Below are 65363 nucleotides of genomic sequence, written 5' to 3' on the forward strand. Positions count from 1 at the left end.
CTGATCCTCATGAACGTCCGCTACAATCAGACAGGGCTTTACAGGATCTGCAAACTGAGCAGCAGGCATCCGGAAAACAAGATTTACAATGTTACCTTGTATCGTAAGTACAGCGCGGTCGAATTCTATGATTTTCTAAAGTATCAAGAGGTGTCTTATGAGATATTTTGAAGTAGTTGCATCAGTGAGAATACAGCAGCATATATTTGGCTATTTATGAGAAATAATTGCTTATTTTGAGGCATTTTGCCAAAAAAAAAATTGTGATTTCATGGTATTTTTTATGAATTGCAGTTCTTGTTAACCTGAAACAACATCCATGCCATTCTAAATAATATAGATGTTTATGCATATTTAACGATAGAAGGGAAATAATTAAGAAAGTTCTGATTTAAATCACTGGAGTGATCTATGAGCAGGGTTGCCAGATTTCCACAACAAAACCCGCCCAATTAAAAAAAAATCGCGTTTCGGGGGGTAAAATACACGTTTTATCCCATGGTACAATTCGCAATATTACGTTATTGTGGTCGCTTAAACCGCGGAAAGAGTAGCCCAATCCCGAGGAAAAACCGCGGACTTGGCAACACTGCAATGGGCGGATCTTGGACCAGAATCTGTCACATGGCTTCTGAATTCACGTAATGTTGCGTCATTTTGCTGTACTGTAATGGTCAGGGGGTTTGTCCCTTTAAGACTCGGGGTTTTCCTCTTCAGCCTGCACTCGTGTGTATATGCTGGAGAAACACATTGCACTTTCGTTTTGTTGCATATTCTTTTAACAATAATACATTCGCTCATGGTGACCTGATAACGCACAATAGGTTACAGTACGAATGTGACATCAGTTCGCAACATACAGTACTACTGGTAAAGTTATGTTGTTTTGTACAGTACATTACGCAAGGTATATACAGCAAAATATAGCGCAATAAAAAGCAATGTATAACTAATTGCAAACTAGAAAAGGAAAGATTGTCAACAAATTTTTGATGTTGTCCTCACAATTAATTAGCCGAATCGATTGATATGGATTGCTGCAGAGTGATCAAACATCTTTAACTTTTGAAGGCTTACAATAAACAGAAACACACTTGAGCTTCTTTGTGTTATTAGGGTGATTTAAAACAGGGGTTTTTAATAGGACGCCCAAATATGATCATCCTCATGTGAGGGACCCCAATCCTGAAATTCACAAGAAAAACAAGAACATTTTTGTTGTTTCGATGCACTGTAGTAATGTACTGTCATGTATTGTTTATATGTTAATTTATTATTTTTATTATTTATTTATTATTAAGTCATTTTTATTTCATTATTTATATCATTTTTATTATTCCTTTCATTTATTTACTTTTTTTTTTTTTTTTTTTTTTACATGATTTTACATTGCTTTTCTCTAAACTTTTCCAAGGTTCCCCTAGAACTCTTCCCTTGTGCATATGTACATTTGAACCTAAATCATGAAAATCCATGGATAGGCTACTTATTACAGTTATGTGTAAAGTAGTCATCAGTTTTTGTTCTTGTTGTTTCTTACAGAGCCTCCATTCAGTACCATCAGCCAAGAACTACTGGCGTCTGCTGTGTACAGTAAATCATTCACTGCAGGAATAAGCTCAGGTGCAGTGGTCCTCAGTTTAGTGGTCATCACTGCGGCTGTCATTGGTTTCGTTTAAAGTAAACACAGGAAGGCAAGTATCATCGCAGAGCAATTTATCTTAATCTTTTTATGACAACATTAAAAATAGCCATGCATCTTAAAAAGAATGCTTCTAATTTATATATATAAAAAAGCTTACTATTAACTGATTTGATGATGGTGAGTTCAAAAACAACAATTAAAAACTTTACATGTATATTTTTCCAAAATAAGAAGAAACATTTTTTTTTCAAATTATATATATGTAGGCTATCAAGTTCAATTCACATATCAAAATAACAAAAGCGTTCAAATGTCAGAAATTTTAATGACAAATGTATTTGAAATGTATTATTTAACTTGGAAAATATGTTGAAATACTCCATTTAATATCTGAGAACACAAACACAAGTTGATTATTTTACTTGGTTTGCATGGCATCCTGTAATTGCGTTTTTCTGTTGACTTACAGGTAGCTTTTAAGAGATAAACACTGTAGCCTGCAGGTTGAAGTGATAGTTCCTTATAATTACTGCAAGCAAATCCAGTGCAGGGCTAAACTGAATGAATGACAACACAGGTCGACTGTAAGGAATCAAGATGTCATTTCATGCACCGAGGAATGTAACCACTGGTGCTGCTGTTTTCTCAAGAGATCTCAGGTGATTCTGCTGCTTTGAGAGGCACCTACTGCACAACAGCTGTTAATCATAACAATGCTTATGTATCCGTGAACTCCACAAGATCTTAGAGTGTCCTGTTTGTTACTTTATACCTCTTTAAGTGTGATTATTTGGGCTTCAAGCATATTTAAGGATGCACCTGCCATTGTACACTGAAAATAGCTATTCTGATTTAGAAATAATCTTAAAAATTCTCATAGATCACTAAATCTTAACATATTTTTATTTCCTAATTACACTGAATTAGGAAATCAAGTTGCTAGACATGATTTTGCAATATTATTGGTCTCTTTTAGTATAATATATAGAATAATATTTCTATAAAAGCACATAAAAAGCACACTAATTTCATTTTGTATTCATACAGCACATTTTCTTGCCACTAACTTGCCGACAGCTTATAAACAAGAGTCAATAACTTTATCATAGATTTTGTGATTAGTATGCTAATTGTAATTATTTGATTGAAACATGTATTAGGCTATTTGGATAATTATTGTATAAATTGTGATCTAGCATTGCAAGATTTTTGTATTGTCTGTGCATTCTGTTAATAACATGCATTTTTTGTATTTATTTTATCGTTATTTTTAAATATATATTCAAGTATTACTGAAGACTATACATTTTGTTAGACCGCTCTCAACAAAGTCATTTACCACAGTGTGCTTCTTGAAATCTGCGTAATCATACAACAAAATGTCTTCATAGTCCTACAGGACAGGTTAAAACTGAATATGCAAAATTGTCAAATGAATGGATTGGAAGAAACAAAAAAGTTGAAAGATGAAAAAAAGATCAAATAAAACACTTTTTAAAATAATTTGAAATGCTTTGGATAAGCTTTGTGTGTTGGCCAAACTGATTCTTGTAATGCACAGTAGACGTGTAATGTACAACATAAAGTAAACATAAACACATGCAAACATTTGCATCTTATTAGCTGTGAAGTGTACTAATTAACAACATGAAACAGGACAAAAATGCTTTTTTTTTTTTTAAACTAGTTCACTCTAAAGCTCCATACACAAATATACAAAAAATACAAGTATAAAAATTGCATACTGTCTAATAACAAAAAAGTGTAGTAATGATATGTACACTATAAAAACTGAATATGGGCATTAATTACCAGTTAAACACTGCTGTAAGGAACTATTTCCACCTGATATGACTTAAAATTACTTTAATTTCTTTCATTGTCAAATTAAATGTCAAATATGTTGTAAGTTAATGTAATTATGTAACACATTTTTTTATATTTGTTTAGTGTATTGTTTATACAGTATATACAACAGATTACAGAAGGCCTCCTTGTTACAACAGAACTTATTTTTTCCAGAGTATATATTCAAAATATGTGTTATTATAACTTATTTGTTATTTTTGTTATAGAAACTGGTACACAGTTATAAAATACAACAGAACCAAAATACCGCTCAATTATTTAGAGTGCAAAGGGAGAAGGCAATTACACCAAATCTCACAAAAATATCATCAGCTCACAGAAGCAGCAGCTCTTCTCTGAGATGAGCAGAACCTCAGATGCTCAACCAGAAACACAACAGTGGCGATTCCCACCAGACCAGACAGAACCAGACGAATCACAGCCTCAGTGACGCCACAGTAATCCACACAATCTGAAAGAGAAGAGAGTTGTTCATAAATATCTTCTGTCTCACCAAATGTCATTGCCTGTGGAGACACTGAAGCTACACAGAAGTTATTGTTGCAGGTAAACAGTTTTGTGTTAAATGTAGTTCTCATACCTTCATGTCGTGGGCAGATCTGTTTCATGTGAAGACGGACAGTTTTGTTATTCACTGGGTTTGCAGCCGTGCAGCTGTAGGTCTCTGGATCATTATAATGAAGCTCTAATGGTAAACTGAGGTTGATGTTGAGATCAGGATTGCTGGTCTGGTTCAGCATTTCACCTCCTTTATACCACGAGATGAACACACCTCGACCATTTCTTACTGAGCAGAACACAAAGCACATTTCCTCTGTTTCCTGTGATGTACCTGAAAGAAATTAAAAATGCTTTCAGTTTTACAACTATTATAATTTACAACAAGAGACCAACAAACTGCATCATATCAGGGATGTAATGTTTTTTTGTATTGTCGCATAAGTTCTGGAAGTTTATTAACACCATGGAATTAAGATAAAGAAGAGCTTTTATCTTGCATTTCTGACTGTTTTTTTTTTTTAGAATTCTAAGTTTATTTCTCGCAAATTGTGGCTTTTGTCAGAATTCTGACTTTGCATCTCGCAATTCTTCTGCAACTTTCTGCGTTTGCATCTCTCTATTGTTTTTTTTGTTTTTTAGACACCTGACTGCATGCACATGTGCAATTCAGAGGAAAACAAATCAGAATTGCAAAAATTGAGAAAAAAAAAAGATAAATAGTGAGACATAAATTGGCAATTGCAAGACAAAACGTCTGAATTGTGAGATAAATTGTAGCAATTATTTTAGATTTTTATTCCATGGCAGAAATAAATTTCCATAGTAAACTGTATTATTTCAGATAGAGTTCATAAAGACAGACCTGTAGATTGGTGAACACTAACTGAAGAGCTGCTGCTGATGGCAGGCACAGAGACAGATGCTTCACGACAAAAGAAAACATGAACATCACCTTCAAGAGGTCAATACTGCAGTGAAATAATCTCTATGGAACCAGATCTGATCAACTATTTTCCTAACACTTATATGTTATTTTTTCAAAAGTGGCTGCAGCTGTAACTTACCATAAACATCCACCTTGTATTTCCATGCTGAGGTGAGTGTATTAGTAATGATTAAGGCTTTATACAGTCCAGATTCATTAGTTCTGATGTCCATGATGATTAATATTCCTGTTTTTCGGTCTAACTGCACTCTGCCTGTGAATCTCATCTCATAATGAGTGTAAATTTTCCCTTGATGCATCTGTGCGACGCGAGTGCTTTGTCTGCCACTTTCAAAAGTCCACAGTATCTGAACATCTCCCTTTAGATCATCGACTGCTGGATGCAGATTGAGAACACCTCCCTCCATCACTTTTACTGTTTCAACGCCATCAACCTCTCCACTCACTGAAACATGAAAACAGGTTAATTAAACACTAATATGGGATTGACAGGTGATGGTTTCTAAACACCTGTTGAATTTCAATGGTTTGCTGTTCTGTGCAGCCAATAGTTCACCACATAAAACACTCTGTGGTCGACACAAACCAATAAAACCTGATTTAATGTAGTCTGGTCTCATATTTGTCATGCATGCACTTTAAATAAAGCAGTAACAAATTATAAATCTTACAGGACAGTTTGAATCACAGATTCTAAATGTGAATCATCTGCATGTGAATCTGCATAAAAACACGTCAAGACCAACAATGCATGGTTGTCTGAACAATTTCATATCCGATTAGTTGAAATGTCCCAAAATGCATTGCTGCATGCACAAAATATGCAACTGCTATAGGATTATTTCTTCGCACCTAACCTTGTTTACACTGTTGTTGATTTTTCATCACTATTAGTTAACTGCTGTGTGGTGACGATAAAGACTTTCTTTTGTTGATTTTCACTGTCGTTGAGGTTTGTGTGTTGCGGTTGATGCACAGCCAAAGATTTAGATGCAAGATGAACTAATCTTCAAAAAAGAAGTTTGTAGACTTCATGTGAATTGTCTTAACCAGATTTAAGATTTTGTGCACAAGTTGGATTGAAGGTTGGCATAGTGGCCAAAAATAAAGCTAATACGTTTTTTTTAATTAATGATAAGATCTTTGGCTACTTTTTATGCATGTTTGTATTGCAACACTAGCAGGTCTGCGGTTTGAGAGAACATGATCTAAGGTGGGATAAAGGAAGTCATTATTTTTACGGTTTCAGACAGTATTGCATGCAAAGGACAGAAGTTGTTTCCTTAAAGAATGAAACCAACAGCAGAAATGAAACTTTTTAATGCAAAATTTTGCAAGAAATAAAAAACATTTTAAATCTTTCTTTCTCTCTTTCTTTGAATGTAAAGACACACATTAAGTTGGCAGGAAGTGGTTATATCACGCTTTCCAATAAGGTGACTTTTGTATAAGGTTTTTTTTTTTCTCTCTCTCTAATCTGTGGATGTTATGCAACATCAAGAGATGGACTTCCACAGCTTAGCTGATTTATTCTAAATTCAACTTAAAAATAATTACTAAAACAAAGTACAGTCAGAACACTCATATAGTATATTGTATATTGTTATAGCTTAGATTTGTTACGAATTGTGCATATTTACTAAAGACAAAGGAATAATTTATACTATTTTTTTGGACAGGTCATGTTCACCTGCATTTTCACACAAAAGTTCATGCAAGTCAATTCAGGACTGTTCATAATGGCATGGAACTGTGGTTTAGATTTTGAAACCTTACGTGACAACAATTAAACACAATTCCATCTGCCTAACCTTAGAACCAAATTAAAATATACATATAATGTGTGCTCCTTACCCTCCACACAGATGAAATATAAGATGAAAGCCCACATAGTGATGAATGTGTTTGTTGATATTATGTTGAGTTGTTGTTCTGTCGATGATACCGATGAAACTCAACTGAGCAGATGGACTTGTGAGGAAGTGACCTGCAAAGAAATCAGTTACATGGCTTCCACCAAAAGATGGCAGTGTGCTGTACTGAAAACTGACTCTCAAACACCCATCCACTCACCTTTATAACTGACGGACAAGACAACAGAACAGAGATTTAGCCTACTGTTTGGCAAAGAATTGAGAAAACTACTAGGCCTACATTTCTTATATTAAAATGAATTTGTTAGCTTTTTCTTTTGTTCTATAGATTTCTTTTTTTATGATTGAACGTTATAAATAAATAAATAGGCCTAATATTAGGCTAATTGAATATAAATGAAATCAAATATTAAATATAATTAATTAAATAAATAAACACGATGTAGTATTACTTTTAAAAATAAATACATTTTCTGTTGTGTTTTCTATTGATTTACCTGAAAAAGTTGAAGGGGCGGGAAAACAGCGGGCTGTTGCGCGCGAAGAGGGCGTAAAAAAGCGCGCGAAGAAGTGGCGCGACAAGACGAGCCATTTTCTCTTCTGGATTGTTGGCGTCTTGTTTTTATTTCTAGATCGTGAATGGATTTTATTGGATTTTTGTCATATAGAATCTAGAGCTGCAGTCACCTCTATGAATTGAACGTTATGTCACGGATAAAATCTGCAGCAAATTGTAACTTATTTCAGCATTCCACTAAACAAGTCTAAAGGAGCTTTTTGTTGACGTTTAGGTCAACTGCGTTACTTCCAGATGTTATGAGAACTGACTGACCACTTGCGATTTTTTTTTTTTTTTTACATAAGTAAACGTTTTGGACATGATTAAAGGGATAGTTCACCCAAAAATGAAAATTCTGTCATTAATTACTCACCCTCATGTTGTTCCAAACCTGTAAGACCTCCGTTCATCTTCAGAACACAAATTAAGATATAAGACAGACAGCAAGGATCCTTACACGATCAAGGTCCAGAAACATATCTGTGATATCAGGGGTTCAACCGTAATTTTACTAAGCTATGAGAACAACTTTATTCAACAATTCGTCTCCTCCACGTCACCCTAGTGCCACTGAATGTAAACACACTGTAAAAAGTGAAAGTTGACTTAACTGAAAAAAATTGAGGAAACCGGTTGCCTTAAAATTATTAAGTACATAATAATAAAAAAAAAGAAAAAGTTAAGTGAACTTGACAATTCAATTAACTTATTTTTTTTAATAATCATTTACTTAAAAATTTTAAGGCAACAGGTTTCAAAAATTACAGTTGAACCCCTGATGTCACATGGATTATCTTACCAATGTCCTTGCTACGTTTCTGGACCTTGATCTTGTAAGGACACTTGCTGTCTATGGGAGGGTCAGAGAGCTCACAGGATGCATTAAAAATGTCTTAATTTGTGTTCTGAAGATGAACGGAGGTCTTATGGATTTGGAACGACATGAGGGTGAATAATTAATGACAGAATTTTCATTTTTTTTGGGGTGAACTAACCCTTTAAGGTCATTAGTGAGGACCTTTTAGTTTTATGTCCAGTAATATTTACATCATAAAATAATATTTATTTTAAAGTGTATAATATTTCAATATTTATTCAGATGATGGCTCAGTATGCATCCACAGTGGTCTACTTAGTTTTGATGAGTAAATTCTTGGGTTTGTATTGCGATAAATAAATACTTTAAAACAAAACACAAAAAAACTAAAGAAGCAGATCTATGCCTTTTCCCTTAATTTTCATTTGACATGTTATTGAAAAAAATACAGCATTAGCCAAGATTCCACAACATATTTAACTTCAGTGACCTCAGATACATTGGTTCTTGTGATCTTAATATGGCAGGTTTGAATACGTGTAAATGTGAATGGGATTTGAGGGCTATGGCAGATAGCAGGTGTGCATGACTGCACCCATTATTTGATTCATGATTGAATGCTGTTTCAATGCAGATTGCTGTTTCTATGATGAATGTTTAAATGCACAGGTGAAACCACAGGCTTTGAGTTGAGAGGTATCCAGGTTGTGACATTAAAATATTACTGCATGATGGTTTTCTAGGATAAAACACGCTTGTTACTGACACAGCTGTAGACCAAAATCGATCAAACATACAACTACACCAAATGAAATGACTGGAAACTATGCAAATTGTGCAGAAACCTGAACTCTCTAATCTTTTGGTTTCATTGCATTTTGGTTCTTTGAACGGGTCTGACTTCAATTGGAGCATTACATAGAAGATGATTTCATTTGGCATTTTATTGATGTGAAAGCAAATCTTGTGAGTAAGGGGCACATGTTCATTAAATATTTCTCTTTATTGATATATTTTAGTACTTATTTAAGAAATCTAAATATAATGAACATATAATGAGCTACATGTTACTGGTATTCAGAAAACAGTGTGTTCAGGTCTTTTATGACTGAAAGTACAGCAGATCTGCTAAATCTTTTATACCAGACAGGCTTTTTGCAAATGGATTAAATGGGATATTTTCCCCAAAATTAAAATGAAAAAGATTCAAAAGAAATAAAAAAGATTAATTGTTTACTCAACCTCACGTCATTTCAAATCTGTGTTTGTTTCTTTCTGTCTAAAAATATCTTTGTAAAAGTCAGTGCTCTTCAAAATATCTGTTTTGTGTGTGTGTGTGTGTGTGTGTGTGTGTGTGTGTTACACAGAAGAAAGAAATCCAGGTTTGGAATGACATGAAGTTGGCAAGAAATAGAATTTTGGATGAACTATTCCTTTAATTTTGTATTATATCATATCTAATAGTTCTCAAAAGAAAAGCAGTATGCTTTTTGAGACGCCAACATATGGGAAGTGCCTTTAGCAAAAGGGGAGTTTTCCAACTCTTTTAAGATAAAGGAAAGGATGTATAAACCCTGTCATGAGCCCAAGACACAAGGCCCCTGACCAGGACAAAAGAAACCTCTTTAAATCTATAAGATAATAAAGCACAAGAGAAATAATCATAGGGCCGTACATAAGCACTGCAGATACCAGCACAATCCGAATGATCCGAAAAGCCTTGAGTTTGTCTTGGTTCGTTCCCTCTTTCCTCTTGAAGTTGTTACCAGGTCCAGGTTGCTTCAGAGCCTTCAGGACCATCAAGCAGCTGAACACTTTGATGCTAAAACAACAAGCAGTTCTGGCAAAACTAATTGATGAAGTTCTATGATGTTCACTGAAACCACAAAGCTTGAGATAACGATCAGAATCCATCCGATGAGTGATAAAGCAATCCTGTATTTCATGGGTTTGAGCTTCAAGAAAGTCACGGGATGGAGAACCCCTATGTAACGCTCCACACAAGTGCAGCTCTGAAACAGAGGACGGCCAACTAACAGCAACAGACTAGGAAAGTATATGCCAAACTTGCAATGAGTACAATTAAAGAAATACTGCTGGATGATAAAAACATAAGAAGAGCAGGAAACGACCTCAACGAGTGCCACATTGAAGATGAAGATTTCGGTCGACTGTCCCTGAATGATCTCTTTCACACTCAGCCACAGGATGTAACAGTTTGCCGGTAGATTGAGAACCATGTTGATGCTGAGAGAGACGGCGATAAAATAGGTCGGTATAACGTAGCACAAGCTGGAGTTCGCTGAGAAAATAGATGGTGTGCATGTTGAAGTGTTTGTTTGGTCCCACGTCACCATTTTTCGAATCTATAAGAAAACAATGAAAATTGGAGGAAGAGATTAGTGTAGAAGAAAATAAGTGTAAACATTAAAAAAAAAAAAGTTCTAAAGAATGGCATCTCACAAGAAAGTGTTCTTAGGTTTTAAACAGACACGTCCAAAGCACACTGCCAACCGTGCTACTGTAGCTTCAGTTCAGCCGACTGAAGGCAGAACTGATTGTGGTTTGCTTTAAATGCTGCAGAACTGATTCATAATTCAAATTTATGAATTATTGAGGAGTTTAAGACTTTTTGAGCAGTTTTGCATTGATGCAATATTCAAATTCTGTTTTTCTAACAGGAGAAATGCAGGTCAGGCATGCAAATGGAAGGCAGTTTATTCCAACCACACATCTATTTGTAAAGTTGAATAATTTTGTCTATGTTCAAAGTGAAAATTATGAATTTACATTATAGTCAGAACAGTGCAAAAGATATGGACAAATTTAGTGATTTTTTTTTTATTTCGAAACAATATTTCCTTACATACTTTACATTCATAAATACAGTGTTCTGCTTGACCACATATATGAAACAGTTGCATAGGATTTCACTTGTTTTATGGCTATTGCATTTTAGCTGGCAGTGAAATTTCACAACTCTCCATCCCAATTTTGATACCACAGCAAACACTACTATCTTAACTAATTTAAAGTTCAAACATTAAAGAGAAAATGTTTTTTTAATCCTTAAAGTTGTGAAAGTTATTCGGTCAAGAGCAGTGAGTTGGCTATTTCTCTTTTCATCTTATTGTTTGATTGAGATTAATAATAGACAGCAACGGGTTTATTAGGCTGCTGTCACTTTAAGACCTATTGCACTGGTCCAATATACTGATACATATGCCTTTTCTTTCTCAGCTTTTTTGTTAATTTAAAATTGAATGTAAATAGTGCAAAATGTTGCAAAAGAACTCAATTCAATATTTTGTGTGCACACAGACAGCCATTTCAGACAGCATGCAATTACCAAATTGAATGGTTTAAAGATGCTTGAATGTTTCTGGGCCTTTGGGCAGTCGTTATTGTTGGGCCTTGTAAGTTCTTATACTGCCCTGAATTCATTTTCCCTGTTGCTGCGCTTTCTTCCATGTCGTAATGGTAAGCGTAAGCCCATACTGTTCTGTTCTCATGCTAGATTTAGGTGTGCTGTATTCTGATTGGTTCTGATTGCACACCATCATGCATTCTCATTTCATGATTTTGTTATAAATTCAATTAATTGCACAGCCCTTGTACAAAATATTCATAACTAATCTTTGCAGCAATTGGCATTTGAGGAGAAGATTTTATTTTCAAATCTTGTGCATGTTTTTCGTGCTGAAAATTCTAAATGATGTCTGACCCCACATGAACTAACAGAATAAGACCTCACAAGCATGTAAGTAAAAACAGTTCATTTATTCGTATATGACAAGATTCTCATAGGTCTCAACATTGTGAAGTTTATCGCTGGCAAAATCTATCACTATCTTTCTTTGTCCTGGCAGCTTTGGTGTGAACTCCACTTTGGCGGTGACAAACTCTTTAGGACCAGCTGTTCCAACCCTGTCAAGAAAAAAAAAAAAAAAACCTGTTACAGCCATGGAACTTTTGCACTTTCATTATTTTATATTTTGTATAAAATTAGCTGCAAATAGTGTCAAAAAAAAAAAAAAAGTGTCTTTGTGTTTTGGTGTTCTAGATGTGACGGCATATAACATAACATGCTAACAAATATTGTAATTTTTAATGTTTACGAATTTTAAAGAAACATCACAACTCTAAACTAACAATTGTATCATAAGCACATCAAAAATATCTCAAATGTGATCTTTTAAATGTCATCTCTCATAAGTAGCAGACAGTACATGCTTCAAAATTATGAAGTTTCCAAGTGGTTGCTATGATGCTCTGTTGCTAGGTAGATGGATGGATAGGGATTTGAGGAAATGTACACCGATTGCTGATTGATCATGCATAAGAAGCTTAAATACGGCATGCTATTACTGTTTGAATTTACTTCTTTTTTGTACAAGGTAAACACTGCTTTGATTGTAAAACATTATGTCTAATTAAAAGCTTATATAGCTAGCTACTTTCTATGATTATGTTGTAGTTTTAACTAATTTTAGAGTAGTCTGGGTGGGAGGCTACAATTTCAAAATAACTTCCCCAACACTGTGTTGCTTATACTGATATGTTGTACTGATGCTTTACCACTGCTGAAGTTTTTCATCTGTCTTTCAATTTGAGCATGCGATGAGTTGAAATGATACCAGATATGTCCACAGGACGAATGAGGGAATGTAGTTTCACACCCCGGTCCGGAGTGATCGGGTGACTTACTCATGAGTGATGGGTTTGCCGTCGGTCAGATTGGCACCATGTATAGTGAACACACAGTTCTCCAAGGGCTCCGGAAGTGGATTCTGCAGTGCTACATCTGCCACCAGGTTACGGCCCACTTTTGGCACGCCCAAGATCTGCGGGGGACCGAATCGCACCTTGTTAGAGCCGTGAGTCTCGCTTACAGTACATTAATTCATATTAAATATGTATTGAGACTCTTTACGGATTTTAAATACAAAAAAAACCCTAACCAAATTTTTCACAATAACGGTAAGTTAATTTTGTCAAGTCAGAATACTATAAATGTAAATTTTAGAGAGAAGCTGAGGTTTACATTGACGATTATTTCAGGGGCGTCCAATATGATGGTCTTCTTTGCTCTGTAGAAATCCCGTGTCTCTGCGTCGATGAGTAAAGCCACCAGTTTGATCATCCTGTCATGAGTTATGGCTTTGCTGTACTCTGCATATTCCAGTCGAAGAGTTACTTTACCCCCTGAAACATAAAACACAATGAGCCAGTTACATTTTTGAATTTACACTCTTACAAATAAAGGTTCTTTATTGGCATACATGGTTCAATTGAAGAACCTTTAACATCCATGGAGCTTTTCTATTCCACAAAAGGTTCTTAATAGTGGACGAAGGTTCTTTAGATTTTTAAAATGTTCTTCACACTAAGAAAAAAATGTTTCTTTTAAAAACTGTTCACTGAAGGATTATTTTGGGAACCAAAACTGGTTCTTCTGTAGTATTGCTGTGAAAACCCTCTTTCAGATTTTTAAAAGTTTATATGCATGTCCAAAGTATACAGTTAGTTAAAAACTTAAGGAACCAGGCTCACCTTCAGTCGAAGCCAAATTCATCTCTGTAAACTCGCCCAATCCACAGGTTTCTCCAAGTTTGCCATTGTAAGACACTGCTTGGGCGTAGAACATGACCCGACAGGACTTCGTGACCATGGTGTTGTTTTTGAGCTCTGCGTAGACGTCAAAATCAGAGCCGATCTGCATGTCTGGGGTCACTTTGATTTTGATGTGTAAACCAGGCTCCTCTCCTGCCTGTGCTAGTTTGTTGTGATGATTTGCCTTCTCATAAACCATTCTCTCTTCTTCAGAACCTGAAGATCATGATGGGGGCATTGAAATGTGTTAATATCACAGTATATCGGTTCCAGATAATGCTCAGTCTTCCTACACTACTGAAACAACCAGAATCTCTCATGTTTTGGATGATGGTGTCTCTGTCAGGCTTTTTAACTAGCCACACCAATAAGTCATTTGCTAATACACCAGCTAGCATAAACTAACTTGGACCAGCATATAATCATGCTGCCGTTTTTTTTTTGGGGCCTTTATAAATAATAAGAGTCCTTAATAAGAGTTTAAGAGGATAGATGCTCCAACGATAACCTAGAATTAAGTGGCTTGCTCGGTGGTTTAATAGTTTTAATCAAAGTTTATGGATTTTCCTTTTGGGAATTGAATTTGCATCCAACCTAGATCCTTAACCGTGAATGAATGAAGTACCCAGAATGGCTCCCTACCCTCTGGATACTTGTAGTTGTGTGTAATGTCTTCTCTCTCATCTCGACCCACTGCTTTGGTGCTGATTGATTTCCCAACTTCTGTAGTGGATCCGCCCATCTTGAACACCCTTCCATCTCTCAGTTTGATGTACTCCACCACATCAGCGTTCACCTCGGCGTACACGAACGGGACGTCATATTTGAAAGTGAGCTCGCCCTCTTTAATGGCTCTCACGGGGGATGGACCACAACAGAAGACGCCTGGCAGAAGAAGGACAGCATTGAATATACTTCTCCACTTCTATCAGGCACTGATTATTGGCTCACCTTCACTCCTATGCTGAGGTGTTGGGTCGTTCGCTTGCCAACCCTCGTACCCTAGCGCCAGGTCTGGGCGTGTCATCCAGTTCTCCACCCAAACATGGAAGTTCCTAAGGCAGAACAAGGCATGTTTTTCTTATTTGCATTACATTATTAATAATAAAAGTTCCAAAAGTGTTTTTTGCAGCAGTGCTATAAAAGAACCATTTTGGGTTCCACAAAGAATTTTAATAATCTGAAGAACCTTTTCTCACTATAAGGAACCTATTGTGCAATGGAAAGGTTCGATGAATGTTCTTCATCTAAGGTTTTTCATGGAACCAAAGATGCCAATAAAAAGTTTACCAATTACCTTTATCTTGTTTAATTTTGGCTTTACAATGCATACCATATAGAGTCGTCAGCAATGTTCTCATCAAATTCATTGTAGAAACGCTCCATTACTAGGTCTCCATTGCTGTCACGTGCTGATCCATAGTTAGTGACGACTCTGCATGGGATTCCCAGAGCTCTGGACACTGGAACATGAATCAAACACAAAATCAAGATATGGTTTTATCATATCTGAGATAATATGTGAAAATGTTTGGGAACAGTTTATATAATTGGGACATAATAAGGAAAGGGCCTTTAAAAAGCATGCATGATTCCCCAAAAAAAGTGAAGGTTATGAGCCAGGGTTATTATTGTTAACTAAAACCATTTAAAACATTTTCTTTACTTGACATAAATAAAACTTTAACTGAAATAAAATAAAACATTAAAAATTGTGTTCAGTTAGGCCTAATCAGTTAGTTACCAAGGCAACATTTTCATTTAAGTAATAAAATAATTAAAACTAACATGTGACACCTGGGCCACAAAACCAGTCTTAAGTCGCTGGGATATATTTGTAGCAATAGCCAACAATACACTGTATGGGTCAAAACGATAGATTTTTTTGTAAATTTACTACTGTAAATATATCAAAACTTAATTTTTGATTAGTAATATGAATTGCTAAGAATTCATTTGGACAACTTTAAAGGCGATTTTCTCAATATTTAGATTTTTTTGCCCCCTCAGATTCCAGATTTTCAAATAGTTGTATCTCGGTCAAATATTGTCTGATCCTAACAAACCATACATTAATGGAAAGTTTATTTATTCAACTTTCAGATGCTGTATAAATCTCAATTTCGAAAAATTGACACTTAAGACTGGTTTTGTGGTCCAGGGTCACATATGGAAGCTATAGACATATTTAATTAAAATAAAAACTAATAAAAATAAAAACACCCCCTCCCCCAAAACAAGTAGAAAAAACAAACCCCACAAAAATTACTGAAACCATGAAAACAGAATATATATATATGAGTTAAATATTTAAAAGACTATAATAGTATATTAATGATACTAAAATATTGTTATGGAACTCCCCAACTGTTATTATAAAGATGTCTTGTGTGGAATCTTTTTAATTTCTGGTCTATATTTAAAATTCCCCAAACCAGAAAACAGACCACATTGGTCAAATAAAATGAACAAACCTTCGTAACCTATAGAGTTTTCCATGCTGTTGAAAAATATCTGTCTGCTATTTAGTTGAATGACTGTTAATTGACTTGTGATAATTATTGCAGAAGTTAATGAATCACCTGTGCAGGCAACAGCTGCGAACACCCAGCACTGCCCGTAACGCACCGCCCCGCAGCCGTTATTACTCCACTGCCGGAGGATGGAGCAGCTGTCCTTCCATACGGTGGGCTTCACACCGTCATCAAAGTCACCTGACCAGTTACCCACCAGAACTCCTTTATCACCTAGACTGTTGATCTGGACAATACAGGACAAGATGGTGGTGAGTTCTAAGCATGTAAATTTAAATCTAAACTTTTAGATTCTAATTGTTTTTATTTATTCAACTGAATAGCATTTGAGCTGGTGGTGATCAAGCAGAACACTTATAACTTTTAAGTTAGTAGAATAACTTCAGTAATGTCTGAGGGCTGTAACTAACCATGGCACTGAGGACTCGAGTCACATAAACAGGGTTCCTCCTCTCAGAACAATCCAGCGCTGCGTTACTTATGTAGTTTGGACTTTCATCTAAAATCTGCAGACAGATGTCCAGCATGCCAGGCTCAAACTGTGGAAACATAAACCTAACATATCAGTGAAGCATAGATGCTTTGGGCATTAATACTGTTTGAATGATTTAATGGCTGCTTGGGTAACTAAAAATGATTGTTTTAAAAGAAGGCAAATTAATGTATGAATTCGAGGAAGCTTCTGATGAACATGTTGCTACTGTGAAGCAATTATAGAGATGTTTTGAGGTGCAGAACCTGTCCAAAAGTCCATGGTAAGACTGTGATATGTTTGTGTATCCCGCGGAAGATCAGCCCGTCCTGAGAGAGGACGTATTCCTCCCTCTCAGCTTCACTCGCTAGATACACAGAGTCCTCTGAAACAACCAACATAGATATATTATATAGTCATTTTGAACATGTTTTTGTTCAATTTTACAAAAAGTTTACTTACAACTAACGAAAAACACAAATGCAAACAGTATTAGCAGTGCCACGATTACAAACATTAGAATCAAGTCTAAGTTTACATTATAATTTTAAAAATGTTTGATCAGGTTTATACAGTTTTTTATGAGTTAAAAATATCAATAAAAATGTTCCATTAAGTTATTTTATTTATTTATTACAAAATAAGACTGGTGCTTTTTCAAATTGTATATATACAGTATATATCAGCGTTAACGCAAAAATGAAAAATAACAAAAGCAGCCAAATGTCAAACTTTTTTTTTTTTTCCAATGTTTAAAATATTGTCAAAGAACTTTACAAAATAAGCAAATTATTATTATTATTATTTTTCTAGATAACAAAACAATTTTAAAAACATAATTTTTGAATCAGCAGCCCAACATTAATAAAGCAACTAGTGTTGGATTCATTCAGCAAATATGATGCACATTGTGCCCAGCATGACAAACTTAATAATCTGATTGTTTACACTGAAACAAATATGCAAAAATCCTGTTTTAACACTTAGATATATTAGCCTTTCAGACTGCAAAAAAAAAAAAAAATTAATAATAATAATGATTTATGCATAAAGCCAAAGTCATTTTCATTGTTTTAATTTAAAGGGATAGTTCACCCAAAAGTGAAAATTAGGATGACGTGGAGGAGAAGAACTGAATAAAGTCATTATTTTTGTTTTCTTTCTGCACATGAATTATTTTCGTAGCTTCATAAAATTACGTTGAACCACTGATGTCACATGGACTGTATAGTGATGTCCTTACTGCGTTTCTGTGCCTTGAACTTCGCTTGTTGTGTTGCTGTCTATGCAGGGTCAGAAAGCTCTCAGATTTCATCAAAAATATCTTAATGTCCATGGGTTTGGAACGACATGAGGGTCAGTAATTAATGACAGATTTTTGGGTGAGCTATCCCTTCAAGTGCTTCTCATTATCGGTCACCAAAAACAAAACAGCTTACGCTTGCACCAGGGGTTAAAGAGCAGGACAAACTCTCCCAGACTGACTCCTTCTCCCTGATCCAGGATCAGCTTATAGACTCCGATAGGAGCGTTTGGGTGCGAGCACACGGTCAGAGATACAGTGCTGTCAGACGTCTCTGCTGCGGCGCTCCAGCCTGATCTGGAGATGAATCTGCTGAGGCTGAATTTAGCTTTGGTTTGTGCTTCCACTGAGGGGATGGGACCTGAACTCCAACAGAAAGACATGAATGGATGAACACAAATGTGACGTGCATGTTTCGAAGCCTTTACATCGTGTTTCTAATAATATACTTGTGGAATGATCTGATGACTGTGTGCAGCGTTACTGTCGTTCCTCTCAGCACTGTAAATCCTCTAAATACAGCAGGAACTTCACTGTCATGGGACGCTCTGTAATTAACCCAGCCTTGATTTACTGTAAGTATTTTATCAAAGTCATAACAAATGACTCAGAGCCCTGCATGCATGTTTTTTGTTGTAAATGATTTATCAGTGGCTTCATAACCATTTTATTAATGTATTTATTATTTATTTTTTCAGCTGATGTCCCCAAGCCTGTTAGACCCCAGTCGTGGATTCCTATAGTTAAGGCATAGGTATGAATTGTGGTTGTACTATTATTATTATTATTTTGCACATATTACTGTACATTTTACACTTTTTTCTTTTTTTTTTTCTTCCATTGACAGCCAAATATGTGTATTGTACACACACATGTCTGGTCAGCTATCCTTGAAGGGACTCTCCATAGGCGTAATGGTTTTTCTACTGTACAAACCGTATATACTATTGCCCTACACCAACACTACACCTAAACCTACCCCTTACAGGAAACTTTGTGCATTTTTACTTTCTCAAAAAAACTCATTCTGTGTGATTTATAAGCTTTTGAACCCATGGGGACCTCAATTTAGGTCCCCACCGTGACACGAGTCCCCATGAGTCTGTGTGTATTCAGGTTTATGTCCCCACCAGGATATATAAACCTGTAAACATACACATGAGGCATTTACACCTAATATAATTATGTGTATAATTAACCTAATTCATACACATATAGAAATAGAAATATTGCATTCTTTGCAATCTGGTATGATATAACACATTTTTACAATTTCTGTCTTTTCCCCGAAACCTTAATAATAAATTGTCAATATGTGGCTAGTTCTTAATGGCCATCAATGAAAAAGCTGTTTTCAGTCCAGTAGGGACTAATTATTGAAACTGACCAGCTAACCTCTGACCCCTCAACTCCCCTATCCATGCGGATCATGTTAACTTCACTTTCTGCACTCCCATTGGTTGTTACTGTGCTCATTTGCTTAAAAGTTAAATCTGTCCAACTTTGTTGCATTGCCAAGGGCTGCTTTTCCTGGTGGTGTTAGTTGCTTTGGTACCTAATGGTTCGTATTTGTAGTTGCATGATGTGAAGTCTGAGTAGGATGGAAGTGATTGAGGAACCTGTTTGGGCGATGAAGTTGATACTGTCCCTGTTCTGAAAGTGAGTTCCCGGTCGCAGGTGTAGCGTGATGGTGAACGGCTGTCCTCTCCTCACGATCAGTCTGTCCACACCGTTCTGCAGCGTGTGGTGATCAGCGCTGTTCACCTCACACACCAGATCAATGCGTTCAATCTCTACCACTGTGAAGAGAAGAGACTTTGTGCTAATTATACTGCAAAAATGATGTTTCTTCTCAGTATTTTCATCATGTTTTTAATATTAATAACTAAACAATCTTAAATCAACCATCTTATGTATATTTACTTGAGAAGCAAAATTACATAAGATATCATTTTTTTAATGAAAAAAAAATAAGTATTAAAATTAAGTGACTTTATGCTTAAAACAAGAAAAATGTCTGCCAGTGGGGTCAGAAAAATACATTTGTTTTCCCTTTAAATTAAGTTTATTTTTCTGACCCCACTGGCAGATATTTTCTCTTGGTTTAAATATAAAGGCACTTAATTTTGACATTTGACACTTAATTTTTTTAATATCCGAAGTCATTTTGCTTCTCAAATAAAAGTATCTTGATTTAAGAATATTTAGATATTTGTACTGGAAAAGAAGACAAAAAATACTAAGAAAGAACATGATTTTGATTTTTTTAATGATTTTGAAAATTTAAATGGCAAAGCACTTGTTAACACATGCACAACATGTTGCTGTTTAAGCATTTCTATTTTTGGCACATGACCCATAAATTCTTGACCAACATGAGACGAATCAGAATGAATGGGTTTGCATGCTTTTCAGTGCACAGGAACATCATACACAGCTAGAAACGGATGCAAAAATGCTCTAAGTCACGCTTTAGCACTCTGACCTATGAAGCTATGTAGATATTTTAAATAGATAAATACCAGTCTCTAGTGATACTGCAAGATCAGCAATACAGACGGCTATTGTAGAAGGAAAGTATTGAGAATTGAACAGTATTTTAGCCTTCAGACAATCATTATTAAGGTATTGCTATGCAATTATCTGTGAAGTGAAGAAACTGTTTTGCATGCTTCATATATCATATTTCTATAACGCATTACATTGAAACACATACACCCAAAGAATTGACCATGCTTTTGCATTTCCCATAAATCATGCATTCTCATGCATTTTCCCAATTAAAATGCAAATGCACCACAAAAAAACATATTTGTTTCTAAAGCTGCCGTGAAGGCGATCCTACCTTTGTCCATCGTCTCCGGCGGTAATGCTCGTCGTGTGACTCGTGTTGGGTGACTTCAGCTGGTGTTGGGGTCACTGGAGAGATATTTCGGGCGTTGCGTCCTAATGTTACGGTGGTGTCAGGGGACGCACTGAAGACTTTGAACCCTGGCTCTTATTTATGACAGTTACTGCCTTCCATGACTGATGGCATTAAATCACATTACAGCATGTCATGTTACATGAGTCTATTTCTGACAAACAGTCTCTGTGGGGTTGTAGAAGCACATTAATTATGATCTCTATATAAATGCATCCCTGTGCATGTCTGCTTACAATCGTAAAGTTGTTAATCAGAGAGTCACTTTCACTGGTCAGTTTTAGCTCTGACAGGATTTTCCCTCGAGAGGTTTCTTGATGTGTTTTTGTTCTTATTGTTCCCCCAGCTATCAAAATACGTTCTAAGAACTTTCTGGTAATGTGTCTGAATGTTCAAAACTCCAAACTTTTAAATGTTCATTTTTGTTAATGCAAACAATGCAAACTTAAACATTAGGTAATGTACCATTTTATCATTATACGAACATTATGATTTTACTTTTATATGTTCTCTGAACATTTTGAAACAAGTAATAGTATGTTTAAAAAATGTTAAGTGAACATCCAACTAAAAAAAATTCCATGAATGATGTACTGTATAGATGACATTTTTGTGCTTTAATATTTAAAGAGCATTATTAAAGACCAGATAACTTTGAACTTTCATTCTGGCATTGGGTTGGACCTTTACAGTAGTGAAAATACTTTGTAATACATATTATTGTAGAATGTCTAGAACAATTAATTTCATCAGGTAAGAAGCCACTTGGATAAGTTGATGTTTACTAGAACTTTGATTTACATTAATCTGTTTATTCATTTACTAGATGCTGTTTAAAGGAAACTGTGCAGTGTTGATTGTATCAGTGTTATATAAATATATATATATATATATATATATATATATATATATATATATATATATAATATATGCTTTAATTGATGCACGCACACACATTAGGCTACTCGCACACAGAAACTTGTCAACACTACCCCGCAACTTTTATTGTAATAAAATAGTTTCCTATAAGTAGAACTATATTCACAGTTTCATTGTTTGTAGGGACAGACAAACAGATGCAGATAATTACCACACGCACGTTTAGTCTCTCTCTCTCTCTCTAGTTTGCTTCACAGAATATAACTGTCGGTCATTTAACATTTCTATCGTAAAACAGTTGACTAACATTAAATGATTTGCAGCTTCCATCTTACCTCGCTCTCTTTCAATGTTTTCAATCTTTGCGGCGCGCTCAGCGTCTGTGAATGCATAAACCCCGCCTACTTTGATTGGCCAGTTCAATTATTTTGACATTGACCAGCGTTGTTTGCCCGCTGAGGCAGAACAGACTGAAAATGTTACTTTTAAAGCTTTTTTGTCATCCTAACAAGAGTGCTGCGTAATGGAGGACAGCAGATCAGTGCAAGAATTTCAAGAATGTCCCCCTCAATGTCTATGGTGGTTACGGCCCTGATGTTACTGCATGTTCATCTGACTACCTGTCTATCTAAATCAAGACACAAAACAGCAACAACAGTCTAAGTAAAAAAAAAAAAAGAAAGTTGAATACAAATATATTTTAAAGCAAAAACACAACAATGACAAGGACAACAAATTTACTAAAATGTAAAATGAAAACTGAAAATATTAAAGAATCTAAATAATAAATTCTATAATAGATTTAAATAATACTAAACTAACAGAATTGTATGGCTGCTAATGTACATTTGTTTGTCTTACTGTCTGTATTTCTAAAGAAAGACCACACAAAGCAAATTATAATGACCTTTTATTTATAATAAATCTTTTAAATAATAAAATACAGTTTTCTCTCTCCACTGAGGTTCTGAAATCTGGTATATTACAGTACACAAAAGGAACACATGCTGTGTAAAATCCTTAGAGAGTCCAATTTAATAATCAAAATGTATTTTCAAGCAATTTTGTGTGTATATATTTTAAAAATTCCCTGAACCCCATAAACTATACTGGGGTTTTTAAGCTGGATACATGTACAAAGAGCAGGAAGTTTGGCAATCATGATGATCATAGAACAGATATTTGGTTATTGGTCTATATCCTGGAGTTGTAATATTTAACATTACATATGCATTGCATCTGATTTCAAAATACATTTGTACAGTTCATCAAGAAATATTGTCTCATGCAAAATAATTGCACAATAAAGCTTTAACAGAATATTTCTGTTGTTTTTCCAGGAAAACGTCCTTGTAGGTCCTCACACGTGTCTTTCTCAGATGGTCAGTACCAGAAGTAAAGAACTGGTCCACAGTCTCAGATCTGGCCAATATCATCTTGTTTTATGTTCTTTATTTTTTCCCACTGCATTTATTCAAACAAAAATCTCAAATCTGTTCTGTTCTGGTTTGTTCTTCATCAGGTGAATCCAAACAGTGGCATCTTACATGAGATTCCTGGTTGGAGCATCCAATAACCTGATCTGACATCAGTGTACTTCTTCTGGAGAGATGTAAGCATGCCTGTGGAAATGTTGCTTCATTAGTATCATTCAGAAAATATGTAATTTATCAATTGCATATATTTAATGTTTGCAAATACTTAATGATTCCATTTAGAGAGCAGGTACTTGTCAAGTAAAATGTAGTTGTATAGAGCTTTTCACGATACACATTATGCAAAGCAGCTTTACAGAAAATCATGACATTCATGTTTATAATATCTTAATATCTTCATGCCTTATAGTTGCATTTAGCAGATTGGAGCTGGGCGACAATATAGTTATATTTTGCGACAATACAAGCAATCAAGCAGTTGAGATTTGCTATATAGTAGCCTACAATTTACGGTAATAAACCAGCAGCTTCTGGAATTGTACCGTAAAAAATACCGTAAATTCATTAACTGATATACCAACCTATTAAAGTACTGAAATCTGTTTTGTACCTTTGAAATACACTGATAATCACCAAATGCAGGTGGTGATGAGAAAGTCACATGATGAACCAAAGCCCATCACAAGCAACTTTTAAATAATCACATATATAGAAGGTGCACAGTGTCATTCACACAAGCACTAAACACCATCATGGTGAGACTCATTAAACTGAAATATGCAATAAACATTCATTTAACAACATTAGATGTAACATACAACCCTAATAAACATAACTGATAAGAAAAAACTGAGAAGCAGCATAGTTATTTTAAAGAAAAAACATCAAATTCAAACAAAATTTGAAATGCAATGCAGGGAATTCTGGGAACATCAATTTACGGATTTTCCCTGTAAATTTTACAGGAACTTACCATTAACCATTTAACAGGTTTTTACTGTAGCATTTTCACAGTTTTTTACCGTTAAAATCACGGCCATTTTTTACAGTGTATATACAGTATATCACCCTACAAGAGTGTACTACATGATTTAGTTGGACATACTTGTATATACAGCTTTATCATTTGGAGCTGTATTAATATAGTGTCTCTTAAGCATGCAGTGAATCACTGTTTGTAACTAACCTCACAGCTAAACTTCTGTTGATGCCTTGGAACGAATCGGCTCTTCAAACTGACACTGCGGTAAACACAGAAAAACGTAATTAACATTCAATCTGAGCAAATTATTTTCCTTATGGTATATCAAATTAAACTATGTTCCAAACCCTAGTTTTTGCTCATTTTCAGTGTCAAAATAAACACTTAAAAGTGTATTTTGGAATTTTTCTTTCCACTTGTCTGAACAATGTATTTGAGTGCAGTGTGTTGCCCTAACACAGTACATTGGACTTTATTTTTCTGGCTTTTTTAGAGTGTGATATCTTTTAAGTCAGCATTGCTTTGCACGGAAATGTTGCCTAGACAGGCAGCTCACTGGGTTTTGAACAGAGCTGATGTGTGTTTATTTCTCAACCTTGAGAGAGTCGTGAGCATCTGTTTGTGGGCTGAGCTTCTTCCTGGACAGGGCAGGTGAGCCGTAGTGAAGAACATGAGTGGGAGACGACTGACACGCTGAAGGTCTGGAGTACAGCAGTGATGACACAGATGCTCTCCTTCTTGTGGGGCAATTATTATCCACACAGCTAAATAAACCTGCGTTCTCTGTAGAGGAATCTTTAAAGAAAGGACGGAGAGAGAGATTTTGCAGTATTTTATTGAGACATTTCCTTTATTGTACAGAGACTATTCATGTTCCAGTAAGTGGGAGTGTTTGCTACCGTATTTTCCTTGGAAAACGCTAGGTGACATAGAGCCCCGCCCAGACGAGGATGATGAGTGGCTGCCTGCGGTTGACGTGCTGCTGCCAGAGCCAATCGAATCTGGCCGTGGCAAAGCCACGCCCCTTTGAAGGCTAGACAACAAGGGATTGGGTCTTTTCAGGATTCCTACAACTTCTGTCAGAAGAAAAGTAATGGAAAATTCAGGTAATGACTGAAAAGGGCTTTACTTTATTAAATAAAATTAAAACAGCTACAAAAGAGGCAATTTTTTTCAGGGGCGTAGCAACTATTATACTGTATGTGCTCACATTTAGAAGATAATCGTTAGTCCGCATTTGAGAAAGGCTGATTTTTATGAAAGCTTGTTTCTGACAAAGGATAAGAAAAATAAAAAATGTAATTGTGACATTTTATCTTAATTCTGACTCTTTTTTTTTTTTTTTTTCTCAGAATTGCAAGTTTATATCTCACAATTTGGAGTTTTTTCAGATTAGCAAGATGGAAATTCAAAACTTTGAGAAAGGCAGTCAGAATTATGATAATTCTTATCTTGTTTTTCTTAGAAGTGTGAGTTTATAAACCACAATTCTCACTTTTTTTCTCAGAATTGCGAGTTCTATATCTCGCAATTCTGCTATTTTTCCTCAGTATTGTGAAAAAAAAAGAGTCAGTATTGTGAGAAGTCGTGAATACCTTTTTAAAATTTTTTAATTCTGTGCCAGAAACCGGTTTCCATATTTTTTTTGTTTTTGTTTTTGGCTGCAGTGCGAATTAAATGAAATTGTTAAGCACTGCTGTGTAAAACGACAGCTTTAAAGAGATCGTTCACCCCAAAATTAAACAATTCTCTCATCATTTACTCTTGAAGGCTGTTGGTAACCAAACAGTTTTGGGTCCCATTGACTTGTATTTTTCATGGACATACAGTATGATTTTTCATCCATATAAAGGAAGTCAATGGGACCCAGAACTGTTTAGTTAACAACATTCTTCCAAATATCTTTTTTGATACACACAAGAAGGTCATGCAGGTTTGGAATGACACGAGGGCCAGTAAATGACAGAATTTTTTTTTTGGTGAACTATCTCTTTAAGAGCAACAGAAACTTCTGTTAGCCTGGGATTGGGTTGAACAAATGCACAAGTGTTAAGCAGTAACCATATCACAGCTAGCATTCACTAACTATTATCTGCCTTTCGGCAAATTAGTTGCAGATTAGTTAGCATAACATCCCAATGTAATTAATATTCATGACCCAAGCCACACCTGGTAAAGTTTGTGTGCCAAGACTCTGACAGAAAATAAACTACCTGATGAAAAAGACAACAGAAGAGAAGTCATCTTTGATAAAACTGTGCATTAATTCATAGTGTTTTTATCCTAATTATGAAATTTTCATAATAAATGCACTAGAATAACTGGCATTTTAGGATATTTTTCAAACCGTTCCTACGCCCTTGAGTTATACCATGAGATCAGTTATATGCATGCAAATGGTCAGCCTGTGATTGGCTGATAAATACCTCTTCCTGTGACATCACCATTCACAGCATGATTGCTAACAGCTGCGTTTCTAGGTTGAACGTCGGAAAAAGGTTTCCAACCCATTCCCATGAACAACCTCTCCTGTCTCCTCAGCTCTGAAACACAAACATCAACAAGTCCTGTAGATCTACAAGGACATACAAGCACAGACAACGTGTACAGTAACCTTTAACCACTTAAACTTTGCCTGTAAATGCCTAATTTACTCTATATTGTGTTGTATTATGCTCTGACCTCTGCTCTTCAGTGCTTGTTCCCACAGTATGCGCTCAGGTCTCTGGTCCAGGCCTCTTTGACGTCCGTGTCTCTGCCTGTAGGATGTAGGTGTCCTGAGAGCGTCTCCTCCTGAACCAGATCTCAAAACTGCGGCCGCTCACCCCACATGAGTGGGTCATTCCAATCTCACAGGTCTACAGAGGAACATTAAGCAAACTTTAAATGAAGTACAAAGTGTGCAATTTAAACAAACACGTAATATTTAATCATAGCTGTATTAGAAAACAGTTAGAAAAATGTTTAGGGTCACTTATTATTAATATTTATATATATATATATATATATATATATATATATATATATATTTTTTTTTTTTGTTTTTGTTTTTGGCTGCAGTGCGAATTAAATGAAATTGTTAAGCACTGCTGTGTAAAACGACAGCTTTAAAGAGATCGTTCACCCCAAAATTAAACAATTCTCTCATCATTTACTCTTGAAGGCTGTTGGTAACCAAACAGTTTTGGGTCCCATTGACTTGTATTTTTCATGGACATACAGTATGATTTTTCATCCATATAAAGGAAGTCAATGGGACCCAGAACTGTTTAGTTAACAACATTCTTCCAAATATCTTTTTTGATACACACAAGAAGGTCATGCAGGTTTGGAATGACACGAGGGCCAGTAAATGACAGAATTTTTTTTTTGGTGAACTATCTCTTTAAGAGCAAGCAGAAACTTCTGTTAGCCTGGGATTGGGTTGAACAAATGCACAAGTGTTAAGCAGTAACCATATCACAGCTAGCATTCACTAACTATTATCTGCCTTTCGGCAAATTAGTTGCAGATTAGTTAGCATAACATCCCAATGTAATTAATATTCATGACCCAAGCCACACCTGGTAAAGTTTGTGTGCCAAGACTCTGACAGAAAATAAACTACCTGATGAAAAAAGACAACAGAAGAGAAGTCATCTTTGATAAAACTGTGCATTAATTCATAGTGTTTTTATCCTAATTATGAAATTTTCATAATAAATGCACTAGAATAACTGGCATTTTAGGATATTTTTCAAACCGTTCCTACGCCCTTGAGTTATACCATGAGATCAGTTATATGCATGCAAATGGTCAGCCTGTGATTGGCTGATAAATACCTCTTCCTGTGACATCACCATTCACAGCATGATTGCTAACAGCTGCGTTTCTAGGTTGAACGTCGGAAAAAGGTTTCCAACCCATTCCCATGAACAACCTCTCCTGTCTCCTCAGCTCTGAAACACAAACATCAACAAGTCCTGTAGATCTACAAGGACATACAAGCACAGACAACGTGTACAGTAACCTTTAACCACTTAAACTTTGCCTGTAAATGCCTAATTTACTCTATATTGTGTTGTATTATGCTCTGACCTCTGCTCTTCAGTGCTTGTTCCCACAGTATGCGCTCCAGGTCTCTGGTCCAGGCCTCTTTGACGTCCCGTGTCTCTGCCTGTAGGATGTAGGTGTCCTGAGAGCGTCTCCTCCTGAACCAGATCTCAAAACTGCGGCCGCTCACCCCACATGAGTGGGTCATTCCAATCTCACAGGTCTACAGAGGAACATTAAGCAAACTTTAAATGAAGTACAAAGTGTGCAATTTAAACAAACACGTAATATTTAATCATAGCTGTATTAGAAAACAGTTAGAAAAATGTTTAGGGTCACTTATTATTAATATTTATATATATATATATATATATATATTTTTTTTTTTTTGTGAAATGCATTTGCAGATATGTAAATTATTTAGAAATAAGTTTTATTATACACTACTGTTCAAAAATTTGGGGTCCGTAAGATTTTTAAAAATGTTTTTGAAGAAAAGTCTTCTGCTTACCAAAGCTGCATTTATTTGACTATAAATGCAGTAAAAACTGTAAAATTATGAAATATTATTGCAATTCAAAATAACTGCTTTCTATTTGAATATATTGTCAAATGTGATTTATTCCTGTGATCAAAACTATATTTTCAGCATCATTACTCCAGTCTTCAGTGTCACATGATCCTTCAGAAATCATTCTAATATCCTAATTTGCTGCTTAAACATTTCTGATTATTATCAATATTGAAAACAGTTGTGCTGCTTCATATTTTTGTGGAAACCATGACACATTTTATTTTTCAGGATTCTCTGATGAATAGAAACATTAATATTCTCACACACATACCTTGATAGACATTTTGTAAACATACACATCATCTCCACGGTCGTTTTTTTTGGTCTTGGTGAAGAGGATGACGTCTTGGAAGAGAAACACTCGTCGGAGGGAACGTTTCTTGCGGAAAATTACCCAGAATTCATCCTGCCGAATCAGTTGGCCCTGCTCATTCAGATTCAGCTGAAACATAATGACAAAAAATAAAATGATTACTTATCGCATATTATGGATAAACTGGAAAACCAGTTTCAGATGTGAGAAAAAGACCAAAATTTGTGTTCCAAAGAAAAAAATATGACTATATGGTGACCGATTGATTGATTGATTGATTGATTGATTGATTGATTGATTGAATGAACTCTCAGTTTTTTTAACAGATTATTCAAAGTCCATCTTGTAGCTTTGCCACTAACATCGCAGTCGCGGATGGCGTCCATGGTGAGCAGGTCGTTCCCGTGCCGCAGCTGGAATCGCACCACCTCTAGAGCCGCCTGGATCTCCTCTCGTTCTCCGCTCTGATCCGGCACACATTCGTCCAGGATCTCCTGCAGCAGCAGACTGTATTTACTGATCCTCTGGACCGGCTTCAGCAGGTACGAGGAGAGATCCATGCTGTCACCCAACTCCATCTGCTTACGCTGGACAAAAAGAGCTTTGATTTAATTCCCATTCACTTTAATTAAACTCATATACAACTATTACAGAAGGTTCAAATGATCACGAATTTGAAGATCAGGGTAAATTTAACTTATTTTGTCTTCCGGGAAACATGTAACTATCTTCTGTAGCATCTGAAGGGCAGTACTAAATGAAAAAAATATGATATTTAGGCAAAATAAGAAAAATGTACACATCTCCATTCTGTTCAAAAGTTTTCACCCCCCAGCTCTTAATGCATGTTTTTTTCCTTCTGGAGCATCAGTGAGCGTTTGAACCTTCTGTAATAGTTGCATATGAGTCCCTCAGTTGTCCTCAGTGTGAAAAGATGGACCTCAAAATCATACAGTCATGGTTGGAAAGGGTTCAAATACACAAAAATGCTGGAAAACCAAAGAATTTGTGGGAGCTGAAGGATTTCTTCTGAAGAACAGCAGGCAGTTTAACTGTTCAGGACAAACAAGGGACTCATGAACAACTATCACTAAACAAAACAAAAAAACACAGCAGTGGATCATTCAGGTCACAACACAGTATTAAGAATCAAGGGGATGTAAACTTTTGAAAGGAGTCATTTTTAAAAATTAACTATTATTTTCTCTTGTGGACTATATGTAAACATATTTTATGTGAAATATCTTATTCGGGTCAGTAATAAATAAACAATAACATGCATTTTGTATGATCCCTTTTATTTTGGTAAAGTAGTTAACATTTTGCAAATTCTGAAAGGGGGATGTAAACTTTTGACCTCAACTGTAAATATAAAAGTACTATAATTATATTCATTATATTATTACATTTTATATGGTACACATTATTTTATATATTTATATTTTGCATGTATTTTATTTAAATATTTGTAATAAACATTTTATATATATATATATATATATATAATACTTTATTTATATATCTATTATAGAAATATGTATTTTAAATATATTAACATTTAAATCATATATACTATTTAAATAAAATACATAAAAATGTAAAATAATATAAAAATAATATATTATAATTTATAATATATACTATAATGTCCTTTATTTTATTTGCATATTTTTGTATAACAAACTATAGGTTCCTCACCTTGAAGTATCTGTGGTGTTGTATTAGAGCGTCAGACTGGGGTTTGTTCTTGCTGTAAAGGGCGTAAAGTCCAAAATTCTCTCTCTGTTTTAATAGATATTTGTACAAGATTAAAATGATATTCTGTTTAAAGTGAAAGCGGCATGATTACGATCAAAATGCAGTGCTGTCTCACGTGATTGAGGAAACAGCGTCCGACTCGGAGCGGTTCTGCCTGACAGGCCTCCAGGTCCTGCTGGAAATGCTGGCAGTGGAAGTCGTACAGTTTCTCCAGGTTACCGAAGATGCGTCCACGCTGACCGCGCAGATCCTGCGGGACGTCCGGCCGGGACAGCAGAGGGAAGTAATGAGTCAAGATGTAGCCGAGAGAGCGAACGTACTCCACCTCCGTCAGCAGGAGCTCCTCCATGACGCGATGAAGCTTCCTGCAGGGAAATAAACATAAGAATCTATTTCTAAAATAATACAAATCTATAATGAAATATCAGCTGTGACAGCCTTCACTTCAGAAAAGTACCCTTTTTTATACGTGGCTCCATGGAAATATTACTATAGAAATTATTATATTATTATAATTATTATATAAATCTATTATTATGCTTATTATGTTTAGCATTAGTATTACAATTGTAGTTAATGAACCACTACTTTAACATGGTACTGCCACTTTTAAAATCTTTTATTTACTCTTCTTACTGTAACTTTACCTTTCTGACATCAGTGTAAGCTTTTGGACAGAGAAAGAAATAGCATGAAAAATATTGAGACTCGTTTTTTTCCCCCGTTATACACTACTGTTCAAAAGTTTGGAGTCGGTAAGATTTATTTTTTGAAAGAAATGAATAGTTGTTTTCAGCACGGATGCATTAAATTGGTCCAAAATAAAGACATTTATAATTTTACAAAATATTTCTATTTCAATGCTGTTCTTTTGAACTTTCTATTCATCACAGAATCCTGAAAAATAAAATGTATCACAGTTTCCACATAAATATGAAGCAGCACAACAGTTTTCAACATTGATAATAATCAGAAATGTTTCTTGAGCAGCAAATCAGCATATTAGAATGAGTTCTGAAGGATCATGTGACACTGAAGACTGGAGTAATGATGCTGAAAATTCAGCTTTGATCACAGAAATAAATTACATTTTACAATATATTCAAATAGAAAACACTTATTTTAAATTGTAATAATATTTCACAGTATTACTGTTTTTACTGTATTTTTGATCAAATAAATGCAGCCTTGGTGAGCAGAAGAGACTTCTTTCATAAACATAAATAAATCTTACTGACTCCAAACTTTTGAGTGGTACTAATAGCTAGAAAGCAAAGTGCATCTTCAAGGGAAGTAGTTTCAACTCAGTGATTCATCTTTATATTTAAAGACAACATGAAATGTTTTTCACAGTGCATTTTAAAAATATGCATTAACAACATTGCAATTTAAATTTAATTAAACATTTATTTTTAATTTATTTTAAATGTTTAAATTTAATAAATGAATAAAAAATGTCACAATTCTGGATAAACCTGAATATACTATGTGAAATATGTTTCAAAAGCAGAGAAAAAGTGTTACATTTTGATTAAATGTTTTAGTCTTTTTGAAATTATGCTCACTGATGAATCATTCGTAAGACCAGAAACCCTTTAAAGTACATTAAAGCAAACAGTAGCCGTTTTAATTTCATGTTGTCTTTAAGTCTCAACAGTGGGCACAAGAACACAGTGTAACTCACATGGTTCTGTTTGGGCTTTCTGGGGTGGATGCAGTGTTTTCTCCATCGGTTCTCCAGCTGTCTGTGAACACAGGGACGTCTCTAGTGCCCTCCGTCTCTCCGCAGGCCGTCTGAGAGCAGAAGCTGCCGTGGCGAGAGTTCACGTACGGCTGGTTCTGGCAGAAGACGGGCTCTGTGATGTGGAGCTCGGGTCCCTTGCTGTTGGTTCTGCTGGCTGCGTTCTGCCATGGAAACCACTGACAGCCCACCGTACTCGAGCCTGCGACGGGTTTCTGCTCTTGGGATGCTTTTCTGCCAACGCTTTTGCCTCTCTGGCTGCGGTCTGCAGGAGTTTCCTTCACAGTCTGAGTGGTTTTGGCCTCTCTCCGGGTTTTGTGGTTGGATCTGAAGTTGAAGCAGGTGACGGTGCCATGAATGCTGTCCCTCGCCCGACTCGCCCTACTCTCTGACAGCTCGGGTACAATCCCATGCTCCTCTTGTACTGGGGTGGGTGATATGACTAAAATGTTATTTCACAATACACTGCAAAAAAATGATTATTTGTTTTTTTTCTTGTTTTCCATTACAAATATCTAACATTCTTGACTTATGATACATGTACTGGAGAAGCTAAATGAGATATTAAGATATTAAGCCTTGTTTTTTGATGAACTGATTATTTTTCTGACCCCATTGGCAGCTATTTTTCTTGCACAAACTTACAAAATTTTGAATTTTTTTTTAATAGAAAACAAGATGTAATATCTTAAGCCATTTTACTTCTCAAGTAAATATCTAGATTCAAGAATGTTTGGATATTTGTGCTTGAGAAAAAGACAAAAAAATAGTAAGAAAATCATTTTTTCCCCCACGTATAAGGATTTGTTCACTGCAAAACATACCTTTTTTTAAAATTTAATTTTAGTCTTGTTTTCCAATACAAATATCTGAACTTTCTTAAATTAAGGTACATTTGCTCGAAAAGCAAAATGACTTAAGATATTAAGTCTTGTTTTCTAAAAAAAATAAATAAAATAAAATAAATTCCGTCACAATGAAGAGTTTATTTACCCTATTGCCATTACACAATTTTTTTCTTGTAAATCTAAGAAAAATCCAACTTGTGATATATAAACTTGCAATTAATTGCGAGAATGAAGTCTTAATTGTAACATAGAAAGTCACAATTCAGAATTACATGATATAAACTCAGAATTGAGAGGAAAAAATTCTAAATTTCATAATGTAAACTTATAAACTTGCAATTGCAAATTTTTAATAACTTGCAATTCTAAGTCAGAATTACATGTTGTAAACCTACAATTTGGAGAAAAAAATTATAAGGTTTTAAAAAAGGTTATAACTAATTTTTAAGAAAAAAGGTCAGAATTACATGATATAAACTCAGAATTTAGAGGACAAAAGTTGCAATTGCAGGTTTATTACTTGCAATTCTGAGGAACAAGGTGTGAATTACATAATGTAAACTCAGAAATTGGAGAAAAATGTCAGAATTGCATGATGTAAACAGTTTGGAGAGAAGAGTCATAATTATGAGTTTATAACTCGCAGTTAGGAAAAATTCAGATTTGCATGATGTAAACTCACAATATAAAGGAAAAAAATCACAATTACGAGTTTAAACTTGCAATTGTAAGAAAAAAGTTATGAAATAAAATGTCACAATTATGAATTTTTATTTAATTGTAAATGTTTTTTTTTTTTTTCAAGCTTCCATTTCATACCACGCAGCCCTATCTTGTACAGACTCTTGTGAATCCTGACCTGGAATGACCTCGGGCCAATCAGAGTGACGTCCAGCGGCGGTTTGAGCTCCTTCCAGAAGCGCCAGTCTCTCCTCCAGCTGTCGCCGGACCTCCTGGCAGTGGATCCAGGCGGAGTCCCACACCTGCAGAGCTCTGGAGCTGGAACAGGCCTGCGCTCTCACGTCCTGGAAGTGCTCGGGAGAAAACTCATCTAATCTCTGCAGGTAAGCGTGAATATGTGTCCAGCGCTCCTCATCTGGAGAACTGCAGTATTGCTCCTGTTCCAAAAATCGCCTGCAATCACTGGCCACAGCTGACGCCTGAAAACAATTATGATTTCGTTCATACATAGGGAGGATTATGTTGACAAAAATGTGTTTCCCAATGTTTCAACACATCCCTTAAGAAAATGAACCATTTTACTAAAAAAACCCCCCAAGGCTACTATAGTTAAACCATGGTGACCATAAAAGAACCACGGTTTTGCTTCACTAACCATAGTTTAACCATGGCATTTGTAGTGAAACTGTGGTTATACAAATGGTGATCAATATGCCAAAACACATGGTTACTACACCTTTCCCATAATAAAACCATGGTTAATTTTCTTAAAGGAATCATGGAACCAATTTCAACAAAATCTAAAAATATATATTTTTTTTGTCTTTTGGAAGTTGCATTCAAAATCCATTTGGCTCGAAAACCTGAGGAACCATGTTCTTTCTTGATAAGAAAGGGTCCTAAATAAAACATGGATAAAAAATACGATAATTTCTTGAACTGTTGAAATGACCAAATGTAATTGTTGAAGAAAGGCAAGTTTATGCTTGTTGACTAGTTATAGTATATAACACTCCTCTAGATGGCAGCATGATCTCATGATTACTGTGTATTACCAGAGTCTCACAAAATTAGGAGACTATAGAGTCATTCAGTTTTTAGTCTTAAATACTGACAGAATCATTCAGATCTCTTAAAATGTTAAGTACAGATTAATTTGTGCGTAAATCAAAAAACGTATATTCTAGAAACCCTTTGAAACTTAACTATCAAACTGACGTCAAGACTGAACAGCTGTATTTCTTTGCCTTCAAGTCTCATAGGAATGATTTTATGTAAAATCTCAGTGTTGGAGGGTGTCAATAATCACTCATTGATCATAAGTTATAAGAATGTTGTGAATTGGTGCATTTAAAATTCCCTTGATCTTTTGACAAATAAGAGGTCATTGTACTATTAAAAACATCCTAAAATTTTCAGAACTCAAACTTTGTCGTTACTCTAAAAACAGCTTATATTGAAGCCAGTCTGCCTAAACAACAGCTTGTGGAATCTTGTACTCTGTGATGTAATAGTGTGGATAAGCACCGCCTCCGCAGAAGAAGATTGACATCACTGCCTGTTTAGCCCCGCCCACTGATTCACACATCTAGCGTTTAGACGAGATTGAGGTCTCTGCAGAGCAAAAGTGGGTGTTTCTGAATTGCTAGGCATTTTCAAGCTGCTGGGTGTTTCTAAATCATGCAATCAAAATGATCCCCCTGACCTAACCCCACCCCTAAACCTACCGTCACTATGACGTCAGCCAATCAAGTAACATGGTCAAAAAACGCCCCGATCTGGTAACTCCCATTACTTTGCTGCAGAGACCTATACTTGGTTTAGACTGGCGAACGCACAGGTCTGAGCAGAAATCAAATGATAAAGATGCTCTGAAGACAACAAGACTCTGTGCAGTGCCAAGCTGTAGAAAAACAATGTTTGTGTTGCCTTCCTTCTGATCCCAACATTAGGAAAGAGTGAATTAACTTTGTTTTTAATGAAAATCCAGACTGCCTCAGTAAGAACCCGGTCCTTTGTTCACTTCATTTTACCGCAGATTCGTTTACAAACAAGGCACAATTCAACGCAGGATTTTCAAAAAGATTGAAACTAAAAGATGATGCTGTGAGAAATCTGTGAGAAATGTACGCTGTCAAACATACACAACTGTTAGCCAATCACAGCAGTGGGCGTTTACTTCAGAGTCTACAATCAGCCACGCCTTCAAACAGAGCGTTCTGATGAGGGGGGTTAAATACAGGACAGAAAATAGCTTATTACTTCTAAATTATGATGTTTTTGATGTAAAAATCTTGATAACATTATAAGTGGACCACAGAAAACTGTACAAAATAAAAATCAAAGGCAGTTCCTGACTCCTTTAAAGTATAAGCCATACCCTCTCGCAGAAGTGGCAGATGTACACCATCATGCCCAGCTCTTCACAGCAGCGCTCGGCCCGTGATACAAAGTCAGCCAGACTGGATTTAAACACGGACACCATCCTGTGAAACACCTCTGTCTCAGGATAGTTTGGCCCCTGGACGCGCTCCGCATCCGACACCAGCATCATCGCCTGATGCTTTCGCTCCTGATAATTATCCAGAAACATGTTACAAGAAAACATTTGCCACAAGGTTAAACATTACTGATTTTTTTTTTTTTGCCACATGATGATTTTGATGGCAAAGTTGAGGCTTAATCTTTACATTTTTGAAGTCACTTAGGTAGTGGCGCACCATACATTTTCTTCACTTTCACTTACGTTTGCTTCGGAGAGAAATGCTTTGAAACTCTGCAGCGTTTGCTGGATTCGTTCACTGCAGTCTTCCACAGATTCAGCCTCCAGGAGCCGCGTTTCTCCTTCAGTGTCGAACCAGTCCTTTATCTACAGAGAGATACGCTTAACTCAGTGCATCTGAATGCAAAAGACCAATGTACACTAGGGTTCAAAAGTCTGGGGTCAGATTTTGTTGTTGTTTCTCTTAGAAATTAATGCTTTTATTCAGCAAAGACTCATTTAAGGCAGTAAGGACATTTGTAATGTTGGAAAGAACAATAAGCAACAACAGTAATCTTTTCATGTTTATATAATAATAAATATAATATAATATAATATAATATAATATAATATAATATAATATAATATAATATAATATAATATAATATAATATAATATAATACCATTAAATATAATAGAAAATAATTGTTATAATAATTTATAATAATAATAATAATGTATAAATATTTATATAATAATATATACTGTAATACAGTAATATTATAATACATTGATCAAAAGTGACAGGAATAAATGCATAAATAAATGCTGTTCTTTTCAAGTTTCTATTTTTCAAAGAATCCTAAAAAAGAAACATGTATCATGGGTTTCACAAAAAAAATATGAAGAAAAAAGGTTTCTTGAGCAGCAAATCAGTATATTAGAATGATTTCTGAAGGATCATGTGACACTGAAGACTGCAGTAATGATGCTGAAAATTCTGCTTTGTTCACACAAATAAATTACATTTTATAATATATTGACATAGAAATCAGTTATTTTAAATTGTAATAATATTTCACAATATTCCTGTTTTTACTGTATTTTTGGGCAAATAAATGCAGCCTTGGTGAGCAGAAGAGACTTCTTTCAAATCCTCTGATGTTTTGTCTTTAAAGTACAAGTAAAACCTATTTTAACTAAAATGATCAATTTTTCTTTTGTTCACAGCTCTCTACCTTTGCAAACCTGGACTCCATCTCTCTGAGCTGTAACAGGAAGTCCAGGTGCTGCAGGGACATATTGGACTTCCTGGCCAGGATGTGCACCTGCTCCTCCATGGCGTTGTACAGATGTGTGACTGTGTCGATCACCTCACTGTGGGAAAACACAGATGATTTACTGCATCAGGTCCCTTCAGTATTATCTGTAGGTTCAGTAGAATGTGTTTGAGGCTGACGTGTGTTCACATGTGTGTGTTTACCGGCTCTGTTCACAGTCTGGTGACCTCACTTCAGTTTCCCGCCTCAGCCTGGCCAGCATGGCTCCGCCCCCCCTTTGCAAGCCGACCAATCGTGCGTCTTCCAGAACATTCTTCATTAGAGCTCCCTGCTCCTCAATGCACTGCTGCACATCCTGATTCACACACAGTAATTTCTGCCATTTTACATATTCATAGAGGTCTGTGCGTTATCTTTACGTAAGAACAGCATGTTTTTATTCATAAATAATTTTGATTGGAGGGTGGGAGGTTGGTTTAAGACAGAACAAGAACAGAGAAAAATGTTTAATTACCTGTACTGTGTCGATCTTATGAACCCCTTCCAGTTTCTTTATGGCTCCTGAAAGCAGAGCGGATGCCTCCTGAACATCTGACACAAATGGATACAGTTTCTGTAACATAAAAATGTTGCATTTTTATACAGATATGCAAGGTTAGGTTAAAAATAATTAGTAATTTTTACTTTATAGTTACTAAAAAAAGAATGAAAAGTATATTATAATAATATTATATCATACAAATGACATTATTCTTTAAATTGTAATTTAATGAAATATTATGAAATATATAAATATAATAATAAATCAAGATATAAAAATATATTAATAATATATTAATATATAATATTAAACATATTAACATTGTATTATTAAATATTATAGTATATTTTTAAATATAGTAATATATGATCAGTTATAATCTTGTATTATTGAATATAATAATATAATTGAGAATATAAAATAATATAATAATATAATTGAGAATATTAAGTAATATTTATAAAATGAAATTTAAATATAATAATAATGTGTATAATAAAATGTATAATATAATACAATTATTATTAAATATTGCATTTATTATTATTAAAATTATTATTAAATAGTATTTTAAAATATAACAATTTAATATGGTATAAATATAAAATAATATAAAAATATAATATAATAAAATAATATTGATTTTTCTACTATATATATATATATATATATATATATACAGTATATATATATATATATATATATAAAATATACATCATAATTATTATGAATATTTTATTAATAATGCTGGTAGGGATCAGATTGCTTGCCCAATAATGTACCTGATGGATCTGTAGCCAGTCGCAGTGGTTGTACTGGAAGGATCCGTGTAGAGCCGCAGTCAGCTGACTGACGTCCACTATTTTATAAAGAGCCTTAAGTGACGTCACAGTTTCCATCTGCAGAGGGTTGAGAAGATCAAAGTCTGTTACAAATACACGTGCATGCACAACAGTATTATAAAGAAAACCACTGAAGCCAGGTGTATGTGTGCAATTATAGAAAAAAAACAGCTCTCCTGACCGTAACGCCGGGTCTTTTCTCATGACTATGGCTGTTGTCCTTATTGAGCAGCAGCAGAACCCAATGCACAGCATGAGGATCGAGTTCCTGTGGACAAACGCTCAGGATTTAGTGCCTTAAGAGGTTTTCAAGCTGTAGTTTTAACCCAAACACACACACACACACACACACACACACACCTGGAGCATAAGGAGAGCTTTGGCAATCTCTGAATGTGGCGGCTTCTTCCGTGCATCAAACACCACCGTCATCCCTAGATCTTTCTCTTTCCTAAAAATAACATCCATCAGTCTTTCAGCAATGAACATCTCTATTGTGTGTTTGTTGGGCAGATGTTGTACCTGGTGATGGTGTGGAAGTACAGCAGTAGTTTGCAGATCTCCTGGCTTGAAATGGGTGCAGAAGCCCAGACCTGATGATCTCCATAAATCTCCACAACTGCTCGGCCTGAACGGTCCTGACCCCCTGCAGGAGGCAGATGAGGTCAGTCGAACATTAGACCATGACAAACACAGCGCTGTCCTATAAGTGACTAATGCTTTCATTACTGCAGTCTGGGATCATCTCTTTTCGCTTGCCTTGTTCAGCATATAAACATTGAATTTCAATAGGAAACACAACATGGGCTCGTTCCAAAAACATCTTATTGGAGAAGAAAGGGGTGTTATTTATGGGGTTCTTAGCCTATAGTTTTCATTGCTCAACAATGAGGATTTGTTTTTGCTTGCTTGGTTATAGTTAACATTCTCACTGGCCCCAACACAGAATATTATATAGTGATTTTTTTTATTTATATATAGAAAATTTACACATTTTAAATTTTAAATATATAATTTCAAGAATATATATTCAAATGTATTTATTTATTACATTTAAATGAATAATTCAAAATAAAAAATATACATTTTTTTATTATTTATTTTTATTAATTGTTTAAAATTAGTTTAATTTTAAACAATTAAAAACATTATAATTTTATATTTTATTGTATTATATAATTTAAAATTAAAATATACATTTAAATATATTTCAATTTTAAATTTAATTTTAGATTTATTATTTTAAAAATATTGAAAAATACACATTATATATAGCTAGATCAGCTAGATGATTTTACTTTGCTGACAATGTTTTTTTTTTTTTTTAACAACCAAATGACAGAACACCAGATGTCTACAGTTTCAAAGCATTAAAAAGCATGTGATATTATTTTGAATTAGATATTTTTAGATGGGGTTACCTGTAAGACACACCATTCCTGAGTGAAGGAGGCCGTCAGCTGTAAGTGCAGGAGGTGTGGATGATCTGGATGGTGGTCTCTCTGTTTCAGCTTGTGCAGATGCATCTGAAAGATTGATCCGTGGTCCAATAACAGGAGGGGACAGAGATTTTGAGTCCTGAGAGAGATCTTCAAAGGAATAAGTCAACATGCATTAAAACATGATCAAAGATGTTATTTTGCTTCTAATAAGGTTCATTAGATCATAAGGACTTGTCTTTAAATAAAACATATTGAACATATTTGATCAAACATTTATCTTTTCCTCCTTTTTTCTTAGGTTAGTCTCTTGAAAAGTGTCTGGATGAATGTAAGGATTGATGTAGAATGGATGGATGGATGGATGTAAAGATAGATGGATATAGAATGTTTGGATTTATGGATGGAATGAAAGACGGATAGATATAGGATGGATGAATGGATGTAAAGATTGATGTATGGATGGAAATGCAGATATAGGATGGATAGATGGAACTATAGATGATGGATTGTTGTAAAGATGGATGTATGGACAGATAGATGTAGGATGGATGGATGAAAGATATAGAATGGATAGATGGATGTAAAGAGATGGATGGTTGGGTATTTGGGTGGGTGAATTCATGGATGGAAAGAGAGATGGATATAGAATGGATGGATGGAAAGATAGATCGATTCTGGATTGATGGATGAAAAGATGAATAGATATTTTTTTTGTCCTAGTCCAGCCCTGGATAGACCGATAGCTAGACCGACAGATAGACAGACAGATAGATAGATAGATAGATAGATAGATAGATAGATAGATAGATAGATAGATAGATAGAGGATGGATTTAAAGATATAGACATAGATAGGTAGGTGGGTGGGTTGATGGGTGGGTTTATGGATGGATGGACAAGTGGGTGGATGGGTGGATAGATAGATACAGAAGATTGATCCAAACCTTGAGCTGGTAGTCGTCTTCTGTTTATCTTTGGAGACACGAGTCCAAAAGTGGTGGTCTTCTTCCCTGGAACCACATGCAGCCTGGGAATCATTTCAAAGTAGCTGCTTCTGTCCACCTCGTTTGTCTCTCCTTGGACAACAATATGGCACTTCTCAGATGTCCCAACCACAGCTGGAGTAAAACAGTGTATCTTGTCCTGAGAAATGTTCTCTGTTTGATCCTTATGCCCTTCGCTGGAGTAATCACCTAAAGGACCTGTTTCTGGGGAGCTACAATAAGCTGTATTTTCCTGAGCAGGTCTGTGAAGGCTACTGGGATGCTCAGATCTTTCTTTGGGTTTAATAGGTTTCTCCTGTGGTTCCATGTACCGACATTTTTGTGCTTTGGTCCCTTGTCCGTGTTTCCTCTGCATGCACGGCGTACAGGGTTCCTCTGCGAACCTCACGGTGCGAACACAAGCCGTACGTTCCCGAGTAGCACTGTTGGACCTCAGCAGAGGAGTATGAGGTTGAGCCCAAGTTTGTGAGCATCCTTGCGTTTCTTTGGTAAGGTCCATTAGATCTTTGCAATTGCTAACCAGACTTCTGCTGTCCCATGTGTTTGGAGACACCCATCCCACCGGTCGCATCCCAGACTGAGCTGGATCCATTTCAGCGTTTCTGGAACTACTGCTGTTGTCTACCAAATGCAAGGACACTGCTATACCATCCCGTGCAGGACAAATCCTTGTCTCTACAGAGAAACTAGAAGGGGTAGGTGTATGTGGATGGCACGAACTCAAAGACTCTTGTTGGTTTGACGTAGACGAGGAGGCCATCCTCCGATGGTCTTCAAATTCAGGATTGGCCACCTCTTCCCAGGGAACCTTGACTACGCCCTGCTCGGTTTTGAAGACACAGCAAGCCAGAGGTGTTCCATGTCTCCCCTCGTTGAGTTCCTGAAGCCAGGCTTCAGTGAAGATGCTGGGGTACGAAGTCTCGGGTATTGGGGTTTCCTCTAGCTCACGTTCCTCCTCCACCTCCAAAAGGCTCTGGACCACAATACGGGCTGCCTGGTTTCCAAACGGCACAATCTGCAGGTAAAAGTCTCCTGGTTTGAGCAGCAAAGGGTTAACTGGAGCAAGCTGGATCACGATGCGATCGTGTAAACACAAAGGCCACCCGGAAAACCTGAACACCCTCTGAGAGTACGGAGCCTGTTCGGGACACACAGAAAATCAATTTAAGTAGAACTCAGTTGAGAATCCCTTTTAGATTCCAAATGGAATGTCACATTTAAATTTAAATTTGAAATGTGGCAGCAATAAGGATGCAGAATTCATTAATTAATCTAAGAATCTAAAAATTCAGCTTTGATCACAGGAATAAATTACATTTTTAAATATATTCAAATAGAAAACAGTTATTTTAAATAGTAAAAATATTTCACAATATTACTGCTTCTGCTGTATTTTGGATAAAATAAATACAGGCTTGGTGAGCAGAAGAGACTTCTTTAAAAAAATAAAATAAAAACTGTTCAAAAACTTTTGAATGGTAGTGTATATCGTGTGTGTGTGTGTGTGTGTGTGTGTGTGGTGGTGGGCCGCCTGGACCAAAAAAAATGCCAGGGCCGATTTTTTTGTCCCAGTCCAGCCCTGGATAGACAGAAAGACAGATAGATAGATAGTTTTTATTTTCTACATGTCATATTAAATAAGTTAATTTTGGTGGACCAGGGTGGAGGAATACTTTATTTCCCAGAATGATTTTATTTTATTTATTTTTTTAATTAGGGTAAAAGAAAGTGATATCGAAACAATTTTATGAGATACAGTCTTTTCACAAATATATAATAATTAGTATCAATTAATTTTTCATGCATTGTATAAACAACTTTTGATTTATAAATGATAAAGCAATAAGATATTGAAAATATTGCCAGTGCAGCTGATATTCCTCAATGTTACATGCAAGTGCATTTTTAAGTGTTCACATTCCAGTGTGAAATACTGACGGCCAAGAATTAAATAATTACTGTCGATTATATTAAGATCGTTCTTATGAAGTGAAAATAAAGATGTGCAGCCCATGGAAGTGGTTCAGATGAGTATCTGTGGAAGATCAGGCTGATAAAGGGCTTTATAAAAGAGCTTATTGAGTGAATAGCATGGAGCGATGTTCTTGATGTCAAAGACGTCCTATAATCACTGCGCTGAGCAGATGAACATCACATGGCCGACTGCCTCAGTCACTCATTAATTGACCTCAGATTCTGCGCTCTGTAGTGAATGTCAGACGGCGGTCTGGAGCACTTATCTCAATGACTCCTCAAAGATGATCCGTCTGAAAGACATACTGCAGTCGCTTCTCAGATCAGCTGAGCTCAGACTGTCCCTGTATGACACTGTGCTCAAGACAACGTGCTACTGACTATTTTCAGAGTTTCAAAGTGTTGCTGCTTGTTATTAATCAGAAAGCATCTATAAGATAAGAAGAGTTGTTGACACATACTGTGTTCATGGACTTTTTCTATGAACATACTGTAATATGAATGCATAAGAGAAAGTTTAAGGGTCTTTTCTCAACTTTAGGCACTTATGTTTTCGGTTGATTTTCACTAAAAAGTACCCCCCCCACCTCAAGTTTTGTTAAATGATGGTCACATTTAAAACTCTTTCAGAAACTTTTTATTGTGCCTTCATCATGTATTTTGTTACTGTATTTTGATATATATTTTAAAATGCCTTTTAATACAATTTCTTTTTTATTCTAATTTCAGATCTTCATTCTTATATTTGAAGAGAACAGTTTGCTCTTGAGATTAAACATGTGACCTGCCAAGAAAACAAGTCAAAGGTAAATATCAAGGTAAATATCACTTCTGAACAATATATGTTTTATTAATTAAGTCTTCTAATTAAGCTGAAAATGTGGTAAATTATGCTGAAAATGTCAAAGTATTATTTAATTTTATTTGTAATGCATGAAATGCTGGCTATGCAGCTCTGGCAACAGCTTGCCATTTTATTTTATTAATAAAATGTCTAAAAGGATCTTTTCCATATTTTACTTATTTGTAAATTGTGCAAAAAGTGTCAAAATATTATTTAATTTTATTTGTAATGCATGAAATGCTGGCTATGCAGCTCTGGCAATAGCTTGCCATTTTATTTTATTATTAAAATGTCTAAAAGGATCTTTTCCATATTTTACTTATTTGTAAATTGTGCAAAAAGTGTCAAAATATTATTTAATTTTATTTGTAATACATAAAATGACGGCTATGAAATCAGCCCTAGCAGAGTTTGCTGTTTTATGTTGTTTAAAATGTTCAAAAAGCTCTTTTTCATCAAATAATAAGTTGACATATTGGTAAATTATGCTGAAAATGTCAAAATATTAATCAGTTTTATTTATAATAGATAAAATGATAGCTATGCAATCAGCCCTAACAAGAGTTTGCTATTTTATTTTTTTATTAAAATGTCTGAAAAGATCATTCCCATCACACAATAAGCTGAAAATTTGGTAAATTATACAGAAAATATCAAAATATTATTTGATTTTATATAACATACATAAAATGCTGACTATAAAATTAGCCATAGCAAGAGTTTGCCATTTTATTTTATTATGTAATATATCTAAAAACATCTTTCCCATCACAGAATGTTATTAAACAAATGCATAATTTAAGATGTGATGAAAATACCACTGTGATGGGCTAATGTTCAAGACTTTCACAAAAAAATGGCACATTTCTCTTGTGATTCATGTATGTTCACTACTGGACAAATGAAACCAGTGAGAGTGTGAAGAATCTTTTAAGAGAGTTTATTTTCTGTATTTTTAGAAGGTCAGAAGGGCCCATAGTTGAAGAAACACCCATATATTTTAGGCCCTGTAACTCTTTTTCATGGTTTTTAACACGTGTTTTCCTCCACTAGTTGTGCATTGCTAGTCCGACTGTATGTTATGATTTCTGAGGTCATTTATGTATGGTTTTTCCCACACTCACACAGGCCACCTGCTGCACGCTCTCCAGAAGGTGCCTGGCAGGGATGAGGAAGTCGGTCAGACACTGGAGGGCGTCTCCGTGGTAACGACCCTCGATGACCTGGAAGAGCTGGCTGAGGACAGTAGAGGCCGTGACCTCAAACGGTGGGTAGAGGGCGGACAGACAGCTCTGGATCGACGTGTCCAGGGACTCGGGATTCTGTAAGAACACACATACAGTTGCAGTTCATGTAAATTATACAGAGCAAAATAAAAAATATTATAATATTTATAGTATTTTATAAGTTGACTTATTAAAAAAAAAAAAATGTTTCAGACATTTACATTACTGTTTAAATGTTTGGAGTTGGTCACATTTTTAATGTTTTTGAAAGAAAGTCTCTTCTGCTCACTAAGGCTGCATCTATTTGATCAAAAATGCAATAAAAACAGTAATATTGTGAAATATTATTACTATTTAGAATAACTGTTTTCTATGTGAGTGTATTATAATGTAGTTTATTCATGTGATCAATTCACATGATCCTTCAGAAATCATTCTAATATGATTTATTATCAGTGTTGGAAACTTCTGTTGTGCTGCTTCATATTTTTGTGGAAACTGTGATTCATTTGTGACCACAAAACCAGTCATAAGGTTCAATATTTCGAAATTGAAATCTGAATAAATAAGCTTTCCATTGATGTATGGTTTGTTAGGATCGGACAATATTTGGCCGAGATACAACTATTTGAAAATCTGGAATCTGAGGGTGCAAAAAATCTAAATATTGAGAAAATCGCCTTCGTGAAAAATATCTTCATGGAACATGATCTTTACTTAATATCCTAATGATTTTTGGCATAAAAGAAAAATTGATCATTTTGACCCATACAATGTATTTTTGTCTATTGCTACAAAAATACCCCAGCGACTTAAGACTGGTTTTGTGTTCCAGGGTCACATTTTATCTTTAAAGATTCTTTGATGAATAGAAAGTTCAAAAGAACAGCATTTATTTGAAATAGAAATCAGTGTAACATTAAATGTCTTTACACAAATGCATCTCCTGCTAGATCCTGGTTCTTAAGGAAATATACATCCAGTTTTTAGTTAACAAAAGAAAATGTGCAGCTCAAACTTGCTCAATCGATGGTTGTGAGTGTAACAGACAGACAGACAGACAGACAGGTGTGGTCTGGTAGATTGTGAGACGGTCCTGAGGGAGTTTTCAGTTTCTCTGACCCTCAGGCCCAAATCCGACCCTTTAGTCTGTGGATCTGGATTTAGCCACTGCTGTTTCAGCAGTGACGGACCGCAGGGTTAATGGACATTCCTACTGTCCAGTGGGCTTAAGTGTACACACACATACACATGCCATTTAAGGACAAGGGCCCAAGTGACAGGGGCCAAATTCATCAAAACACACATCTCGCTCTCGTTCAACCAGAAAAAGTTACAGGGAATTTTTCAGAAAACATTATGTGCAAGAAACTAATTGAATGTCAACATGAAATAAAAATTTCCTTACTATTATGAATGATTCATCAGTGAACGCTATTTTAAGGCAATACACTATACAGACATTTTAATGTACTGGTCAAATTTTAGAAATTGGGTTGTTTTACTTTCATAACATGTCTTCTTTTTAGTGATAAGAAAACACCCGATTTAAATGTTTCTTTTATTACACTTTATCTATTTGCGTCTGTAGATTTCAATTATGATTCACATCTTTAAAGAGTTTTTACTCCAATTCAATTCAACTTTTAAACAGTTTATTTTTAAATTTTTCGATAATTTCTTACAAAAAAAATAAATAAAAATCTTCCTGTAGTGTACTTTTAATAAATACTAACAGTTTGAATCAGGCTGGGACCGTGTCTTGAAGTGTGTGATGCGAGAGTGGACACATCTGTGATACTGGATCCCATCCTGCCCGGTGTATTTCCGACTAAACTGCATTTATGTAGAGCGAGAAACCGACGCCACGTTTGAGGCTTGCTGAAATGCACTCGCAGCGACCTCCGAATCTCCTCTGACCTCAGTGGCCATCCATCAAATCACATATGACTGATGTTCGGTGTGTGTGTGTGTGTGTTTGTGTTGAGATGTAGGAGTGAACCCTAGTTTCTAGTGTCCAGTTTCTCACTCGTATACGCAAAACAGCTCAGTATACACAACAGCCTGTAGTCCATATCCAAATCCTGTCACAATGGTTTTTTAAGCACAGCAGAATTAAATTAATTTTAAAACACATTTGAAACACTTTAGTTGCAGACTGAAGCAAGAACAGTTAGATTTGCATTTATATTGTAACTTTGTATTGGCTTTCAGGGTTTGCACGTGTAAAACAGTAATATGTATACACTACAATAAATGACTTTTTGAGGTTGTAAATAAAAGATTATTGAAGAAATACTTTTTGTACGCAAAGAATACAAAAATAACGACTTTATTCAACAATTCGTCTCCTCCGCGTCACCGTAGCACCATTTCGTAGAATATCCGCTGGACGTAAACTGACAGCTGCACCACACGGATACACTGTTTTTGTTCACTTTGCAGTCAATGGGACAGTCACAAACCTCCTGGTTTTCATCCAAAATATCTTAAATTGTGTTCCGAAGACGAACAAAGCTTTTACGGGTTTGGAACGACATGGGGGTAAGTGATTAATGACAAAATTTTCATTTTGGGGAGAAGTAACCCTTTAAGGTCAATGATTTGGTTTTTAATGATAATCCCTCTAACACTGAATACTGAACTTTAGTGCCGAACTCCTCACATATTTGTGATAGTGGATGATTTATAAAAAAATCATCATTTTCCATATCACAGAGTAATTTGTGGGCTCTTTTGACTTGAAACACCCTAGCTTGATGTTAAATAATTGAATTATGAATAATGATGTCGCAATATGTATCATATCTTGAATTACTATGCAGTATTCAGCCATAAATATACAGTATGTATGCAAAATATATATGCTAAATAAATCAGCTAAATTTTTTTGTTTAAACTCTATGTAAATTATTTTTCCCATAGAAACAGTTCAAACAAAACCAACTGCAAAGTTGGTTTTTATTGAAAATATCTCTCAATACATTACTGTATAATTTAAACATAATTTAGCTGAAATTGTAATAATCATTTTAATTATTGTTTTTTTTATTAATGCAATTTTAATTGCGCTACATTTATTAATTGTTTTTCAAATAACTTTCTATAAAAGTGTCCAAATTGCAAGTAATTTTACCTTTTGAAAATATCTCTCAATACATATTTTTTTTAATTGTATAACTTAAATTTTTTTTATTAAAATAATATATGACATTAAATAATAAAAATATATATTTTTAATTACCGGTACTACAATTTTTATTTCAATAAAATGTAATTAATTTAATAAAAAAAAATTTCCATTAAATTTTTGTAAAAGCATCCTTCACATTGCAAGTCATTTTGTCTCTACTTTCCTTTGAAGTAAATGTAAGTGCCCCCACTTTATATTAGGTGGCCTTAACTAATATGTACTTACATTTAAATTAATAATTTGGTACAATGCACTTATTGTGTACATATCTGTAATTAATTTCTGTAATTACATTTATAATTACACTGTTGAACCATCCCTTACACCTTAACCCAGCCTTAAACCTACCCATACCACCAAACCTGTCCCTAACCTACCCGTATCCCACCTCAATAGCAGCAAAAGTGTTTTGCAATACAGTATGAACACAATAGTACATTGTACTTATGTTTTGACGTAAGTACATAGTAGTTAAGGCCACCTAATATAAAGTGTGACCATGTAATTTCTTTCATGATCTAAACAAGTGTTCTAAGACACACAGATCAGTCAAGGATTCTGTTTGTAATCACATTTCTGTGACTTGTTCTCGATTTAATAAACTTTTTAGAGCGCAACTAAACAGTAATTTAGTAACAGGAACTTGTTCCTTTATCACGTGTCAGAGCAAATGTTAGCATGTTACTTTATCCAGGGCAGTCATGCAACAAAGAGCATTCATGCATCTGATGCATTAGGACCGGGACGCTCGACTTTCCTCCGAGGAATGTCATCATGTGTTATGATTCACTGTCCATTTACAGACACACTGCTCTCTTCTTTCTCGTTTCCTTCAAAAAGTTTCATACATGTAATGAAGCGATACTATAAAATACAAATGGTGTAAAATTGTTTTACAAAACAAAACAGCACTATAAGATCTATTTGCATTATAACAACAAGGTTCATTGCATTAAAGCACAGGTGCAGAAGGTCTGAAAACAGAACAGCGAGTTACCGTACCATTCTGACCAGAAGACAGCGCTTCTCCAGTTAAAGCTCCATGTCACTTTCACTGAAGTCCCTTCTGAAGCAAGTAAGTGATTTATGTAGTGAAGCTGATCTATGAGAAATAAATCCATCCATTCTGTCCGAGTCCAAACCGAACACTGAATGACTCCTGTGTGTGTGTGTGTGTGTGTGTGTCTGTCTGTGAAAGTGGGCTGTCCACAGTACAGAGAAAGAGAGAGAGACTCCCTGTTATTAGAAATTTCCTTGTGCTAATAAAAGTAACGTGATGCTGTTGTTATGAATTGATGGATGTACCAGATTCTAATACCATGAATCAAATTTCTCTTCAAAGAAAATGTCTAAAAAACATGGTAGTATCATTGTCACATTTCTTCTCTCATCTTCTGAGCTTTATTTATTTAAAGTCAACCATGAAATGGCATTTGTGATGCATTTATTTTTCATAATTTGATTGTATTTCACTGAAAAATGAACATTTAGTGCATATAAAAATATTTTTTATCAACCACGTAAGTAGCAAAACCTGTTTCACATTATTACATTTTGATGAAAGATTACAAAATAATGAACTTTTTTCACAAATGAACTGCAATAAGATAAAAAATGCTTAAGGTTTATTTTGATTTCATGTTGAATATGTTATTAATTAAAAAATAAGTGATTCATATTCATATTTACCATGAATATGTCTCCTTTTCTGTACTTTCACTACTACTTTTTGAATCCACTTTCAAATTTAAAACCTAAACATTCAAACATAAAGGGATTTTAAGTTTAAGTTCTGTGGAGAACTTTTGATTCTTTAGTAATTTAGAAAAAAAATTACTTGTGTTTAAAATAACCTAAAAAAACAATATGCTGATCTGATATGAAATATCAATATCTATGATAAAACCTCAAGAAGTTTTAATTGAGCACCAAAATCAGCATATTAGAATGATTTCTGAAGGATCATGTGACGCTGAAGACTGGAGTAATGATGCTGAAAATTCAGCTTTGAGCACAGGAATAAATGACATTTTGCCATGTATTACAATAGAAAATAGTTATTTTGAATGTAATCATATTTTACAAGATTACTATTTTTACTGTATTTGTGATCAAATAAATACTTATGCATTCATTATGTCCAAAACTGTGTAAACATGAGACTTAGTTAGAACCTCATAAACTCTCCGGGAAGCAGACAAACAGTTAACAAGAGCAAACCGACAAATGTCCTTCACGACCCCTCATAACAGCTGACCACAGTCACAGACGCGAACATAGATGAAACCCCATGAGACGAGCGGAGAGACACATTCCCCGAAGACAACCGGAACCACAGCGTTACGTAACTCACAATTACTCATGCAGTGAAAACAGAAAAACTTCAAAAAACGACAATCAATCAATCAATCAATCAATCAATAAAAAGACACAATTTGTCATTTAACAAACAAAAGTTTGCCTTATAAACCGCATGCACAAATGCAAATGTCAGTTGGATAGAGAGAGAGGGAAACATAGAGGCATTCAGCTCATAATTTCTCTACGTGCTGAGTGAGAAATTGCTGATCCCTAGAGATCCATTAAATAAATAGCAGTTAAAGATAGCAGTCATTAAACCGACCCGACCCTCCATGAGAAAGATGTGTATGTGTGTGTGTGTTTAACTGATGCAGAGAGTTGGAACACTGATCACAGGCAGGAAACTATAGGGTCTAGACATCAGACAGTGTGTTTAAAGCAATGGTTTACCCAAAAAATGATAATTTGCTGAAAGTTTACTCACTCTCAGGCCATCCAAGATGTAGACGAGTTTGTTTATTTATGGGAAGAGATTCTGAGAAATGTACCATTACATCACTCGCTCACCAATGGATCCTCTGCAGTGAATGGGTGCCGTCAGAATGAGAGTCCAAAGTTGCATACACACAGCTTTTCACTTCACAAGATGTTAACTGATGGACTGGAGTGGTGTGGATTATTGTGATGTTTTTATCAGCTGTTTGGACTCTCATTCTGACGGCACCCATTCACTGAAGAGAATCCATTGGTGAGCAAGTGATGCAATGCTACATTTCTCCAAATCTGATGAAGAAACAAACTCATCTACATTTTGGAAGCACTGAGGGTGAGTAAATGTTTAGTTATTTTCTATTTTTGTTTAAATTTTAAACAAAAGTGTACTTATAGCAATCAATCAATTTTCACAGCTGTTATGTAAGACAAAGTCTGTTGTCTAAAAAGGTTTTGTCCAACTTATTAAAAAAATCGTAACTTTAGAAAACTGTGGTTGTCAAGCCATTTTAATGTTTTTTTTTTGGTTTTTTTTACTAATCTAGTAATTTTATGCAACATGTAGTGAATATTATAAATCATTAACAATCATTTTGAATTAATTTTCATATCAGTAACAGTGTATGTGCATTTATACAGTTTTTGCAATAGTCAAGCTTTTCCTTCTGTGCTTTCTTTACTATTGACAACAAGAGTTTTTTTTAAAGGCTATTATGACTTTTGCTAAAAAGCAGGGTTACTGAATGAGTTTGATGCTTTCTTGTTATCGACAGCAGTGGAAATCAGCCCTGTTCAGCTTACAGCAGCAGCAGCACATTTAGAGCTGATCACTGGTCCCACGCGCCTCAACACGTCTAAACAGTCACGACCTTACACAGAAAACAATGACTGATGCGCCTCCTCTCTCTCTACAGCACGGACTCCTCAGGGGATACAGAAAATGCCACAGCGCATCTCAGGAAGCCGATCCGCGGGTCAGAGCGAGTTGTGCGGCCCGGGGAGGGTTTGTCAGCGCTGCCGTGACTGTCCTTGGCCCCGTGACAATTTCACATTATGTAAGAATGTAAACTGAAGTGAATTGACAACAGCGCTAAAGTTAGTCCCGCTGTAACCGGGGAGTCCAGACCTATCATCCATCAGAGGAAGAGCGAGAAACATCGTAGTCGTTACTACGATGAAGTTCAGTTCACATTTGACAGTGATTACGTAATGGGTTTGTATTATAGACATTTTTTAATTTATTGAAAAACCTTTTTTGTACTATAACATTCACTGTGCAAAATGAAGTGTAAAAATGGGCCATTCAGACTGATGCAAAGAATGATTTTCTTCCTCTCTATTTTCCAGAACAAATATCTAAACATTCTTAAATAATGATACATTTACTTGAGAAGCAAAATCAATTAAGATATTAGGTCTTGCTTTCTGAAAAATGTATCAAAATAAAGTGATTTAAATCAAGAAAAAAAATGTCTGCAAGTGAGGTCAGAAAAACTAATTTAATTTAAAGGGAAAACATTTATTTTTCTTACCCCAGTGGCAGATGTTTTTTTCACTTAATTTTGATACATTTTTCAGAAAACAAAACTTGTTATCGCATGTAGTTTGCTTCTCAAGTAAATGTATTTTGATTTAAAAAAAAAAAAAAAAAAAAACAAGACAAAAGTACTGAGCAAGCAAATATAAATAAATATTTATTTTATTTTATTTTTTCAGTGCAGAAATCATCATGGTTGTGATGCCACATGCAAATCTTATTACTCATTTCACATGAAAAAAAGCTTGCCAATCTTATCAGTGCTTATTTGCACATAATATAAATCTCTTAAATGTAATCTCTTAAATATATTTTTAAACTCAATTTCTGCTGTTTTTGGGACAAGGCATGGGGCAATTTATTATCATTGAGATACTAATATAGCTTTAATTCATATTTTGAATTAGTTTTTATTTATATATTTTTCTGTTTTCATTTTAGTTTTAGTAATTTTGTTTTGTGTTCTATGTATTTTATAATTTTTTTTAATATGTTTATATAATTTGTAGTAATTTTATTTCAGTTTTTGTTAATTTAGTACATCATAGACTAAATGAAAATGAGAAATGTTGTATTGGCAGTAGATGAAATGACCAGAAGAAATTAAATAAAATATTTTATTTTAGTTCAGTTAAAGTTCTCATTTCAAGGTTTTAGTTTTGGTTAACCCTGGAAAAAAGCATTGTAAGTTTGTATAAATGTGTATAAATGCATTCTTAGTAGATTTGAAACTAAAATGAAAAGCAACAATAGTGTCAAATTTTAAGGGGTATCGGAATCAAAAAAGGAAATTCAAAATGTTTATAATTTTCCTGTTCCAACATACAACTATCTTGAATATCATGCACAAGGATGACTTTTATGGTAAATTTAAGGTAGTTTGGTTAGTTAAAGCTCTGTTTTCGATCCGCTTTTATTGTATGAATAAGACAAGCTTGAACATTCTGCTAAATATCTTCTTTTGTGTTTCACAGAAAAAGAAAAATCACAGGTTTTTAATGATATAAGGGCGAGTCAGTGATGGCAGTTTTCAGTTGGATAAACTAATTCCCAAATCCTAATCATTTTTGGTGTTTAGAAAGATAGTGATTGGCAAACCGCTTTGTGAAGCTGGGTCATTCAGCTGTTTGTCATCTGATGCAGCAGGTGCAGAGTAACTCTCACAGTGGGTGTTTGGATGATAAACAGTGCGATCGGCCTCGGCGTGAGCTAATCACAGATCCTACTGTAATTCCTGACTGTTGATGAGTGCACGGATCTGAAATCATAATCCTCAGGGATGTTAATATTACAGCATGTGTTACGTGTGACACGGCGGGAATGTTACAGTTACGCATCTGCCTCCTCCTGCTGCCCTGCCATTCGTTTGAGAGACATGTGCTATTTTCACTCACGGTGAGCAGAGGTACTCGTCTATCAGAGATGACTTGAGCTGGTTAACATGGCCGCTTTTCACGTAATGATGTTTGTGTGGCACTCTGGGCTTCGGTTGTTCTCTTTGGAGGTTTAGTTTTGTCTTTCCTGAGCTCAAAACTCAACTCAAAATAAATTACATTTAACAATATAATTTCATAGAAAAATGCTTATTAACACTCAAAACACTCTGCCAGGGTGGTGCAAAAAATTTTCAAATCATTAGGGTGAATTTGAATTGAATTAGCCTCAAACCACAGGAAGTTGAACTGGAACTGAATTTTGGAATTACTTAATTGCAGTTCAAAGAGACCTTTGTTAAATCTTTGTCAAACCAACATTCAAAGTTTGTCTTGACCAGCTATGATTTTCTTGTTAAAAGTAACATTTATGACTTTCTTTGAATTTCAGTTTCACATTCTCAACGAAAATTCTGAGCTGAACTGGAATTTAAGAGGCTGTCAGATTATGTTCTAGTCAGTTTCTTTGAGGGAAATGACAGAAGCATGAAAGTTTCATTTCTGTCCTGTGTGATGGCATCAGTTGATCTGTCATTCATAATTTGCTTTAAATTTACCTCCACACTCAAATTCTGCTGTCTTTGAACATGAGACTTGAGACGTGATCTTGTTCATGTTCACCTCTCATTCTTCGAGTCTTTTGGACACATATTAATGTCATGTGTCAATCCCACGATCCTCTCTGCTGGTCACTGTGACCACAGACAGTGCTGAGGGTCTGCAGACAGACGGATCTACAGCTGCAAACACAACAACAAACAGCTGAGCCGCAGACATAAAGACAAGAACAGCTGAAGAGCTGCGCTCTGATGGACAGATCAGAATCATGTGGAATAATGTATAAATATCACAAAAAATAAAAAATAAGTAGGTGCACCATCTGATCGTGCACCGTCAAAAACCTCAACGGTCAGCCGTGATCGTTCTCACAACATCACGATAAACTTTCATTTGATCCTGTTACATAATGAAGCCTCAGTATCATTTATTTACAGAACATCTATCTGCCTCGAGGGGAACATTTGATTTCCTTCTCATCTTGTCTTGCTTTTTTCTTCAAGCCGCTTGGTGTTATGTTGTTTTCTGTTTATATCATTTCTAGTTACTTTGCAAAGTCACTTTTAAAGGTGTTTACTAAATCAAGCTGCTTGGTTTCCTGACAAAGCATCGCACATACCATGAATAATCAGTTTACAAGTAAATCAATATTTGTGCCTCAATGTTGTTGATGTTATTGTGCCTCTACACTTCTTCTTTCCAGCACAGGACCCTCTTATTATCAAGACACATTTTGGCTGTATATGTGATGAACTGGCCTCCAGATCAAGCCGCTTCCTCTGTAAGGCTTTTTATTTTTTAAATCTTACTAACCCTAAACTTTTAAATAGTAGTGTACTGTATGTGTTTCTTTGGAGATTTAAAAGTTCTTGACATCTTATTAAATGTGCTTTATTGGTTCTTCAGATCAGTATATCATGCAGTACATTGATGCTTTTTCTTGAGAACCAGAAAGCTTTTTTTTAAAAGCTTTTGTCATCAGGCTATAAAGGTTTTTGCTTGTATGTTGTGTATGTTGCTTGTATTTTTTTAGCTGCTTCTTTGTTTTACGAGTCACACAAACTGGCACCTGTTTTACAAAGAAAAAGAGACTATGTTCAGAATCTCATGTTCAGAATTTCTGCAGTTTTCTGCATGCATTTTAACACCCTTAAAAAGAGCAGGCTTTAGCATACTTTAAAAAGAGTAGTTATTATGGAAATAATAACTTTAGAAGTATACATTAGTAAGTGTGAATTGCATGTAATGATTTTGGACACTTAATTGCAATTAATCGATAATGCATTAGTGTTTAAATTGATATTAACTTAAGAGTGTTTTTTGACCTAAGTACATCTCTATATGTAGGTTTATAATTACTTTAAAATATGGTTAAAGTGTACTGCTGACAAGCATTTAACACGAAGTTTAATATATTTTAAATACAATTAAACACCCTTCTTTTTCTCGAGAGGTTACCGCCTGCATGACAGCTGAATGCCATTTGCTAAATTAAACATAGTGAAATGTGACTGTGTGATAATAAAGCATGTATCCTACTGTTTGAAATCATTACATAATGTGTACTCCTGGAAATACTATTTTTTAAAGTAGTATTTAGCATGGTGTGCAGTATGCAGTCGGCTAGTATTGCATTCCGATCATAGCTGAGAGCGAGAGGGAAAAACGCAAGAGATGTTGCTGACGCGAAATGGGTAAAAGGAGCAAACGGCTCACAAGAGCAATCAATCGTCATTATCCGGACAGAAGCGCTCTCTCTCTGGGAAAGCAGACGAGGCTCTGAAGACACATTAGTGTGTAATGTACCTTCACTGTGTCATAAACAAACAAGCCTCTTCAGACAAACACACAAGGCATTTTCTCGTTTTACTGACTACAGCAAACCATTGTAATGAAGCTTTAAACTCTCATTCCAGAATCACTGGAGCATTTGAGCGCTTTAACCCTTTAGAGCCCGACATATGAAATACTAGTCAGAAAAATCTTTTTTTTTTTTTTAATGGAACTGTGTATTGCACCTTTAGACATTTAATATAAATATTAAAATTTGCATGTGTTTTTTGAGTATCATATTTGATACATCAGGCTTTTATGGCACATAATATCACAGTACAGCAGATACTTACAAAATTTGATATAAATATCAGTTGTCACTCTGTATCTCCCAATAATATATCTTAGTAAGTTATTTAAATGATGGATCATATTTCATACATTTGAACACATCATCTTGAAATATTACTAACAATATCAAAGTTATTCTTGTATTTCCTTTATAAACATTTCTCAGCTAAAGGACATGTGAGGTGCGAGCTGAAGGTGGACGTTTGTACAATTATAAAAGTCCTTTTATTTGGTAAAAAGTCTAAACTATCAATCAGATGACAGAAGGCATGCAGTATATTGTGTGTGACAGGTTTTATAAATGTATCAAATGTGGCACTGCAGGCTTTGAATGGTTTAACTTATGTCTGCTCTTTCAGGAGGCAATACTGTATGAATAATTAGACTTCATTCTGGGGTCGTTTATTAGAACTAATCATTCTAATTACAAGAGAAACTACCCATCTCATTTCTAATGAAAACCATCTATGAACTGGTGCCTCAACAGACCTAAAAATGCTGATCTGAGGAACCCAAGAACCATGCAACCAACTAAGGATCTCTAGTGGAGCCAAAACTTGTTGTTTGAAAAGGGTTATTTGAGTCAATAATCCATAACAACACTTCTTCCAGTAAAAACAAAAAAAAAAAAAAAAAATCCATCTCCTGTTGTTTTCTCACATCAAAATTCACCAACATATATGGTTTTATCTCTTCTGGACTGTTTTGGCTTGTAAACGGTGCTTGATCTGTGCAGATTTCTCTCCTGATTCAGACCAGATGACTTTTCACTGGAGAAAGCATTATTATGGATAGAGGACTCACATTTTAACCGAAAGCAACATTTTGAAGTTAAAAACACTTTAATGATGGATTTGTTTCTTACAAACACACACACAGCTTTTCACTTCACAAGCCGTTAACTGATGGACTGGAGTGGTGTGGATTACTTGTGGATTATTGTGATGTTTTTATCAGCTGTATGGACTCTCATTCTGATGGCACCCATTCACTTAATTGTAATTTTTGGGTGAGCTATTCCTAAAACATCCGTATGACATCAGTTTGTCATATTTTTGTGCATTCAACAACTTTTTGCATCGCATCATTTACTTTTTCAGAATTGCATGGTGCAAAATAAAATATTTTATATTGAAAAGGAGATATTGTTCTTTCAACGCTATCTCACGACTAATTCGTACATATTTTACATTGTGGCTAATTCGTACGACCTCACACGTACGATTTTGTACGATTTGTCTAAACCCCAGTGACGGGTAGGTTTAGGGGTGGGGTTAGGTGTTGGTCATTCGTACAAATTCATACGAATTAGCCACCTCGTAAAATATGAACGAATTGCTGTGAGATCGGGCTGTATTCTTTATATTATAAGATGTTATATTATACTATATAGCAAAATATGAATGTTTTGTTAACAGAAATTGTAACCATTTATGTTTTAATATCACTCCCTGAATAATTGTTTTCCAGGATAAAGATGGATGTCACGTTGTGGCAGCACACATTTCTTCCCCAGAAATGAACCTAGTGCTGACAAATCTGTGTGTAAACATGCTCTGCAGATCTTTAAAGAGCAGGTATAAACCTTCATACCATAAGCCATAAACCAGTACTACAACAGGTAAAGCATGCAACCAATAAAAGCCCAGTAAATAGTGCTCCAGATCCAGTAGTGAGTGAGAAGCGCAAGTTCAGCTGATGTTTCTCAGCACCTGTGCTGCTCATGTCACAGCGCCGCTATTTTTGACCCTTCACTCCAGGACGCTTTTACTCCTCCTGTCAGTACCTCCTAGAGCTCAAAGTCACTGGCACAAACATTTGTGTGCCAAATATCATTTGTGAGATAGCATCACAGTTTAATTTACTTTTTATCTGTCACTCAGTTGGCAAACACTGATGTGACTGCCAGACTATTAGAAAGTGAAAATTACCTAAAGCATGTGAGAAAACATCAACATTACCAAACTGAAACTGCAGAAGAAGACTAGTAAATACCCAGTAAACATGTTTTGGATTTTTCAACAACAGCTTTGTTGACATTCATAGAAATTGCCACAATATTTTCTGTCATTTACACAACTCGGTTTTGAGCTTCAAATGAATCAGTAAGTAAATTAAAGGCTGAAGAACTGCAATTGCATTGTATATTGACACCAATACTATTTGACTGAAAACTTTAATGTAGCAATTAAACTTTAAAGTTTTCAGTTTGTTACATTTCACTATAACAAACAACAGTGCAAGATGCCTAAGAAATGATTAGTTCATGCACATACAAAGACTTTGAATTTCAAACATTGGAATGATTGGAATCTTTTGATATTTGGAGTTTAATGTGCATCAATCTTGTGAAATGTTTGCGACGAAATTCGAAGTTCAAGTTAATTCAAGTTACTTTAACGCGTTTTTAGGATTCCAAACTCTTCCACGCGCGAATAATATTCCGCTTTATCCACCGGCTTTAAGTGTTTTTAACATCAAAAGTTCTAGAACATTTTAAGAGACCGTCATATGCAATAAACACTTGAATAATTTAAACTTGTGCGTTTGCGCGTCTTACCGGAATCGCGCGCCGGAGACTCCAGGCTCCCTCTGCGTGTCTTATAATCTCGAGTGCAGTGAGACGGTCGGTCAGGTCAGTCAGAGGTGTGAGAATGTGAAAGCGAAGCTCATGACTCTGAAGTGCTCATCAATAATGATGTGGCTGACAGCAGCTGCTGTTCAGCTCCGGGTCTGTGCCAATCACCGCGGTGCCGAGGCGTCTCCAAACCCGCCCGAGCGCCACCGGGTCACCAGCAGCTCCAGCGGCGTCCTAAAATAACTCCTGCAGCGGGAATCCTGCCGTGATCTACAAGAAAACATCGCGACCGGCTTCGCAAAACACAGGAGGAGTAGCGACTCCGAGCCGTTCAGTAAAACAGTAACTCACAGTGATCCTGTTATCATCGATAACTACTGTCCTGTAAACAAAATGTGTGTTGTAGGATATATTAATATTCTTAGAAGTTTCATAATATATAAACATATCTATATTATATTAGTATAGTTCATAGAATTATATACTGAATTAATAAGTATACATATAAATTAAATATAATTTACAAAATATTTTTAAATTAATATTCAGAATACTAAATTCTAGATATTAAAAATAAATTACTTTAAAAATGTTACTTTAAAAATCAAATTAAGTAGAGGCTGATTATTACTGATAATTTACTAGAATTAGGCTATATTAATATTATCTTAAATGTATTTGAAGAATTAGTTTATACTATAATTATTGAATTATATAAATATGAATTAATATAATAAATACAATAAATTCACTAATTTACAAAATAATTGTAATAAATGATAAACAATTTTAAATACATTATAGATATTTGCTTATGAACGACAAGTATTTCATACTACTATAAACAAAATAATCTTGTATAGGCTGTTTACTTAGACTATATTAATATTATAATAGTATAGCATATATACTATATCATTCATGTAGTTTAAAGTATAATTGTTGAATGTATTAATAACTCTTGAATTAATTATATTTATAAAACAATGTAGTACAGTATATACAATAAATGCACTATAATTAACAAAAGTTTAATTTCAAATAATAAATCAAATATATTTGCAATCAAATTACAATTTTATTTCATAAAATAATCAATGTCTATTATGATTATTGATTCTATATTCTATATTAGTATTATAATAGTGTGTATGTATATTATATAATAATAAGAAATATTTAATATGTAATTAATGCACTATAATTGACAAAATATTTTAATAAGTTATTAATAATGTGAAATAATTAAATTATAAGTGTGTAATACTTTTATAAACAAAATAATCATTTATGTATTATTATTATGATTATTATCTAGAATTAGGTTTTCAGTATTTAGCATGCTGAAAATGTTTGCAGAAGCATTCAGCTTACCATCCAGAGCATTATATTTTACCGTATAAAAAATGGACACCGTACAGTAAGTTATATGCAAAAATCCGGCCCTGTTTCCCTTAGTTTATTTGTAGGCCAGTTTTGTCTGAGGAATTTGCCCCACATGTAAACTGAATTCCTAATGAGTGACATACAGTATATCCCAGATGAAGGCCCTGGAGTCAACAGCACAAGCACATCTCTCTCATATGTCTGTTTTGTTTGTGTATAATGTAATTAGGACTAACAAGCTCTTCCGTCATGACTTATAATGAAAACAGCTCATGGATAATTCAAGAGCTTCTCGTGGGAAAATGCAGAGCAAAGCAGGCTATTTAGATCATGTTTACATCACAAATGTATTCTTCTCTTTTATTTATTTGATTATTATTAGTCTCCCAGCTATAAAGTACATGGTTCATACCAGTGTTATTTTAGTATCCTTGAGATACTATTATAGTTTTTTATTACTATTTTGAATTTTGCCATTTTAATTTTCATTATTATTATTATTATTACTACTACTATTATTATTATTATTATGATTATTATTATTTAAACTAGACATTGTTAATTTCAGTTTTACTTTAGTTATCTTTAAATGAAAATGAGAAATGTTGCGTTTTTTTTCAGTTACCGTTTATTTTATTTCAAGTAACATTAACAAAAGTAAAAGTAGAATTTGTACAGTTATTAATACATTCAGTTCAGTTCTCACAGTTTTCTCCATCATCTGTGATATTCAATATCCCAGTAGGTGGCGCTGTGACGTCACACATTTGATCTGACTCCAGTGTGGCAGCAGTTTAATTAATATTCATAAGCCTCCTGTAAAGGTGCCAGTGCTGTGATTGGTCAGTGTTCTCTCAAAGTGAAGCTGATTGGCAGATGCTGTTCATTAAATAAACCTTCCTTCTTTCATTTATACAGTCATGATGTTTGCATGCTACTTTTCACATGTATTTTCAATTTCAGTTCAGTTTTTCCCCTCACAGTAAATATACCATGATTTAAATACCATAACCAGACAATTATAATATCAACAGAAGATTTTCAGATAAACAGAGATTGAATGTAAAAGACAGAATGGTCACTTGTACCATATCCCATCAGCCTTCGTAGTTATACAAACAATCTTGTGTGTATAGTAGTATTATTAAATGTGTTTTAAATATTATTATATTTACATAATTTCTACTATAATTATTGAATGAATGAATAATTATAAATATTTATAGATTCATATAATATATGCAATAAATGCACCTTATTTAATCTTTAAATAAATCAGTAATAATTGCAAATACGTTCATTTTTGTATGAATTAATTATAAATATTATATAAATATTTATAAATGAATGCGATATACAATAAATACACAATTTGTAAATTACAAAATCTTATAAACAATATATTTTTAATATATATTTAATAATCTTATAAATCATATATTTGCAAATGAATTACAAGTAGTTAATACTTTTATAAACAATAATGATTATGTATGAGCTAATTATTATAATTAGGCTATATTAATATTATAATAGTATACTGTAGATCTATTTTAACTTATTAATATAGTTTAATATTTAATTCTTGAATGAGTTAATACTTATTTATAAAGTAATATAAACAATTAATTCACTATAAGTTCACCAAATATTTTAATAAATTATTCATAATTTTAAATAATAAATTATAGATATTTGCAAATAAATTACAAGTATTTCATACTGTAATTTTTTAGAATAAAAATAATTGTGTTATGTATGGGCTAATTATCATTATGATTATTTAACAGAAATTCTATAATGGTATTTCTAGAATTACGGTATTTATATAATAATAATAATAATAATAATAATAAAACATATTAAATATAAAAGACAGAACAGTCTTTAGTAGCAGTTTGCATTAGCTGCTCAGTTTCAGTCTGTTTTACGATCACACAATAACGTCCAGTTTAATTCTCTATATATTCACAAAACCTCACAAGACCAGCGGTCATAAATCGTCCCGGTGTAACGACAACACGTCTCGCTTTTACTGCATCCAGTCCTGAAATATAGACCCGTCCGGCCTGTGAAGGGAATGGAGTTTGCTTTATCTTTATCAGTGTTTTAATCTATCAGCTTGTGTTCTGGTTCCTGAAGCTCAGATGACTATATGAATCACTGTGAAACCCTCCACATGATCAGATGCAGCTCATTTAACCACAACACAGCTGATAAGACACAGCAGGCATCTGGTTGGAACAAATGTAATCATATATTTAGAGCCAATCTGCGACTAAGAATAGTTTATGGGGTTATTGAATCATTTTATATTTATTTACCAAAATAATAACACATGCAGGTAACACTGTCGCCAGCTTGACTGAGGTTTGTTACTGAGACAATAATGCATGTGTGCTATATTAATGTAAAATGGGACTGTGCACATGCAACATGTTGGAAAAGCAGTACTCGAGTATTAAACTATCCAACTAAATATTTTTGTCTTTTAGACCAGTGGTTTTCAATATTTTTGACTTCAAGGTCCCCTATTATTAAGGATTTGAAGGCCCCTCAAGATATTATGCTATAATGACGAAGCTTCATACTTTTTTTTTTTTTTTTTTAACAGAAACTATTAGTAGCAATATAGTAAAAACAATTTAAAAAATAATTATAAAAAAAGTGGTTATACTTTATTTTAAGGTGTCCTTTTTACAGTGTAATTATACATTTACGTACTGAGTAATATTAATTAACTACATGTATTTACTATATGGTTAGGGTTAGGATTAGGGTTTGGTTTAGGGTTACTGCATGTAATTATGCATAATTCATTGTTATTATAATAGTGAGTTTATGTAACGTGTAACAAGGACACCTTAAATTAAAGTGTTACCTTTTTATTTTTAGTTTGTAATTACAGGGTTTTTTGTTAATAGCTTTTCACTGACAAATAGCAGTTTTTTCTTGATAAAATGTTACACACAAACACACACACACACACACACACATACATACATACATGATACATACATATATACATATATACATATATTAAATTCATTATAAAAAATTTTATTAGCCTACTTAATATTTTAATTCAAATGATTTTTTTTTCTAGAAATTATACTTTTAAAATTACCTAATTAGCGTATATAATAAATTAAATTGAATATATATATATATATATATATATATATTTTTTTTTTTTGACTTTATAGTCCAAAAAGTTCATTCAGGAAAAACATGATAGTATGGTTGGCAACAATATAATATATAATACAAGGCTAGAGCTGTTATGAAAACAGGTCGCGTTCGTCCAATCATCAGAGCTTCTTTCATATGTATGTTTGTATGTATGAATGTATGCATATCATGTAAACAGTCAAATAGAAGTGTCCTGAGGCCCCCTAGTGGCTCCAGGCCCCCAGTTGAGAGATTAAGACTAAAAAACAGTCTAAAAACTCCACTTGGATTAAAGGAGTGACCCACACTTCATATTTAGGGTGATCTCTATATCTGCCGGTTTGAACGGTAAATCCAACAATAAATCTGGCTTACTTTCATAAAGCATGCGGTGAACAAACATAGTGCCCCACATTACAATTAGCTAACAGGACGTTCATATTGGGTTCAAAATATCCTCTGAAACTCTACCCATAAACCCCCGCTAATCCACACAAAAGCCTCCACGGACTCGATGGGAAAAGTGGCAAGCTGTCCTACTTCAGACCTGGATATCATCCACCTTGTTAGACTTTAGACAAACACGCACGTTTGTGACCCTCCGACAGAGCGCTTTCCCAGCAGCCCTTGAGGTGGAGCTGCTGAAAGGTGAAACT

General features: G+C 34.7%; 3 protein-coding genes across 4 annotated transcripts; all 3 read right to left on the reverse strand.

The window, feature by feature from the left end:
* Nucleotides 1-3276: 3276 nt before the first annotated feature.
* LOC131532401 (SLAM family member 5-like) lies at nt 3277-7479 on the reverse strand. Of its 2 annotated transcripts, none has more exons than XM_058764018.1 (6): nt 7333-7479; nt 6816-6948; nt 5080-5406; nt 4878-4937; nt 4095-4346; nt 3277-3965 (listed from the first exon to the last, which is right to left on the reverse strand). In XM_058764018.1, the coding sequence occupies exons 2-6, from the start codon at nt 6850-6852 to the stop codon at nt 3823-3825; spliced, it is 819 nt and encodes a 272-aa protein (XP_058620001.1). In that variant the 5' UTR covers nt 6853-6948; nt 7333-7479; the 3' UTR covers nt 3277-3822. The 2 variants fall into 2 exon arrangements, with proteins under 2 accessions (XP_058620001.1, XP_058620002.1); XM_058764019.1 differs by lacking the exon at nt 7333-7479 and adding an exon at nt 7035-7123.
* Nucleotides 7480-11874: 4395 nt separating this feature from the next.
* tgm2a (transglutaminase 2, C polypeptide A) lies at nt 11875-22495 on the reverse strand. The gene is made up of 14 exons (XM_058763565.1): nt 22271-22495; nt 20979-21160; nt 19753-19932; nt 18270-18494; nt 17097-17215; nt 16769-16897; nt 16407-16584; nt 15158-15287; nt 14776-14879; nt 14467-14709; nt 13765-14040; nt 13256-13416; nt 12919-13055; nt 11875-12138 (listed from the first exon to the last, which is right to left on the reverse strand). The coding sequence occupies exons 2-14, from the start codon at nt 20986-20988 to the stop codon at nt 11991-11993; spliced, it is 2040 nt and encodes a 679-aa protein (XP_058619548.1). The 5' UTR covers nt 20989-21160; nt 22271-22495; the 3' UTR covers nt 11875-11990.
* Nucleotides 22496-27070: 4575 nt separating this feature from the next.
* Nucleotides 27071-60434, reverse strand: si:dkey-65j6.2 (pleckstrin homology domain-containing family G member 4B). The gene is made up of 24 exons (XM_058763768.1): nt 60366-60434; nt 60133-60249; nt 45833-46030; nt 41831-43028; nt 40867-41034; nt 39968-40091; nt 39806-39896; nt 39627-39713; nt 39386-39502; nt 38577-38675; nt 38266-38438; nt 38021-38159; nt 37047-37169; nt 36681-36872; nt 34479-34779; nt 32715-33195; nt 31146-31395; nt 30971-31054; nt 29635-29859; nt 29231-29401; nt 28431-28608; nt 28175-28291; nt 27917-27960; nt 27071-27211 (listed from the first exon to the last, which is right to left on the reverse strand). Exons 1-24 carry the CDS (start codon nt 60432-60434, stop codon nt 27071-27073), a joined length of 4887 nt encoding a protein of 1628 aa, XP_058619751.1.
* Nucleotides 60435-65363: the final 4929 nt, after the last annotated feature.

The sequence above is a fragment of the Onychostoma macrolepis genome, chromosome 23 (assembly GCF_012432095.1).
Source record: "Onychostoma macrolepis isolate SWU-2019 chromosome 23, ASM1243209v1, whole genome shotgun sequence".
Taxonomy (NCBI): Eukaryota; Metazoa; Chordata; class Actinopteri; order Cypriniformes; family Cyprinidae; genus Onychostoma; species Onychostoma macrolepis.

Excerpts from the sequence above, each read along its gene's own strand:
- LOC131532401 (XM_058764018.1), bottom strand. The coding sequence starts at position 6,852 with ATGTGGGCTTTCATCTTATATTTCATCTGTGTGGAGG. Across the intron at positions 4,938-5,079 it reads ATACAAGGTGGATGTTTATG|CATCTGTCTCTGTGCCTGCC; the intron begins GTAAGTTACAGC and ends TTTGTCGTGAAG. Across the intron at positions 4,347-4,877 it reads TAGTGTTCACCAATCTACAG|GTACATCACAGGAAACAGAG; the intron begins GTCTGTCTTTAT and ends AATTTCTTTCAG.
- tgm2a (XM_058763565.1), bottom strand. Across the intron at positions 16,898-17,096 it reads TACCATGGACTTTTGGACAG|TTTGAGCCTGGCATGCTGGA; the intron begins GTTCTGCACCTC and ends ATGTTTCCACAG. Across the intron at positions 14,041-14,466 it reads CAACTACAAGTATCCAGAGG|GTTCTGAAGAAGAGAGAATG; the intron begins GTAGGGAGCCAT and ends CATGATCTTCAG.
- si:dkey-65j6.2 (XM_058763768.1), bottom strand. The coding sequence starts at position 60,434 with ATGTTTTCTTGTAGATCACGGCAGGATTCCCGCTGCAGGAGTTATTTT. Across the intron at positions 36,873-37,046 it reads CATTTCTCTCCGAAGCAAAC|GAGCGAAAGCATCAGGCGAT; the intron begins GTAAGTGAAAGT and ends GATAATTATCAG. Across the intron at positions 27,212-27,916 it reads TGGCACACAAACTTTACCAG|ACCTGTGAGATTGGAATGAC; the intron begins GTGTGGCTTGGG and ends GTTCCTCTGTAG.